Genomic DNA, 72089 nt, shown 5'->3' with positions numbered 1-72089 from the left:
CCAAGCCAAGCCAAGCCCATTTCACCTACTACAAGGGCTAGTACACGTGCAACAATTCAAAAGGCTAAGTAAAGGACCAAACCAATAGAGCAAGGAGGTCAAGAGTAGAAGAGACCAAAAAGACAATATGTTGCACAAGTAGAATCAAATGAGGAGAAAATAGATTCAGATGACAACAACCAATTTAAGGTGGTGAGTCACAATCCTCTTTCAAACTTAGAAAATTTATGTGAAAATGTTAAGAATAGTGTAGATCTATTAGGATTTTCTCATATAGACTTTGAAAATCTTGGTAAAATAGAGAAGAATCAAGTGGAGGAAGCCATATATGCCATGATGGAAAATTTAAGACTACCCCACTAGAGATTCCAAAATCAATGCCAAAGATTTTATATGAAAGAGTTGAGCAAAAATGGTGCTATTGTCTAAATATGGAAAGACAAATAAGAGAAACTTGACTGGTATAACTTGAACTAAGGGTCAAATTGCTAAGGCTATGAAGAAATATGTAGTTAGGTTTGTAATTAAATACAGAGCCTTTAGCATTTTTCAAAATAACATTGAGGATGTAGTTAAGAAGTACACACAAATGTGGAAAGTAAAATATGGGTTAACTACAATAAAGGAAGGTGAGGAAGAACCCATTGAAGTGAAGGATAATGAAGAAGATGATAAGAATGAAGGTACCATTGAGGGAGGAACATAAATACAAGTAGACGACAAGGAAACCATTGAGCTAGAGCAACAAGAAGAACAAAGTGTGCAAGACACACAATTTCCTAGTGTCAATCCTCAACATGTAACAAGTATGGATACTAAAATAGTAACTTTTAAGGATGTTTTTGATGTCATGGCTTAGAACATCAATCCCCTTACTGAGGAAGATCTCAAGAAGATACTAGACCAATCCACACTATAGGAAAAAATCTATGATAATCCTATATTAGTAAGTGTGGATGAACTATAGAAGATAATTACTAATACTAAAAGGGAAAAGGTGAATCCACAAGAACCACATTCTATCATCCCTCAAGTCACTAATGTACAACCTTTGGTCAAAGAATTAGTTAGAGAAGAATAGAGGAAAGAGAAAAGTATCCAACAAAGAGACATCTAATCAAGAAGGATCAAGAAGACATTAATTAGAGGTGATTTGTTATCAAGCAATCAAGTGCTAACTATAGGATCAATGTTGAGACATTTTAACAAGTGATTTTAGTCAAAATATCTCAACAAAGTAGTCTTAACAAGCTGTATTGAAATCCTCTAACAAGGTGCTTACATAGTTTGAGTTAAAGCCCTTTATAAAGGTACACTTCTAACAGCGTGAGACCTAATGGTTTTTGTAAGCCTTTTGGCTTTTGTAAGCATTTAACATGGTAGACCTTTTACAGGGTAGATCATATTTCATGGTCAAAATATTGTAAGCTTCATTGGATACACTTTATTACTATAGTAGTGAAGATTTGTGTGTATCATCCCCACCCCAATTTTACCTTCTCACTTGGAGGGTTTTTGGGTAATAATATCTGGTGTTATATGTGTGTGAATGTTTACTTGCTTACATGTTATTTTAGTTTACACATTGAATATATGAGATGGATTTGTGGTCAAAGTTTTATGGGGCCAAGTTTAAACTACTGATTCACCCCCCCTCTCTTAGAAGTTTACCTTTCCTATTGTAATTCCAATAGTTAGTGTTGATTCACTCCAGTGACAAGCAAGTTAACACATGTCAAGTGCTTCAAATTCTGAGTCATTCAGAGGCCATATTACAACATTGAAGATATAGTGGATGTCAAGCATTAGAGGCTTTAAGTGTCAAGTAAATATTTTTGGACATAATTGTTTATAATGGCACAAACTCGTATATAAAATTTTTTTGGGATGGCTTAAGGATTCTTTTGTGATTCTAGATGATAAGAGTGAATATGTATTGAGAATCCCTATGTAGTACATGCAACCAATCAAATAAAGGGATTAATTAAGTGGAAAAATGGGTGAATCACAATCATTTACTCCTACCTAAACTTAGGTCACCTAAGTCTTCTTAAGGAAGGAAAACCCTAAAGTGTTTATGAGTGGAGAGAGAAGCTTTCATGTGCAAACAGAGTATTCATGGTCACTAAGGAGTTGTGAGAATTGTACAATCAGTTATATAGAATAGAGGAAAGAGGAGAGAAGATAGAAGTGATACATCTAATTAGAGAGGATAAAATATACATCAAGAAAGAGGTGATTTAATATCTAGCAGAGAGGTGCTAATCAAAGGGTTAAGGTTGAAACATTCTTACAGGTGAATCAGTAAAATCTCTTAATCAAGTAGTCCTAGCAAGCTTTTGTAAATCCTTTAGCAGGGTGCTTACTTCATTTTAATTTGAAGTCCTTTAACTAGGCACACTCCTAATAGGGTTTTGAAATTCTTTAACAAGTTAAGATCTTACAATATTTGTAAGCCTTTAACAAAGTAGACCTTTCATAGGGTAGATCATAGTTTATGATCAAACAATTGTAACCTTCATTGGACACACTTTACAACTGTACTAGTAAATATTTTTTGGTGTCATCCCTACCACACATTTACCTTCTCATTGGAGGGTTTTTGGGTAACCAAATATCTTGTGTCTTATGTGTTTAATGTTACGTGTTTTTGTGCTATTGATGAATATGTTTAGTCTGGTATTTCAATTTACATGCAAATTGTGAGATGGATGTGTGGTAAATGTTCTAATGGTTAAAGTTTTGAAGTATTGATTCACCCCTTGCTTCCCCCCCCCCACCCCCCCCCACTCCTCTAAGTTTACTTTCCCTATTATATTTCAAACAATTAGTATCAGAGCCAAGATCTCTGAAAAGGAAATCTTTTCAGCAAAGATATTGAAGATGGAAGTGTACAAGTTGGGAAAAGTCATTGAGAACCAGAAGATTGAATTTCAGCTTTCCCTACATTAGTTGAATGAAGCAAGAGATGAGTTGAAGAACACATTAAAGAGAAGGAAAGAGATAGCTATTGAGGAGAATGCCACACATTACCAAGAGGAAAACACTACTGAATTGTTCGCAGATGGAAACTTAAGTGAATTTGATGCAACAATTGCAAATCTGATGGAAAAGAATGGTGCCCCAATTGAAGAGGTAAAAAATATTAAGATAGAACAAGAAATCCAATTAGTATTGCAATGTGAGGTGACCAAGAAAAAAAATAAAGCTGAGGAAGACAAAGACATGATTGAAGATGGTAAAAGGATACTGAAAAATAGACTAGAAGAGAAGTATAAAAGATTGTTAACATGCAACTGAAACAATGAATCAAGTGATGATTGCCAATCATGATTTGAATCATAAGGAAAATTGATATCAAAACCCTATAATTACTAAATGAACAACCAAGAAATGATCTAAGAAGAGAAAAATAATTTGCTAAAATTATCAACAAACCAAGTAAAGTAATCAAATATTTTGAGAAATTAATGAGATCTCCTAGATCTAACAATGATACTAGTGAACTGGGATATACCAGTACTAAAGAAGGAGAATCATCTAAAATTGGTGAAAAAAGGAGCAACAAAGGTAAGAACAACAAACCCACTTGTCATAATTGTGGAAAGTTAGGTCACACAACAAATGTTTGAAGGAGAAGCAAAAATTCATGGGTTACTTTCATAAGTGAAACAAGAAAGGACATCAAGCATATGAATGCAAGAACAATACCCCAAGAAAACAAAGATTTGAAGGATATTGCCACAATTTTTAGAAGCATAGACATAAAGAATATGAATTCAAATCTAATGCCAAGTGGACATCAAACAAGAAGACAAAGGGACAATACGATGAAAAATCCTACAATTGGAATTAAAATACAAGGTATAGTTGTCACTATTGTCAAAAGTATGGACATGTTTTTGGAAATTGCATTAGAACACATTTCAAAAGTGATTACAATAGATTGTTAAGTGAAACTACTTGCTTTAGCTATTTAAAGACTGGCCACATTAGTAGAAACTATCCAACAAGGTCAAAAGCACCTAGCAATGAATTCAACAAAGGCAAAGAGAAGATTTATGTCAAGAAAGTCAAAGTGTGGATGAATAAGACATAGAAGAAAAGGAAGATTGTAGAAAATCAAGCTTAGATGAGGTCACTTCATCTAATGGATCAAGGGATCACATCACCCCAAACTAGGTAATCAAAAGGTATTTGGGATTGATATTTCAATGACATATTTTACATTAGTGCCAAGAATCTAATTTTTGAAAATATTATATATGCATGAATTAAGTTGCAATGTATTAGTTAGAACCTGGAAGAAATCTATAACTTTTGTTAGTCTTCATTTTGTTGCCAAGCATGAAAAGTTTCATAGTTTTTGCCAAGTGAAAATAAATTTTAATTTGATTGCAAGTTATTAAAGGTAATAGTATTGGTCAAGCTTACTATGGTTTCCAAGTGTAGAATAAATCATGTGCAAGCCACATGATTTGAGATTGCTATGATAGTTGAGCTTATAGTTGTGTAAACACTGAGAATTTATTATCAAGTTTTAAGGGTTATATGGTCAATTTTCAACTCATTTGCATTCATTTGAGATCAAAGAGAGCACAAAGAGAATAAGGAGAACTAATGTGAAGGATTCAAGTATTGATGAACTGGATTTAGCTGCTACTCATCACCAATCACTAGATTCATGAGGTATTTAACATGTGTTAAGCTACATTATCTTTGCACCAAAAGATTGACTTGTTAATGCCTAATACAACCACAAGACCTATAGAACATAAGAGGTGGTTAAGCCATGTCACAAATTCTAAAGGGAAACATTTGTAGTTAGTCCAAAAATGCCCCCCTTAGGGTTATCCAAGGAGATTCAAACCCATGGCCAAGCTCTGATACCACTTGTTACAAGCTAGAGTTGTCATTACACCAAAAGATTGACTTGTTAATGGTTGATACAAACACTAGATTTATGGAACATATGAGGCGGTTAATCCATGTCATGAATCTTGAAGGGGAATGTTGGTAGCTAGTCTAACATAAACAAGCACCCTTGCAAATTATTCCTAATATTTCATAGAAGGGAGATCCTACTAGTGTGTTATTGATGATTCTACCATAGGTTTTGATGATACAAGATGTAAGATGTTGCTACACTTGTGTAAGGTTGGTAGTATTGGAGACATGGAAATTAGAGAGTTGTATGGAAAAATGTGTGTAGATGGAGTGTTGAAGGAGGAAAACAAAATTGTAGATAGAAAGGGGTTAGCTGGTGCCCTAAATTCTCCAAATTTATTAAAAATGGAATGGATTAAGAGAGCATTGGGAAGATTACATGATCACTCTATATGGTGGGAAAATGCCCCTGCCAATATCACAAAAAGGATCATTCAATGAGTAATAGGGTATCCTGCCTTATATAGACCTAAGACCATGTGAAGTGATGCTATGGAGGTAATTGAGAAGAATATAGGGGTTATATGGAATAAAAGAGGGATGACTATAAACACAATTTTAAATCCCCTAATTGCATTTGTAGTGAGGATAATTGCTTGTAAGTCCTTTTAGTCTAGCAAATTGAATAGTGTATTGTGTACGGTTGTGGATTTAGGCTACAAGATAGTAGAGAATGATCACTCTTATGACCTTTATGAGTTACAACTCTTGTAATTATTAGAAAACTTGGGACCCATATGACAAAAAATGAGTGCACAATAAAAATTTGGTTCACTACTAGTTTGCATATTCTTTTATGTGCAAAATACATTTTCTTCATTTGGAAAAGTTGCTTGGAAGACCAACAGGTCTATTGTAGTTCATATTAGAGAGTTCATAGAGAAAATTGGGGACAACTTTGAGTCAGTATGATAATATATTTTTGAGGATTTTAAGAAGTCTATGAAGTAGAGAGTGAGGATACCAGTGTCACTAGTGGAGAAATATTATGATGATATTTGTTTTCTAGTTGATGTTGATCATAAATATGTACAAGTAGTTGTTCTAAGGGTCAAATGGCTTAGAGCATTTCCCTATGAAATCAATGTAGATGGTGCATTAGTAGCCATCAAAACACTATTAGCAAAAGAAGTAGACAAGGGTGAAACCTCATTTGGAAATTATGAGTAACCCAAATCAAGAATTACAATAGATTTGAAGACAACTTTTGTGGTGAGCAAGAAAAGAAAATTTGTTAAGAAGGTAAAGGAAATATTTGGTGAAGGGGGGCAAGGAGAAGAAGATGATGATGAGGATGATGAGGATGAAGAAGATGATCAACTAGCTCAAGCCCCTCTTCAACTTACACAAGGTCAAGGAGAGGACCAAGAAGAAGAAGTAGAACATGATGAAGGTGTCAAGAAAGAAGAAGCCAACGAAGCACCTAAGCCAGTGGAAAAGAAGAAAATAAAAGCCAAGGAGAAAGAAGTGAAGAAACCAAGGAAAGTTGTGAAGTCAACAAAAAAAATCCAGCAGTACTTATTACGAGGGCTAGCAAAAGGGAAACTACAAAGAAGAGTCAAGAAGTCAAGAATCCTAAAGGCAAAAGAGCTATTGAAACTACCAAAGAGGATGAGTCTGATAAGAAAAAAAAAGGAAAAAATATGTAGCTCCATTTGAATTAGATGAGGAGAGGACTAAATCAAATGATAACAGTCAATTCCAAGTGGTGATCCATAATCCCTCTTCTGATTTAGACAACTTAAGTGATAATATCAAGAATAATGTAGATTTTTCAAGGTTCAGACATGTTGCGTTTAATAAACTTGGAAAGGTAGAAATGAATAAGGTGGAGGAATCTATATATAAGATGATTGCCACATTTAAGAACACACCTATTGAGTTTTCCAACTCATTACCTAAAAGTCTATATGACAGAGTTGAGAAAAGGTAGCAATATAGTTTAACAACTAAAAGGAATATAAGGGAGACTACTCTAGCCTGAATAATGCTAGATTTGGATAAATCATCAATGATTAAGGCCATAAACTAATACAAGGGGAAATTTTCTCTGAAATATAGAACCTTTATGTAGTGCCTTGCCTAAAGATCCTTGGAACAAGGATTCAATTCAAGCCAAGATATTTTTTACAAGTATGAATGAACATGTCAACATCATACAGGGATCACAAAGATTGCAATGAAAGACTTCACCAAAAATCCTGACAACCAAAAAATCTCCAAACACCACTACCAAACTAACACACACAAGCTCAAGAACAAAAAACCAAAGGTGATATTAGAAAAAAAAATCTCTAATCTGACAAAACATGGAACCACAAGCAATCCTAAAGGGTACTCAAAAATCCAATTTGCATTCATCAAAGAACAGTAGAGAGGCCCCTTGTTTTTTATGTGAGAGAATAACAATTGATTGTCTCATGCAAGGAAGCACCTCTTCACATGAGAAAGTTCACTAAGTCATGCAAGGAAACACCATCTTGTGTAAGGAAATACTTGGCCCAGTAGCCAAAACACCCAAACTAGTGTGGGGTTTTGTGTGAGGATTCACCTATGTTGCACAAGGAAACCCGGCACACCATGTGAACATTTACATTCTTGTGGGAGAAAGTAAAATTTTGCATGGGGATACAAATCAACAAGATAGAAAACATAAAGGTAAAAAGATAGGAAATAAATTTCCTCCACACTAGGGAGTGCTAGATCCACATAAATCAAGGAACAAACACTCAAGTGCCTAAAAAAAAAGCAACCATGAAATAAGAAAGAGGAACATCTATCCATCTAAACCATAGCATTGAAAAAACACACTAAAAGAAACATCGCAATGTACAAAAATAACATCACAATAACTAAACAACCAAACTAAGTATGTGGTTCCTCCCAACCATCAATAGCATCATAAGACCATTGTGGATCCTAGCCATCCCTTGCATGTAACATCCTAAACTACCAACCATATGACGATGTCACTACTAAAATGTGCTACAACATAAGAATAAGGAAATCTAACATAATAGAAGTAAAGCATAAGATAATCTAATAAATCAACTACATTAGCTATCATATGCTAAACATCATACAAATAGGAAATCAAACATGCTAAACCAATAAGCAATAGATATGCCAACAAAGTAATTCACATCATCTAGTCATATGCTAAATGTCATAATATAGGAATGCATCAAATAAACTAGCATCATCTAAACATGATATCCAAGCATTCCAATGAAAGCATAAATTACAAGAAAGCATACTCCAAAACCCAAAGTATCAAGTGAAAGCATCCAGAAATAGTTGCACTAGGACAAACAAATTGTCTATGTACACCGGTCTCCAGTCATGGTATAGATAGCTCTATGCCTCCCAACCACATGGAACCTATAGATCTACTATCGCTATGCTGATGGAGATAATGATCCAACCAAAAACACACAAAAAGCACAACATCTAGGCTAACACTCATGCTAGATAGTATGATGACTAAATCCAAGACATAGACAACTACAATTCCTAGTCAAACACTCAATGGGCTACTAAGTAGGGGTAGACATCATGGAGAGTCACTTGGAATCAACAAGCCTAAGCTCAAATCATGTAGATTCAACTCCCTCGATGGTAAGGCTCTAGCACATATTATTATGTTAAGTTTTATTACAACTCATACGTTATATTTAGTTATCACTTGATTAAAACTTCTTTTTCCAACCCTCTGGCCACAATGAACACTAGGCTATGAGATAAAAGACCCCTCCATATGTTACCCTACCCTACCCATGCTCATGCAATGATGAGTACCCGTAGGCATGCAACTTCCCAACCCAACCCTAATGATCATAACTTCTAGAAGTACCATAGAAGATTGGGCCTCGCAAGTCACCTGACAGATGTATGCAAATGTACTCATGTGTGGTGCACCACCATCATGAAGATCATAACATAAGGATTGGATGAAAAAATAAGAAAAATATCTCTCAACCGAAAATAATCTCGGGAGGATGGATTCTACACAAATCCTAAAGAACAATTAACCATTCATCATAAAATCACTCAACTAGCCTCAATCTAGGAGTATGGATTTTAAATGAATCCCAATGATATGACAAGACCAAACATAATGAACTCACTCAACTGACCTAAATTTGGGAGTATGGATTCTACACAAATCCTAGTGTCCATGAAACAAGAATAAAGTTCTGAAAGAAACCATAACAATAGGTATAAGATCACTCAACCAAACATGACGTCAGAAGTATGGATGTGGCATGCATCCCAATGCAAACATAAAAGTGAAACAATGGTCTAATTGACATCCTAGAAATAATCCAAGTCCATGACCAAAATCTTACCAAGAAAACTCGACAAAACTAGGTGACACGCAAACTAAGCCAAAAAACCTCAAAACTCAAAAACTTCAAAAGTAAAACCCATTTGGTCTTAGGGCACAAAAGTCACAAATATCAAATAAAATCTAGGTTTGAAGTTCATATGCAAAAATGGCTAGCATAACAGTGCAAAACCTCAAACCCTCACCCTAAAAAATAGGGAAATGCTCATACCTGTCCAATTGGGTAAAGCTAGCATACAAAGATGAAGGGGAACAATAGTTCTCAGCCTCTTAAAAAATGACTAAAAAAAATAGAATTAGAAATGGAGTTGAAAAAATAAAACAAGAGATCCCTACCTCATAGCCAAAATGGAAAAATGAGAATCTGAAACATAAAATAAAAACCCCACATAAGTAGCTAAAAATCGTGGCAATCCAAAGTCTCCCCGAGCTAGATCCAATGAGCCCAATCTCGCAAAAATCCCATGCCCATAGCTCCCAAAAGAAACAAAATACTAAATCCTCATGAAGGGAATTTTGGGTTTTAATCTCGAACTTTCTAATTTAGAAGTGAGAAGTAAGAAATTAAATTCCTTTTTGGATAGTTAGTCACTTTTTGAGTGAATAATCGATTAGGGCAAATAACCAGTAACCTAATTAAACCCCAAATTGACCCAAACAAAAATAGGCTATTCCTAGTGATAGGAATTCATCTATGGAAAAGCTACTAGAAATTAAAATAAATTAATTAAAAGCTCAAAAACCCAAAAACACAAAAATTTCCTTAACAACTCTCACGACAATGCAAACCTCTAAATGCACAGACACACTTACTGGTTTAATCACATAATTAAAATGAGTTTGTATTTAATAATCACCAAAAGGATTAAATAAACAACTAAAATAAGGATATGTCAACCATACAAGGATGACATGGTAAAATATGAATGGTTGAATCACTAACTCCATGTGTCACTATCAGGGATATAAATCCTACACACTAAACAACATGATCAAGTGCAATTGTATATAATAACATAGTTGAAGCAATACATGCATTAAATTACCTAATTTAACCATTTATTTAATTATATTGAAATAATCTATTTACATCACTCATGTTCACATAATGCATAACAATGCAAGACTAAAGTAAATAACCGTAGCATTAAGTCCATCACATAACATAATTAGAGATATGTCTAAACACTAGATAACTAGATATCATCATAAAACACATTGTCATCTCAAAATGGCATCATCATGCAATATGATCAACTGACTAGCATAGTAGTCTAACATCTATGATATTGAAATCAAGGTATAACATCTAACCTCGGCTCATCTCAAATGTAAAAAATAACTTGAGTAACAAGTATCTCTCAGATCAATATCTAACAAGGTAAATATCCACAACACATAACCAATGAATCCAACATGGATAGTCCATTTCTAATTATTTAATTATTTAATAATGGTTGTTTAAAAAACAACAAAAAGAAACTTAAAATACATCAGCAAACATAGTCATAAAAATGACTAATCATTGCTACAGGAACCTAGTCCAATGTAGCAAGATAATAGTGCACAGTGCAATCCTTGCACACATCTTAGGGTAATTATGGAACAACATCATGATACCACATCGATCTTGGTAACCACTAGAACAAACCTCAATGAACCATAAATCACATCATAATCTCATAAATCATCCATAAGCATAAATAAAGAAATTGATACATAACATAAATACAATCACCTCAACGGTGTAGACCACTCATGGTCCCAATCATAATCCCTTCTCAAGGAGAGATCAATAAGGTTGCATCCATTGGGATGAATTACAAAAGTCAAATGGGAGAGGCACTACACTCAAAAATTTTGAAGAATTAATTGAAGAGGTTGTCAAAAAGGCAACCTAGATATGGAAATTTGTCTATGGTTTGACAATAGAAAAGGCAATTGGACAAGCACTTGAGGAGGTAGGTGAAGAAAACTATGAACAAGAGGTACTAGATATTACCAAGGATGGATCTGTCAAATATGGACTTGAGGGAGACACAAAGAAGGAAGCAGATGTAGAGGCTACAACTGAAGAAGAGAAACATCAATATCAAAATGTACCTGAGGTACATATGTTGAGTTTCATTCCCCCTCATGTGGACCTAGCAAGCCAATAGAACACAATTATGATAAAGGATGTTTCTGATAACATAGTACATAACATCAACCTTTGAGAGTAGATGATTTCAAAAGGATACTATAGGGTTCTACTTTAGCTATAAAATTATACAGTAATCTTGTATTTGTAAGAACATATGAGTTTGACAAAGCATCGATAGGGGAGAAATAGAAAACTAACACATCTAGTGTACCCCCTACATCTATAGAGATAAGAGGTCTAGAAGCACTATAGGGTGTCACCACTAATACACATGTTTCAATTCCCATTATGGTATATCAAGTGAAGGACATAGTGACATTAGATGTCAACACATTAGTGCCAAATGATTTAATGCAAGTAGTACTTATAGTTAAGCAGAATCGAACACAAGTCATTATAGGTCAAGAAGGAAATCTTGCACTTAATTCACACACACAAGGTGAAGAAGACAAAATAGAGAAGGAAGATAATAGGACTAAAGAGTTAGTTTTGACTACAAAATCAAATGAACAGATAGAAATTCAGACATTGCTTACCCAACCAATCTCTGCATCTCATATTCCTAGTCAAACTCTTCATAGGTCGAGTGTAGATGCTACACCATTGCAATCATCTAGGCCTAGTCTTGACACATCTAATGTTGGAGAAGTCACATCTTATGGAGATGCCAACTTAGATGAGAAGATTGAACTTCCAAATTTTGATCTAGCAACAATCACCATAGAAGAAATGAGCATATTGCAAGATGCTCTAGCAAGGAAGAAGAACCAAGAGTTACTCAAAAGGGAGCACAAGAAAACAAAAGTTCTATATGACATCAAAGAAATATTTCTTGATGCATTTATCATCCCAACACCTAATGAGGATAAACATATTATTGAGAAACTAATGAATATGGTTGATAAGATCAATGATGTAGACTAGGATACAAATACTAAACTTCTAGAGTGGTCTAAGAAGAGGTTTCAAACAAAGGTTGATAAAAATATTTCTAGTGCCATTGTGATAAGATAGGTTAACTTAGCAGCTAAGATGAAAGATAAAGAAGGTGTTAGAGAATATGTTTTTTCTATACACAAAGCTTTCTGATGTGAATTTATTCACACAAGAAGCACAGAGGGCTATTGATTGGCTCAAGGGAGATTTAAAAGAAATGGGTAATATTCATAAGTTGTCTCCTAGTCAAAGCCACATTTTCAAATATCATTATCTACTTAAGGTTAGCTAGCACAAGATGCAAATATTTGAGCTACCTTGATAAATATTCAAGCCATGTTGACTCCACACATGGAGGTGTTGCACAAGGAACTAGCCTTTGTTGAAAGACTAATGAAGAAATATTCTCATCATTCTACTCATGAGGGCCTAGTAGACCTTGTTGCCAAGATAGATGTTCAAATTCAATCTCTAGAGGCAGTGTGCAACAATTAGAATGCAATAATCAAGATTATAATGGAGGTCCATAAAACATTTTTGGACAAGCACACTAATCCTGTACCACCCATGACATAAGTGTCAAAAAAGGGGGATATTGGAGAAAAGGGGAATTGAGACAAAAAAGTAGAGATTACACAAAGGGGGAGTAATGTATAAATAGAGTAAGCCAGTAGTTACAACCAAATTTACTCAGTAGGAGTGTTATATTCATATTTAGCATAGAAAAATCAACTCAGGGGGAGTTATGAAGTTTTCAAGGTATGACTTAATTTATTAGTTTTTTGAAAATATTTTAAATTTTTTTATATGAATCGAGTAAAGAATATAGATTATATGAGTTATGATCAAGTTAAGGTTATATATTCATGAAAAAGTGTTTTTTCCACTCATGTCAAAGGGAGAGATTGATGATCTCATTTTGGTTTTGACATATGAGTGACAATACACTTAAAGTTATTACTTAATAGTACTTAGTGTATGCCAAGTAAGTAGTATACATTGAGCATAAGTTGTCAGATAATAAATGTTGAACAAGATAAATAGTATGTGTCGAGCACCAATATGTGTTGAGTAGATAGTTAGTGCCGAGTCACTCTAGTGATGAAAAAGTTAATACATGCTAAGTGATTTAGATGTTGAGTGAACAATGGATGCTGAGTAATTCAGAGGTTGTGTTACAACATTGAAGATATAGTGGATGCTGAGCATTAGAGGCTTCAAGTGCCAAAAAAATAGTTTTGGACATAGTGGTTTGTAATGGCACAAATTCCTATGTAAGCTATTTTTGGGCTGACTCACTAATACATTTGGCATCAATTTTCAATGGCTATGTGTCCCAATTATGATAGCAATGTGTCGCTACTGCGACAGTAATAGATGTTGTTTTTTAGTCACAAATTATGATGTCTATCCTTTGCTATCACAATTATGATGCATATCCGTCACTATGCAACCACTTAATTGTGACATCAACCTCATCACAATTCTTGGGGTTGTTATCACAATAGTGGCAGACATCCAGGTAATTGCAACAGCAGTTGCCACATTGCTATGATAGCAACCTTGTCGCAATGCTTGTGGCGAGCATCACAATTATGACAGAAACCCTTGCAATTGCAATAGTAGTTGGCATCTCTGCTATAGAAACCTCGTCGCAATGCTTGTGGTAGGCATATCAATTGTTATAGAAACCCTTGTAATTGCAATGGTAGTTGGCATCATTGCTACAGCAACACCATCGTAATGCTAGTGGCAAGCGTCACAATTGCGACAAATATAAAGTAAAAAAAAAAAAAAATTGCTAGCTTCCAGCTACGTCAAACCAAATCAAACCTCATAAACCCTACGTAACTTCATTTGGTCACATCTTATAGTTGAGCAGGATGGTGTCTTATTGGTTCTCCTTCCATTATTTCATGATATATTATTATTAGGCCATCCAATCGGCTATAGGACAAAGATGATTCTTGAATAATCAAATTAGCAATATGGTCGATCTGCATTTTATTTGGACACTTGGTTTGAGGTTCATCTCATTGATTCCCATTCATCACAAGATCTTTTCTGATTATACCTCAATAGAAAACATTGAGATTTCTCGAGCCCCAAGCCCAAATCATGTAGGCTTCAATCTCCGCATATCATAAAGCCTATATATAGAGCTGAGCATTCTCACACCATTTGAGAGCTAATGCAAGTGAAGCTTCTAGCTATGGGATGCTCAACTCTATATACAGGCTTTATGATATGTGGAGATTGAAGCCTACACAATTTGGGCTTGGGGCTTAGGAAATCTCAATGTTTTCTATCGAGGTCTAATCAAATAAAGATCCTGTGATGAATGGGAATCGATGAGATGAACCTCAAACCAAGTGTCCAAATGCAATTCAGATTGACCATATTGCTAATTCGATTGTTCAAGAATTATCATTTTCCTATAGCCGATTGGATGGCTTGATAATAATATATCATGAAATAATGGAAGGAGCACCAATAAGACACCATCCTACTCAAATATAAGATGTGACCAAATGAAGTTACGTAGGGTTTAAGAGTCTTGATTTGGTTTGATGTTGGAGGTAGTTGAGAATGACGTAACTGGAAGCTTCACCTCCCTTCTCTCCTCCCTTTTCCTCACTCCTTCTTAGGCATTAATATGTCATACTTATGTTGCTTAAATCATTGAGTACTAACAATTTTGCTAAAATTGATTCCTTACATTTCTCTTTTCAGAAGCTTTCTTATAAAGATAAACTATGATAGAAACAATCTCTTGAACATGCACACACTTTTTCGGCTATGGTGGACTAGGAATGTGCACAAGAAGAATATAATAAGATGGACTTATGATGCTTGGCATATTTTTGAGACATGTCAGAGGCTTAAATTGCTCTATGGTGATTAGAAAACACTGTAGCACTAACTTCTCTCTATTTATAAATTTGCTTTGTGTTTAGAAAGAAAGTTTTTGTTTTATGTATTTCCATTTACTAATAATACCTTTTTTTAGCTTGTACTATAATTGTTTGTATGAAATTGTATGTATTAGTTTCCATGGGATAATCAAAATTTCCATTCTGAAAGCATTCCATTATTGGGCAAATCTACTTAGAAATCTAGCCCTACCTGCCAGAAGGACATCATGCCAAATGAAGGTGTTGGTTGGTTGAATTTACAGAAATAACGGATCCAAGACCATGTTTCTTAAGCATGGACATAAAAACTGAATAGATTCTTGATTGTTTCAATGTATCCACAAAATGTGGAGGTCAAGACACCTAATGGATCAACCGGTTGCCAATGAGGCCTTCGGCCTTTGTAAACTCCAAGTGAATGGGCAATCTTTGATTCAACATTAGCTTGCCAAATAGTTGGGAAACAAATTTTTGTTCCATGTGAGGGATTGTTTGATCAGAGCGTCTCACATTTAATTTTTTAATAGTAAGTAAATGCAAATAATTAGTTATACCCTTTGCTGGCAGTAGACCTGTTGAAAAGGTTATCAGCGTGACTTCTAGTCTTTTGACCGAGGCTTTATTGATCTCACATTGATCTTGTGTAGGTGTATTCATTCTTGTTCAGATAATATGCAGATCTATTTGGTAATAAAAACTATTGATTTCATTATAAGTACTGTGAAGGGTGCAAATTGTTTTGCCATGTTATATATTGATTTTTTCGCGAGCAAAATTAAAACTTTTGGCAAAGTTCATTCAAAGTTTCCTCCCTCCAGGTGTTTTTGTATTGCCATCCCTATTTTGGCTTGCTCGTCATTTGAATTTGACAAGAATGTAAATCAGGCCATATTCAATAAATCATTCCTTTCTAGACACAAATGGTTCCATTTCAATTTGCATGTTATTTACTCCAGTTCATTTTGGCATATTATTGTTTTCTATGATAAAAGTAGACGAGTTTCATTATCAAGGACACCTTCCCTTTGAAATCTAATGCATCTGTTATCCAAAAAGTGTTTTAACAGCCAGTGCATTTAGGTTCAGTCATAAATGTCATAAACTATCCCATTTTAATATTAAAAAGGGTTTTCTTGTTCAAATTTTGGCATGATTTTGTAAACTTATTATGCTCAATTTTTAAAATTATTTTTTCCATGTTTGGAACTTCAATTTTTTTTGGTGATATTCTAATATCTTTGTTTTTCATTGCTCATCTACCCGCTCTTCATTGTTGTATTTTCTATTTTGTGCAAGAAATTAAGCTCTGAGAGACCATTCCAATAGTAGCACAGATATATATTGACAATTTGACACTAGTATGCTACTTGTTTCTGGATGTTCCAAGTTTTTTGTTTTTATTTTTCTAAATTCTAATGACTTTATATATCTCTTATCACCTTGGAAAACTGCGTAGGTGCTTGATAAGGATAGAAGCTTGCTTGGGAAAGGTCACATGGAAGGAGTTACCAGCTAGGCATTGGAAGTGGGTGGTCAAAGCATGACATGCCCTATCATAGTGGAGAATATGAGACAGCCTCGGCAGATGCTTATAGAGGTAAATCCAGTTATCATATGTGCAGGTGTTTATTTGCACATAAAACTCTAGGTTTATATTTTCACTAATAAATCTAGTTTTGTTCATTTGGAACATGGTGTGATGGTGCTATTCTACGCCAATTGCAGATGGTTGGTGAGAAGTGAGGACTCTTTTTTGAAGTAGTAGACATCATACGGAGGTTAGGGCTTACTATTTTAAAAGGAGTCATGGAAGCTTGTAATGATATGATCTGGGTACGCTTCACTGTTGAGGTAATTACCGCATGAGATTACCTTACTATTCTTGTAGCAAGTGCTTGAAATATATAATGGATGTGAAAAGGACAAAATAAATTCTTATTACGAATCAACAAAGTAAATAATCTATTGTAATATTAGTATTTACTTTAAATTCACAGTAACAAGCAGAATCGTAAAAGTATTCTATATACTTTCACAAGTGGATGGTAATTACTCCATGAAATTTTGGTCAAGAAAATGTTCTAACCAATTGTAGTTGTTTCTCTTTGGAAATTGTTGGAGAAAAATCTATTTTGGTTTTTGTTTTTTTTCTATGGTATGTGTTGCTTAAGCAGGATTCTCAATTTTACATTCAGGCAAATAGAGAAGTGCACAGGATGGACATTTTGTGGTCCCTGACAAATTTCTTGTATCAAAACACAAAAAATTGCATGACTACGAGTAGCCAACCTAGTACAATCACTCATCAAGGTATTGATAGTGGTCCTCAAGTATTGAATGTGTTCTAACAATCTTCTTTATTCCCATCCATAGCATAACTAGAAGTTTGCAGTAATTACTTATTCTAAAGAGATCTAATACCAAATTATGGATGTGTATTTTTGGTCCAACATGTGCTGCAAGTGGGTGCATATGTGACTTGTATTGCACCATCAATCCTTCAACTGACTATAGGACAATGTAATGTAAGTCACCAAAATAGGGATTTTTTTTAGTTCAACCATTCTTGGGCATAATTGTGTCATTTACAATTTACATTGAATCCTAAAATGAGCAGAATGTGGAAGAATTGATACATGGCTTCTTGTTTTTGTAGGTTATTTAACCTTGACTAGCTTCTCTAGATAGAGAAACATGTCTTCTGGGTGGCATTTAAATCCCCTCTACCAAGTGGTAGATATTTCAAAGGATTTGCACTTGCATATCTTTTGAACAATTTCCCACTTGGTTGTAAAAAAAGGCAAGCTTCAGCTATAAAACTTTTCTTATTCTAATAATTTCCTTTTTCTTTTGTAGAGGACCATCTTTTCCTTCATTAATTTATAATGTTCATTGGCATATTTCAAAAAATCAACCAGTGGGATATGGGATATATTGTGAAATTGATTCATGTTACACAACATTCCTTGAGAGTTTCTCGTATCTCCTTGTAAATGCTCAATAGCATTTTCATAATAGAATATATGCGGGATCAGTGTCACCTTTTCCCAATTTCAATGAGATTAAGGTTCACAGGATGCTAAATTTATTTTTTAGATATATTTCTACTTTGAATGTGTTACAAATGGATGGAATTGTTCCTGAGATCCTAAAACTCTAACTATATACAATTTTAGTATGGATTACAAGGCTAAACGTGTGCTTGTTTATATTAATTCCGTAGGAAGAAGTCTTTAAATAAACTAATGATGAATTTTCTTTTCCTCAAGGTTGTATTAGTGCAAAGAACATGAATTATGATCAGCCCTATTAGGGGCCACTATTAAGGCTCTCTATATTGAACTTTATAGTGAACTTGAAAGCCATTTATATCAACCTTTTATGTTTTTCTCGTATTTTATTTAAAGGACCGCAACTTGTTCTATTTAAAAGACTGCAACTCAGTTAATATTGCTCTATTGCTAGGCCTCAGTGCACATATTTGAAGTGTACATTTAGGAAATTATGGGGCTGGTTATATGCCCATGAGAGAGATTCATTATTTGCTACTTCTAGTGTATTTGTGTTTAAGTTGTTTGTTATGGCATGATGACCAAAAATTGCATGTATTTGTTATGGTCTATTTTGTACAAAAGCTCACAGTATATGCATTAATTCAGGATAATATTATGTTTTGTGATGTTTTGGGTAACTAGAATTGGTGGATAGCTTTAGTCTTCAGTTGAGCAAGAATTTTTTAAGTTTTAGCTGATTTTTGTTGTCATTTCAAAAATTCCAAGGGTTGTTGATAGTAAAATGATCCGAAGTGTATGTGGCTAAGGATTAGCTAAGAGAAATATTCATATATTTTTCTACAAAGAGTAAGAATGGGTGAAGTATTTGGGAAAGTGGCTGACTGATCCAAATCCAAAACATTGAAGTCATAGAAGTGCTATTTTGAAGAAACTGTGGAGGATATAAACCCTTCTGGACAACTTCACCTCCCTTGTCTCCTCCCTTTGCCTCACTCCTTCTCGGGCCTTAATATGTCATACTTATGTTGCTTAAATCATTAAGTACTGGCAATTTTGCTAAAATTGATTCCTTACATTTCTCTTTCTAGAAGCTTTCTTATAAAGGTAAACTATGATAGAAACAATCTCTTGAACAGGCACACACTTTTCCCGCTATGATGGACTAGGAATGTGCAATATATATTTTGTGCACTATAATATCATGTAGTGAAATCGATTATACAAATATAGAAGTAGTGAAACCATGGAAGAAAAAGCCAATAAAATTGGGAAGGTTCAATGAAAACAAATATTATGAAGAAAGATTGCAATGATGTGGCATTAGATTGAATACATCGATATATGTTATTGGATCAAAAATATCTCTAGATATTAATGCCAGTAAAGAAGCTTCATAATTTTTTGAGATGTGCATATTGATCTCAGATGTGTGTATTGATCTCATCATTCTTTATTTAATTAATGTTACTTGAATGATTTGAACAAAAAATTACACAAAATAATAAAGCTACTTTGATTTTTAATCCATGTCACTTAGGTAGAAGAAAAATAGAACAACTTTCTTTTTTAATATGTATAGCATACCTGAAATGCACCTGCAAAGCCCCATCTCAGTTGATTTTTTGTCAATCTTGGGATGACAACAAAAATTACTGGCATAGTAGGCATGTACTTTGCAATCAACCTGGGGCAAATAAAACATAAATATCTTGCTGAGAATTAGAATGCGTAGATGTCTTATCTGTATATCAGAAAAACAAATTCAAATATAGAACAAACCTTAATTGCATCATGAAATTTATTTGAAAGTTCCAACCATTTCTACTACCCTTCTGTTGAGACCTTTCTACATTCTTCCTGTAAAAAACAAAGCCCAACCATCACACTATCATGTTCATACTTTAAAAATTTACTATTTAGCTTTTGACTTCACATTTCAAAAGTTAAATCACAAAACAAAAAAACAAAGATATGTTTTGTGAATTTCATGAACACCCCTGAATCCAGAGGGGCATGCTTGGGAAGTAATTTGTTCCCTATCACCTTAGAACTAAAATAAGAAACTAGTATGTGTTCAAAAGAAACATTGAGACCATAAATAGACAGAATGACAAAATAACACAAAATTCAAATATTATAATTTATTATCACAATTTGAAATAGCAAAATTTCATAACAACAAATGATTAGGGAGCTCCATGAAAGTTGGCTTACATGTGTTTTTTATAAATGTAATTTCATATTAGCCCTTTGCAACTTTCACTAAAATAAATACACAAAACATATCGAGATACAACCCAAGATAACTTCAGTAAATAAACAAGAAACAATTTTTAGGAAAGCCATGAATATTAATAGCTCTTTTAAGTAAAAGTTGAAAGAAACAGCTTATATAAAACACCCTACTAGGAAGCTTATATAAAACACCCTACAGAACAGTCTGATATTAATTTGGATGCTCAATCAAATAATCAAATGAGAGACCTAAAAATTCTCAACAGTGAAAAACAAATGTGTAATGAGGTACAAAGGGAAACAAATGCAAACCAAGAGTTTAACGACCCACAGATTCTACAAGATGAGGAGAGGGAAACAGGGTTCGTCAGCCAAAAGGTCTATTGGTCTTATTTAATAGCAGTATATAGTGGTGCCTTGGTTCCAATAATATTGATAGCATAGATTCTTTTTCAGGGGTTTCAACTTGGAAGTAACTACTAGATGGCATGGGCATCTCCTCCCACTCTAGACATGGCACCAATAATTAATACTAGAATACTCATTCTAGTATATGTTGCAATTGCAATAGGGAGTTCTATATTTTTGTTGATACGGGCATTTCTTCTAGTATCTATTGGCCTTCTGACATCTCAAAAACTCTTTTTGGGCATGCTTCAAAGTATTTTCCATGCTCCCATGTCCTTCTTTGATAGAACACCAGCTGGCCGGATCTTAAACAAGGTTTGTGATACTTTCCCTATCTCCAAAGTAGAGTGTAAATATTAATTCTACTACTTTCTAAATTGCATAGGATATACACTTATAGGGTGCTTTCTACTGGCACATAAATCAGATGTACAGATTGGTGTATAATATGTATCTTTCCTTTGCATATCATTTAAAGTGGAAGTGTTTTACAGTTATATATATATATATATATACACAGTCAATTGCTAATGACTAATACTAATCCAAATCATGTTTGCAGGCATCAACTGATCAATCAGTATTAGATTTATAAATTTGCAATATATTGAGTTGGTTATCCTTCTCAATAATTCAGCTCTTAGGGACTGTAGCTGTTATGTCAAGGCTATCATGGGAGGTATTTGCGATATTTATACTTGTGACTGCACTCTGCATATGGTATCAGGTAATTGTTCCCCTTCTTTGTGTCTCTCATTATTGTTATAACTGTAGAAGGTGTAGTCCTTTTAATTGTTTTTTGGTATCATTTTTTGTCATTCCTTGTTTAGTGCTATAATTTCCTTAAATGGTATATGCAAGTTGTTTTAACCCTTTTTTTCTCTTACTGTGTTGATTCTTTGTCAAAACATCATATTTTCAAGTGTTTTCATACTATGAACATATTGAAAATGATGCTTCCATTATTGGACTTTAAGATTTTTGGTTATTTTCTTGGAATGAAGTATGCTATTATAGATGGGATTCACAGAAATTGGAGGGTTATTGTAATTTCCAACAGAGGGAGCCAATGTTTGGTACATAAAGATATATGAAACATATCATAAAATAAAACAAAGAGTTGCATGAAATTTAATACATATCATAAAATGTAAAACAAAGAGTCACATGCTACTAAATATTTGTAATAGTCTATATTTTTGTATTTGACATTATTCTATTTCCACTATTAAATTTGACGACACATGCCTGCAGCAATACTGCATATCGACTTCTCGAGAATTATCAAGATTGTTGGGCATTAGGAGAGCTCTAATACTTCATCATTTTGCTGAATCACTTTTTGGAGCTACAACTGTGAGAGCTTTTGATCAAGAATTGCAATTCAGTATTTCTAATTTTAACATCTTATTGAGCTTCAGTTTGTTTCGAGAATAGTTTAATATTATCTACTAAATAGGGCCAACCATGTGAAGGTGGAAGCTCATTTGGCCCCACCCCCCTCCCCCTAACTTCACTCTACATTGCCCATTAACATCTAACATTCATTCATTCTTTCAACCTGTTGGTGTAAATAAGTACTTTACTATTTACACTTACTGAAGTTTACTTAGGTTAATGCATTATTTAATTATTTTGCATTATTTTATTATTTTTATTTGTGAGACACTTAGGAGTTTGCACACCTTTTGAGTTGTCATGTTGACAACACAGGAGTACACAATGCTATTTGAGCACATGGTGTCTACAACACTTTTTTGCGTGTCCAACCCTTGTAGGCTTATCTTCTCATCACTGCACTTACTTTCGTGCTTAATAGAGGATAATCCATATCTAGTGGACATGTGCTAGGTTGTATGACACATCATGATGCTAACTTCTATGCATTCTAGAATCTCTTTTGAGGCCTTTATATTCAGGCACTCCTAGTGTACTCTTAGGACAAGTTATTGAATACATTGTTATTCTGATCATACTCTATCTACTTTGGTCTACTGTGTGCTTGTGTTTGAGTTCTTAGTTCTTGGGTGAATTCTGCCCTTAGGCAAATTCTTACATGGTATTAGAGCTTCTTGGAGACTTTCTCATCACAAGCCGTTCGAGACCTCTTGCTTGCTTCATCACCTCAGCTTGAATCCAAAATGTTGCGAAAATTGGGAGCGTCTAGCATCAAATCTGACCTTGCCATTACATTTGGAACACTGAACTAGTGAAAATTGACTATAAGCATGCCTACCTTGGCTCAAAGTCGACCGTGAGGCAAAATTGTTTTGCAAATCAGAACCCAGAGGCCCCAATTTGCGTTATGGGTATGATCTTATTTTTAGATCTTTGATTTAATTTATTTTCAGATCTGTATTTTCTCTATAATTTTCCATCAGTGTATTTCTAGAAATTTTTATTGGCCTATCAGAGAAAATATTTTGGCCAAACCAGGTAGTGACACCCCGACTTGGCTTAGTATTTTGGTTGGAAGGTATATTTATTGTATCGTAAGCTTTATTATTTATTTATCGACATCTATAATTCAGCCATACATAGCACAAGGCCATATCTACAGACAAATTGCAATAGTGACAGCTGACCCTTCTAGTGAATCACCTTTCTAGCCAGTCCAAGTAACCCGCCGACCCATTCCAATAGACCCTGGCCATTGCTCTGCCTTCCGTCTGTAGCAAGTTTGTTTTATAAAGCATAGTTTGCACTCCCATAACAAATGTGGGATAAACCCAATTAACCCTATAGCCCATGAGTAAATTAGATGTTAGCATTGAGACTGTTGGTGTTTTAAATGGTACAGCTTAATACCAGAATGACAGTATATACACAATCTAAAGACTAGCCTACTCTTATCAACAATTGCATATGTAAGGTATTTGGACTCAACTTCAACAAAACCACAAATGTTTTTCTACTATTTTGGCTCTGCACAACCAGGGTGGGTATACCCAGCGATGGTTCAAATCTAAAATGACTGTATGAGGATTATTCTTAGCTTCATTCTGATTCTCATTTCAAAATCCTCAAATATATACATAATTCTTACTAACTTTCCAAACACATCCCATAAATAGATATGGCCAAGAAGTCTTCTATAGATCTGCAGACGTTTTCAACAACAATGGCTAACTAAAGCTAAAAATATTTCATGCAGACAAGTGCTAGCCAACTTTGAAGATCTACAGGAAATAAAAGTAAAATTTGATTTGATGATGCATTTGAAAAACCATTTGTAAGATATTTCTCCTTCAGCTGAAATAACTTGATCAGTGCCTAATCCATTGGAGTTTAGAGTCTATAGAAAAATCTAAGATCTAATTTGTTTCCTTACAACAAATTGTATCAGCAATTCTTACCAGAATTTATCATTCAAAATCCTTTTCAATACTTGAGGAATCTTATCACATTCATCAAAGCTTTTACTTAATCCATTGAATTAACAACAATGATAGATGGATATACAACCTAACTAGATTGCATTCAATTGTACAGGATTTTACTCATACAACATCAAGGTAGCTAAGTATTGAGCAGGAGACAAAATTTAGAAAGAACTGATATGGGGACAGTTCATAGTTTGTATTCATTTCCTTTGAAAATGGTACATCTTTTACAATAAACTCAGAATATCCTTCAGAAATAAACACAGTTCATTCTATCTTCATGTATTTTCAAAAAATTTGACAGAGAAATACATTACAAACTTGCCTTCAAAATTTGGACAAAAAACTAGACTAAGCACAATACTTAGAAGAAAAAGAATTCGGACCCTTCTTTAGCCTTGGGATCTCACTTAAATAGTGTGAGATGCAACAAGCTTAGGGCTAAAGAGAGTGACACATGTCCTTTAAAAGATACTGACAAATGTCTGTAGTAAAAGACAAAAAACAAATAACAGAGAAGCTAACACATCAAAACATCCTGGGTGGGTCCCTTTCTGTTATACTTCTCATTTGTTTTAACAAGAAGATAGGATCTGATTCTCCAATTATTCTTCATCCTCAGAGTAAGTAGCCATGAGGTTTGAAAGTGATGTATTGTCTTCAGTTACTTGTAAATTTACTTCAACCTGGGGAGTTTCTGTGTCCTTAGTATTAACTTCGGGGGTGATTGTTACTTTTTCACTTTCTCCCTCATCATCTTCTGATATTTGTTCTAGAAACTGATTTTTCCATTTACTAAAAGCATCATCATCTGGCCAATCAAAGCTCATAGGTTCTCTTTGTATCATTATTAAAGAATTTGCATTTTCTTCTAAACCATCAAATTCTTTCCCCATAGCAGTATAAAATAACTGTACTTTTACTAGTTCCTCATTAGTCTTAGCCCAGAACCAGTGGCCAGTCTCACTCATGATGTTTATTATTCTTTCATTTAATAATTCATCCATCTCCCTTTTCCACTTTTCTTTTTCTTTAAGCATATCAACAGATTCTAAAGCACAAGGAAATAGTGTGAAATTTTCAGCGGTGTATTGGGAAAAGAAGAGTGTTAATCTTCTCTGTAAAGAATCCCTTTCATCATCAAAATTCTCTAGCTTATTTAATAAATCAAAAATCTTCTCAACTTGATGATAAGACATTTGAACTGTAGATATACATATGATTGTAATATCATTATTTCTCTCCCTCCATTTCTGTGCAAGAAGAGTCAACTTATCCTTATCCCTGTTCAATTCATCCATGAGGGCTGCAATTCTGGTCAACTGATCAAAGAATTTTGACCATTTTATTTTATCCCTCAAATATATTATACCCTATTTCAACTTTTCTTCATATTGATTTCTCAATTCTATCTGCAACTCATGCAATTTTGTTTTGTCTGCTTCAAAGTCCTCTGTAGTATAGAATTGGGGCCTTTCAGGGGTGTTAGGTATTTCAATGATAGGGTTTGATCCAACAAATGACTGTGAAGGGTACGCAATTCTAAGTGTACTGGATTCTCCCACCTTTCTTTTCCCAAGTATCTTCTCCAATTGAGATAACCTATTTTCTAGCTCAATTCTCTTTTTTACTTCTTAATTGTAGGCATCCACCACTATTTCATACTTACTCTGCAAATTAGTCATTTCCTTTTCTTCTCTTTTTGCAGTGGCCAAGGAAAATTTAGAATAGTCCACATTCATGTAGGCTGCCTGTACATTTGAAGTATCAGCGACCCTCCTCACAATGATATTCCCTGTTAGTCCTGAATCATCAGGTTGTAATGGAGTAGTCCTGGATCCTCTTCTTAGTGACCACATAACAAGGGCAGCTTGATCATTACTGAATGTTGTTCCCAAGAATTCCTTTTTATCTGGATCCTGTAATCCTCAATTATTTGACACAGAACTAAAAATTAAGGCATTAGCAATATCCCAATTGGGCAATAATAAAATATTTGCATTTTTAACCATCTATCTACCCTCATTAGGGGTTATATTTTGGAATTCTTGTATCATTTTTTCTTTTATTTGATTCTGAATGGAGGCTTCATCCATTTCTAGATGCTCTGCTTTCATATTCCTACACCTTTGTTCAAAAATGTGCATGTTTTCCCTCCATGCAAACTGATGGAAAGCCCTAGATTTTACAAAAATGTTATTAGACAAAAATTGCTGACTGGCTTGCTCCAAAACAGGGTCTAATTCCCTTCCTCTGAAATCTGCTACAGTTAATTCAAAACTTGGCAAAGGAGGCTCCTGGGGGTTCCCTTCATCAATTTTTGCTTGAGTAACAAAAACTCCTCCTTGCGACCCCATTTGTTCAATTTGCTCATTGGTGAGCTGCTCTTCCTCAATTCTCATTGGAGTTTGGGAAGGTGAGTAACCTTCATCACGGGATTCCTCTTCCCTTATTATTTTTCTTCTTTTGGGAGAAGGTTCAAGGGGTCTTTCTTCAAGGACAGTACTAGTAGATTCAATTACCTATTTTTCTTTGTTTACAATGGGCATTTGCTCTCGAATAACATTATATCCTGTCCTCTTTTGGACAACCAGTGGACCTACTCCTGTGTTAGGGGTGAAACCCAATTTCCTCATAACTTCTCTGGCTTTATCTAGAAAAGAATCAATAAAATGTTGTTTCTTTTCATTCATTACCTCCATTATTTTTGAGAATGTACTCATGAGCTTATTTATCCTATCTGCATTAGTTGCAACATTACTAAGAGGACTGTAATCTTTGTCAAAACAATTAATAAACTCCTAAAAATTTTAATAGACTCTCCATTTTTCTTTCTTTGTTTCTTGCTCCTGGAGAGAGTATTCATTCCTTATTATATCTTCAGGGAAGTAGAATTCATGCTGACTTGGACGAAGCTTGATCCTATATCTAAGAGCAGAATTAATGAAGTCTTTTGTGTCACAAAAATGAGCATGAGATACTGCCATCTTATAATGATCCAAAAATTTGTAGAGGAAGATCCACCCTTCTTTAGTTATTACAAATTGGTGAGCTATAGTGCAAGTAGGAAAAATTGATCCTGTTCCCCTTTTGTGCAAAAAAGTCTCCTCCACCTCCCAACTGCCATAAAAATTCAGCTACCCCTACCTTTAAAGGTACTTGATAGGGTAGTACATGGGGTGTCCCTTTGAACCCATAGATCCTAATGACAGTTGAGACTGGATATGGCATAATATCTCCCCAATTATGTGAAACTTTTAAACTATGGGGTCTGTCCATAGGCCTAACAAGATGCATTAGTGCCTTAGGAATTCTGGGATTGTCACTCAATATGAGGCATCTTAGTTTAGAAGCAAAGTGCCTATCAAATCTAACAAAACTAGCATTTTCTGCTTCCCATCATGTCTGCACTCCATAATTGAACTGGTAGTGCCTCCCCTTCTTGTTCCCTATTTAAAACCATTTCTTTACTGAAATATGTAACCCCTTTAAAAAGAAACATATGCATCAATAGGGAGTACTGACCCCAAACCTTTTCCACCTTGCCCTTTGCATTCCCCACCAATCCATTGTGAATCTCATTAGCCAGGTAAGATGCAAAATCAAAAAATATTTCTACACCGAAAGAAGAGATTTGGGTGATCATATACATGAAGCTCACTAGAATAAAGTCTTCTTCACCCTCTCTGAAGACTCTGCACAGGGTCCTGTATATTTCTACTGCCCTGGCATTAAAGCATGATTTCTTGAAAGGTTCTTTAGAAGATGATGTTATTGTTGGTAGGTTTCCAATTCTGCCTATGTGGGCTTTCAATGCACCTTGTCTAACTATATCCCTTTTGGACATATATTCTTTTTCTAACTCCATCAAATTAATGGGCACATGATACATGGTGAGAGGTCCCAGGCTTAAAACCTTCCTAATTTCTTTTGGACTGATGGTAATTAAAACCTCACCATCCATTCTTCTCACTACCTTAGTGGCTGGATCATAGCTTTTCGCTACAGTTTCAAGTAGGTCATAATCCATAAACACACTGGGAACAACAAGCTTTCCAAGATCAAAATTCCATATATTGGCATGAGGGGCATATAATTTCCTTTCTGCGAACCATTTTTTGAACAGACTCAAACTAGTTTGAGAAGTCTGAGCATCCTGAACCCAATTACCCTTATTATGTAGTCCATCAGCTATCCTTAGCCTAGGGTTCAATGAGGTTAACCTCTTAACTTGTGATGTCTCTACAGTAGACTCAGGAAGCAACTCAAGCAAATCATCATGCACATTCCTATCCAAAGAATTTACTGCACCTGAAAATCCCTTCTTCGAAGGCCTCTTGGACTTATTTTTTACAGAACTAAAAAGCCTACGAGGATTATGGTAGTATTACTTACTTGAATTTTATCTTTGTTTTACTCTGTATTTCCGCAAACTTTTCTTGAATAGACAACTTTACAATTTCTACCAGGCTTTGGCACACTTTCCTTCAGTAATTGCTCTTGCACAAGAATGGCTTCAAATCTTTGCTCGCGTAAGATGAAACTGATGAAATCTCTCTGTATTATACTCTATTTTTTCTCGCAGACAATGCTTTCATGTCTAATTAATACAAGGAGTGGCACTACATTCTATGTTTAAAACTATGCCATCGATCTTCAAAGATCCTATGATCATGTGATACGGAGAGAACAACTAGGAGTTGCATTTGACATGTCAATCAATTTACCCAATGAGAACTTACCACATATATCATTCTTTCCTTGATGGCATTGGTATCTGGACCCATTGACATCTGAGGACATGTGTCAGCATGTCGCTACTTTGTTATGCATAAAAAATGAGCATCTTGCCATAGTGAAGCAGCGATAATCGTCGATCTAATTTGGAATCAAACAAATGATATGCTACTGGGTTTGCTCAGAAAGAAGGCGATGGGCCCTATTTGCTATGTCACTATAATTATCTCCCTCGCAACTCTTCATAGTGAGAAGATGACAACCATTGATCACATACTCAATCAAGGGTGAGGACACTACACGGGGTCTTCTGATTCATATTCGCTATGTCACATGGCTTAAAAAGCATACAATTTTGTATAGCGAGGTAGTGAGCTCCGTTGATTCCATTCCAAGCTGATGTTCAGGATCTCTTTGTACATTTGGTCAGAAAGGCATTAATGAAAAATGGATCTATGCATAGTTGGCACTTGTCAAAAATTTACTGTAGTCCTAATTATCATTCCACGTCACCAAAGGTCTTACCGATCTTCAAATTTCACGAGGCCTCACTACTTCGCTAACGGTGAAGTATCTGATTTTTTTGATAGCAAGGTAGCAAGCTCCGGCATTTTAATGAATTCTGTACTAGAAAATGCAAGGGGCAGAAAATAATTATTTTTGTTATTTAAACTACTTCTAACAATGACATTTATGACTTGTCACGCCACCTGGTGTAGTCACGGTACCAGAAAAATGCAACGTCACCGCCCCTTTAGATTTCATGGGCCTCGCTACTTCGCTAACAGAAAAGTGTCTAATTTTTTTGATAACGAGGTGGCAAAGCATCGGAAAAAATCATCATTTCGGCTCTTATTTCAGATATCCTACTGGGTCCCCTTTCCTGTTTGGACGATAGTTGCAACGTGTACCTGCACAATAAATCATTCAGAAAACAAAGCTCCGACCACCGTATCTTCACTTTGCGGTCCTGCCTCATAAAATACTTAGCATTTGCTACCTCGCATGGCTTAAAAAGCATGCAATTCTTCATAGCGAGGTAATGACAGTGGTAGATCTACTTGGATCTAACGGCTGGAAAAATTGAGAAAAAAGGAAATCTCGGGGGAACAAAAAACAAAAAGGGATAGAATATTTGTCTCACTTGACAATTCAAAAGTTTCGCGCCTGACATTTTATGAACAGAGAGAACATAGGGTTTTCATGAGTTTTTTCTTTATGGATGGATTATCCAGAAACCCTATATTTCACTTAGAAATAAAAATTCTGACTTTTCTACAATTTAACAAAAACTTCTGTTGCACAAAAAGTTAGACCAACAGTGGCTCTATCTGGGGATGATAGACTACTTGAGTCTATGCAAGAATTCAGAATCTATGGGAGAGCAGACCACACATTTGGCAAGATGACAACTTCTTCAGAGAGCACAAAGAAACACACAAAAAACAAGGAACCAGACTGCACAAGGATATTTACAAGGATTTACAGAAAAAGAAAAATGATAGGAAAACCTTAAAAACTACTGTTCATGGAAGAAAATAAGTATTTTTCAAGAAAAATACCTCTTCAAGAACTATCCATGAACTGGAAATTCAAGAATATTGTCAGATATATCTTTGATTATATAAGAATCTTCACCCCAAGTATTCTCAATGAGATATGGGCCTAACCAGATAGGATCAAATTTTCCATGTTTTCCTTTATCTTCAATTTTGGCATTCCACATCAAGACTAGATCTCCATTTTCAAATTTTCTACTTACAGTTCTTTTATCATAGAGTGTCTTGACTTGCAATTGCAACTTTTAGTTCCTCAAAGATGCTTCTCTTCTGGTTTCGGTCAATCCTACCAATTCATCCATTCTTTCTTGCATTTCATCTATAGTATCTTCATCATATAACTAGATGTAATTGTATAGTCCCATCAAGTTGTTCTGAGGCATTCTGGCTTGAATTTTGTACACTAAATCAAATGGAGCTACACCAATTGCTTTCTTTACAGTTACTCTGTCAGCCCATATTGCCAACTGTAACTTGGAATCTCATGCCTTTTTATTATCATCCAAGGTTCTTTTAATGACCTTCAACAGGCTCTTATTTGTGGACTCAGCTTGTCCATTCCCTTGTGGATGATATGGAGCAGATGATGATCTTGTCATTCCATATTTATCACAAAATTTGATGAACTCCTCAGATCTGAAACACATAGCATTATCTGTGACAATTCTCTGTGGACATCCAAATCTAGAAATAATATTATTCAACAGGAAATTATTTACCACCTTACTTGTCGCATTTCTTGTGGGGATAGCCTCTACCCTCTTTGTAAAGTAGTCAGTAGCAACCAGAATCCAAGAATAGCCAGTGCTAGACTTGGGGAAAATCTCTCCTATGAAGTCCAGACCCCATTGTTGAAAAGGTGCTTGAGTCTCAACTGGTTTCAATGGAGTATTTCCTGAGAATTTAAGCTTTCCAGCAAACCTCTGACAAGGATCACATTTTCTAACCATAACTTGAGCATCCTTGAATAGAGAAGGCCACCAGAATCCAGCCCTCATTATCTTATGTGCAGTAGTTTTGGGCATGTAGTGTCCTCCAGCATGCATTTCTTTCAAAATCTCTTTTGCCTTTTCTTTATCCACACACTTCAATAGAATTCCATCAAAATTTCTCCACCATAAGTTATTTTGGAAAATTATGTACCTGATGGCTTGCAATTTAGTATTCCTTTTTTCATTGTCAAGCAGATGGGGAGGAGCTTCCATATGTTGCAAATAATATATGACATTGGTGTACCAATCACATTGGTCCATGTCACATAAGTCAGTTCTGAGATCATCATTTACCAGATTTATCTGATTTGCCTCTAGATTAGTTTCAGCCATGAGTTTGGCCAAACCTTGACCTCTTACTAATTTTGTTATTTATATATCAATGTTAAATTCCTAGATTCTATTGATCCACCTACACTTCCTGCCTGAAACTTCCTGCTGAGAGAATATATCCTTGACTGCAGCACTAGGTACAAAAGCAATAACAGTAGCACCTACCAAGTAACTTTTGAAAGCTTTTACAGCCTTTACCAAAGCATATTCTTGCTTTTCATTTATTTCATACTTCAACTCAGTAGGCTGTAGTGACTTGCTGAAAAATGCAATAGGTTGCTCATATCCTTCTTGATTTTTCTGTAATAAGACTGCAACTACAGTATGGAATGATGCAAAAGAGAAAATATGCATGGGCTTTGCATAATCTGTGGTCCTTAATATTGGAGCATTCTTTATTGCAGTTTTTATATCTTGGAATGCTTCTAAGGGTTCACCATTCCAATCTATAACGACTCCTTTCTTGAGCATCTTTGAGATGGGTCTACTGATTTCAGCAAAATTGGTAACAAATCTCCTCAGAAAATTGACCTGGCCAAAAAAGGACTGAATTCCTTTCACATTTTTTGGTTTGGGGATTTTTTTAATAGCTACTACCCTCTCAAGATCTATTTTTACCCCATCCTTAGACACTATGTGTCCTAATAACTTTCCTTCTGTGACCCTGAATGTGCATTTCTTTGGGTTTAAGGATACTCCATATTCCAAGGCTTTTATAAAGATTTTTTCCAAATGTTTGCAGTGATCTTCAGCCTTATTAGAATATGTTGTGAGATCATCCTGATACACAACCATAAATTTGTCAATATACTCATGAAATGCTACATCCATGGCTCTTTGGAAGGTAGCTCCTACATTAATCAAACCAAAAGGCATCCTCACATACACATATGTTTCCCAAGGGGTTGTGAAGGTTGTCTTGAACTATTCACTTTCTTTTACTAGAACTTGATTATATCCAGAAAAACCATCCATCATTGACATCAATTCAGAGCTAGTCACTTGTTGTAACATGGCTTCCATATTAGGTAAGCCATAATTGTCTTTCAAAGATGCAATGTTTAAATTTCTAAAATCAATACAAAGCCTAATATCTCCATTCTTCTTCCTAACAGGAACTAGGTTTGAAACCTAGGTGGAATGCCTGATTGGTTTGATTATTCCACCATCTCTTAGTTTTGTCAGTTCTTCTTGCATTTTTGGGGCAAGGGTAGGATTGATTGGTCTCTGTTTTTTCCTAAAAGTTCTTACATTTTCCTTCAATGGTATGACGTGCTGAAAAAGATCCTCCCTGTAAGCCTTAAGGTCATCATATGACCAAGCAAAAATACGTTTGTATTTTCTAAGTAGGTCAATCAATGTTTTTCTGATTTCAATAGGCAGATGTTGGACAATATAAACCCTTTTAGGAACTTCATCAGTACCCAAGTTTATTTCTTCTAACTCTTAGGGTTTGGGGTCATTTACTCTGGATTTTACTCTGTCTTGATTATCAAAAATATTTTCCAAGACTACTAACCCCTTTGGCATCTTATTTTTTTTCAATTGCATTATTTCTTGACCAAAAATGGTTTCCTTCCCATTTATTGTTTCAATTAGTCCACTACAATCCATCTCCTAACCGTGATACTTGTCTTCATTTAACAAAAAATTTGTAATATCTTTGTCATCTTCAAAAACCTTCCAATTTTCAATGTTGTCAAGTATGGAAGGCCTATTTTGCACCTCCATCTGGGAGATTCCTACAAATGATATTTCTTTTGGCTTGATTGCTACGTTTTCCAAAAGATCGATCATCTTATTTTGGGTCCTATCTCTCCATGAGATCCCAAATGCATCAAAGAGTTCTATCTGATCCCAAACTGCATTTCTATATTGTTTCCATCTCCTATTCTTGGATGAGTAGGTTCCTTTGATCTAGGAGATAATTAGTTTAGAATCCCCTATGACACATAATTTCTTAATTTTATGATGTATGGCAACTTTGAGTCCTAGCAGTAGTGCTTCATATTTTGCAATATTATTAGTGTAGGCAAACTTCAAGGTGAATGAATACCTAAAAGTGTTATTTTTAGGGGACACAAAGACTACACCTGCCCCTACACCCTCTTTAGAACTAGCCCCATCAAAGAACATTTTCCATAATTTTGGTGAATTCATACAACATTCAACCTCATTTTCGATGATAGTAGGTAAATTTTCAACTTCCTGAATAATTAATTCAGCCCTGAAAGCATTAATCCTAGTATCTAGGAAACAAGTGGTATCTTTGTCAATTTCTTCACCTAAGATGTGGTTAACCCTTGGTTCCCTATTTACCCTGATAGCTTTGTCCCCTATATGAAAAGTGGCATAAGTAAGATCACATTGTAGGCTTCCCCCCATGGCAGCACTCCATTTTTTGGAGAGTAACATTCCGTAATGTGGAGGTATATCTACCACAAGGACAGACATGGTTAATTCTACTTCAGGATATGCAGCCAATTTGAATGGTAGGGAATTTATAGTACCTATGACTGGGACTTCTCTAGCATCCATCCCTCTGCATCTGCCTTGCTTGGTATCTACCTTCAATCCTAAGGCTTCCATTACCTTGAAAGGCATTATAGTGTTGGAAGCTCCTGAGTCTATCATGCAATTTTTTAGGGTCTTCCCTTTTATGATTAGACTGAGGAAAAAAGGATCAATATCTTCTATGAATGCCACTGAGGAATCATCTAGAAACATTTAAGGAATCTGGGATATGATACCACTGTCCTCTATTACTAATGGGGTCTGTTGGGGCATAGTTTGGTTAACAATAATATTATTGTTTTCTATTCCACCCAACCATGAAAAAGCCTTATTCTTATGTTCTTCAATTCTAAAAAGTTCAGACAGGGGCACTTTTACGATAATTTGAGATAACATGGATATCATATCAACAGGTTCAACCATAGTAGGTTTTACAATAGTACCTGGAGTCGGAGTCTTTTGAGCAGTAGGCATCACATTTTTCTTTACAACATCCAGTTCTGATTTCTTTGGTTGCACAACTGGTTTTGTTGCTTCACTTATATGAAATTGAACCTTCTTCTTTGGTTCCCATTTCTTACCCTTGTTCTCCTTGATTTTAGGCACATCTACATGGACTTTCTTGTCTTGATCATTTATCTTATGAGTGATGTCCTTGATGAAGACACTAGATGGCTTTCCTGCATCATTTTTTATTGCTCTATTTCTCAAATTATAATTGCTATGAACTTGTGAAATCATTTCGGCTATAATTCTGTCAATTTCCTCCTTGGAGGGCATTCTTAGACTTGTGAGACCCACATCAGAAAATGTACTACATACCTTATCTGCATCATACCCTTCATCATCTGAGAGTACTTGCTAATGATGTAGCTAGTAAGCAATTCTTTGGCTAGTAACATCATTTTCAGGCTCTTTTGAATCAGAATCTATCAAATCATCATACATGCTCACCATATTGCAGCTTATATCGGCATGGCTTTTCTCTTCAATTTCTTCTTCAGCTTGCACTCCTTGGGCTTGGAAAAATGACTGAGCAAAAACACAATAATCAGCAGAATGAGGTGATTGGCATATAATGCACCATGGTACATCATCATTCATTTTTACAATGTTCCTTTGCAGGGGGTTTGGAGTACCCTTATCCTTCACATTTTGGGTCTGGTTGGGAACTGGTTTACCATCTTTCCATTGAGTGGTATAAGGGTAGTTCTACATCCTAGGCTGTCTATTGAAGTTGTTGTTATTCACAGGGGGTCTTTTAGCAACATTTGGCTTATTGAAACTAGTGGGATTCATCTTCTTGAGCATTTCTAAAACCTGGCCTATAGTAGGTTCTTTGGGCTTTTTTTCTATAGGAGTTTTGTCACCCTCCCTTTTATTATTGTTTTTAGCATTAAAAATCTTAGGATCATCCCTCCTACCTAGTTTTCTAGATGCCTTTCTATTATTCTCTATATTTACTGCAACTCTATAGGCATCTCTCAAAGTTTTAGAATCTTTATCCCTCAATTGATAAGCCATTTTGCTATCAAAAGCATTGAAATAGGTTGTGAGACAAATGTCTTCATTTAACCTCATGAATTGAAAAAGCTTCTACATACCCTTTTGGAATCTCACATTGAAATCAAATGTGGACTCATTTTAATTCTTCTTGATATTGTTGAACTTGTTCAACATGAATCTTGCATTGGTATTTTCCCCATACTGCTCTTTAAACAACTTTTCCATATCACTCCATGAGGTAATACTATCATCAGGAAACCTCCTGAACCAATCCCTTGCATCCTCTGTTAATGAATGCACAAACAATTTCATTACCATGTCTTCGTGTTCAACTTCATAATCATTCAACATGTCAATGAAAGTCCTCAAATGTTCTTCACCAGTAACAGCGTTATTTCTAGAAAACTTAACCACTTTATCCCTTAAATCAAAAGATATGGGATGGGGGGCACTAGGAATACCAGCAAATGATATCTATCTATATTTTTCCAGGTATATAGGTTTCTTCTGGAAACCAAGAATATTTGAGGTACTAGCTATATTAGCTTGACTCAATGGAGCGGCTTGGGACTATTGTGGTGGGACAAATGGGACTTGGGTGCCAATATTTGAGGATGAAGTAGGGGCAGATTGGGGTATTCCCTGAGTTGAAATTGTGGGAGCACTAACTAGTGCAAGATTTGCGAGTGGGATAGACAAATTGGGCCATGAAGCCAATGCCGAATTAGACTTTATGAATTGGATTTTCCTTCTAGTTTCTACAACTTGAGCTTCATTTTCAACCTTCTCAAGTTCTTTTGAAAGATCTTCCCTCTCTTTTCGAGCCTTCTCAAGATCTAGATCTAACTTCGACATGGAGGGTTGTATAGGTTTGCTTGGTATAGCTTGAGGCTCATTTATTTGGATTCCTATAGCCTTTCCTTTCCCTTTATCTGGAACTTTTGCAGTGGGCTCTACAGGATCAATTTGAATAGATTTATAGGCTTGAACTTGAGCAATAACTGGTTCTTGCCTTCGATTTAGGTGTTTCTCCTGTTCTTGCACTTTATCTCTCAGATTATCAACATCTCCAAAAATATCCTTATGGAGAGTTGTGGTATTCTCTTCTAATTTTTTATTTTTCTCTTTCAAAGTAGCCATCCTTCTTAACAGAGCATCTCTTTCTATTATGGCATCTAAGGTGGCTTTCTCCTTCTCTTTTTCAAGACGAATGTGTTTAGCTTCTTCCTCAGCAATCCATTTCTTCAAAAATTCTATCTCAGAGTGCACTTCTTTAGGATCTACAAAAGTTGCCTCAAAATTAGCAGGGTCATCCAGATCTATAAGGTTTGGTTCTACGTATGGGGCTACTCTAGGATTAAAAAGATGATCAGATAAACTCCTAAATCCTAGCCTATAATTTATATCGGCTACAGGATCTAGTCTTAATGAAGCAACTCCCATAGTAGACACATCCTTATCTTGAAAAACTCTCTCATCTGGTAATGGAGTATTGAAAATGCCTCCTAAGAGTCTTGTAGTTTTGAATTCAGAGCTAAGCGAAGAAGACTCTCTTCCTATTACTGGTTGATATCGAGAATTGACAGATGCATTACCTCTGGGTTTCCAAGTAGGATTTGTATCTGTCTTTTTCTTATTTTGGTTCTTCCTACCACCTTGGGGTAAATTAGTATACATTGATACATCAAGATTGGCTCTCATGTAAGCTCTTGTATTTTTCCTCTTGTCAGCCATATTTACCTTTTTGTTACAATAAGCACTAGCTTCAAAACCTTGACTGAGTTGCCACCCTATTGCGGGACAATATATAATGACACTTTTAGCTGATCAAAAGAAATTGATACACAGGTAGGAACAAAAATATATGGCACAAACAGACCAATCACTGATGTCATAAGACTGCAACTCTTGCTTGTTTAGATAAGACACTTGGATAGGCTGGATACGTCAGTGTGTAGCAATGGTACTTGGGCTCTATCTTTTTTAAATTCTCAAAGTTTAACACTAAAAGATTCCCTTATAACCATGAGAAAGATATAGATCACATGGCACACATGTACACAAAAGGACCAAAGAAACTGTAGTACTTTTCATAGAGGTGTTGGACAAATCCCCAGCAGAGTCACCATTTTGTTGGTGTTCTAAATGGTACTAAAACTACTAAGCGACAAAAATCTTAATACCAGAATGATAATATATACACAATCTAAAGACTAGCCTATTCTTATCAACAATTGCATATGTAAGGTATTTGGACCCAACTTCAACAAAACCACAAATGGTTTTCTACTCTTTTGGCTCTACACAACCAGGGTGGATATACCCAAGGATGGTTCAAATCTAAAATGACTGTATGAGGATTATTCTTAGTTTCATTCTGATTCTCATTTCAAAATCCTCAAATATATACATAATTCTTACTAACTTGCCAAACACATCCCATAAACAGATATGGCCAAGAAGTCTTCTATAGATCTGCAGACGTTTTCAACAACAATGGCTAACTGAAGCTAAAAAGATTTCATGCAGACAAGTGTTGGCCAACTTTGAAGATCTACAGGAAATAAAAGTAAAATTTGATTTGATGATGCATTTGAAAAACCATTTGTAAGATACTTCTCCTTCAGCTAAAATAACTTGATCAGTGCCTAATCCATTGGGGTTTAGAGTCTATAGAAAAATCTAAGATCTAATTTGTTTCCTTACAACAAATTGTATCAGCAATTCTTATCAGAATTTATCATTCAAAATCCTTTTCAATACTTGAGGAATCTTATCACATTCATCAAAGCTTTTACTTAATCCATTGAATTAATAGCAATGATAGATGGATATACAACCTAACTAGATTACATTCAATTGTATAGGCTTTTACTCATACAACATCAAGGTAGCTAAGTATTGAGCAGGAGACAAAATTTAGAAAGAACTGATACGGGGACAGTTCATAGTTTGTATTCATTTCCTTTGAAAATGGTACATCTTTTACAATAAACTCAGAATAGCCTTCAAAAATAAACACAGTTCATTCTATCTTCATGTATTTTCATAAAATTTGACAGAGAAACACATTACAAACTTGCCTTCAAAATTTGGACCAAAAACTAGACTAAGCACAATACTTAGAAGAAAAAGAATTTGGACCCTTCTTTAGCCTTGGGATCTCACTTAAATAGTGTGAGATGCAACAAGCTTAGGGCTAAAGAGAGTGACACGTGTCCTTTAAAAGATACTGATGAATGTCTATAGTAAAAGACAAAAAACAAATAATAGAGAAGCTAACACATCAAAACATCCTGGGTGGGTCCCTTTCTGTTATACTTCTCATTTGTTTTAACAAGAAGATAGGATCTGATTCTCCAATTATTCTTAATCCTCAGAGTAAGTAGCCATTAGGTTTGAAAGTGATGTATTGTCTTCAGTTACTTGTAAATTTACTTCAACCTGGGGAGTTTTTGTGTCCTTAGTATTAACTTCGGGGGTGATTGTTACTTTTTCACTTTCTTCCTCATCATCTTCTGATATTTGTTCTAGAAACTAATTTTTCCATTTACTAAAAGCATCATCATCTGGCCAATCAAAGCTCAGAGGTTCTCTTTGTATCATTATTAAATAATTTGCATTTTCTTCTAAAACATCAAATTCTTTCCCCATAGCAGTATAAAATAATTGTACTTTTACTAGTTCCTCATTAGTCTTAGCCTAGAACTAGTGGCTAGTCTCACTCATGATGTTTATTATTCTTTCATTTAATAATTCATCCATCTCCCTTTTCCAATTTTCTTTTTCTTTTAGCATATCAATAGATTCTAAAGCACAAGGAAATAGTGTGAAATTTTCAGCGGTGTATTGGGAAAAGCAAAGTGTTAATCTTCTCTGTAAAGAATCCCTTTCATCATCAAAATTCTCTAGCTTATTTAATAAATCAAAAATCTTCTCAACTTGATGATAAGGCATTTGAACTGCAGATATACATATTATTGTAATATCATTATTTCTCTCCCTCCATTTCTGTGCAAGAAGAGTCAACTTATCCTTATCCTTGTTCAACTCATCCATGAGGGCTGCAATTCTGGTCAACTGATCAAAGAATTTTGACCATTTTATTTTATCCCTCAAATATATTATACCCTATTTCAACTTTTCTTCATATTGATTTCTCAATTATATCTGCAACTCATGCAATTTTGTTTTTTTTGCTTCAAAGTCCTCTGCAGTATAGAATTGGGGCCTTTCAGGGGTGTCAGGTATTTCAATGATAGGGGTTGATCCAACAAATGACTGTGAAGGGTACACAATTTTAAGTGTACTGGATTCTCCCACCTTTCTTTTCCCAAGTATCTTCTCCAATTGAGATACCCTATTTTCCAGCTCAATTCTCTTTTTTACTTCTTGATTGTAGGCATCCACCACTATTTCATACTTACTCTGCAAATTAGTCATTTCCTTTTCTTCTCTTTCTGCAGTGGCCAAGGCAAATTTAGAATAGTCCACATTCATGTAGGCTGCCTGTATATTTGAAGTATCAACGACCCTCCTCACAATGATATTCCCTGTTAGTCCTGAATCATCAGGTTGTAATGGAGTAGTCCTGGATCCTCTTCTTAGTGACCACATAACAAGGGCAGCTTGATCATTACTGAATGCTATTCCGAAGGATTCCTTTTTATCTGGATCCTTTAATCCTAAATTATTTGACACAGAATTAAAAATTAAGGCATCAGCAATATCCCAATTGGGAAATAATAAAATATTTGCATTTTTCACCATCTATCTACCCTCATCATGGGTTATATTTTGGAATTCTTGTATCATTTGTTCTTTTATTTGATTCTAAATGGAGGCTTCATCCATTTCTAGATGCTCTACTTTCATATTCCTACACCTTTGTTCAAAAATGTGCATGTTTGCCCTCCATGCAAACTAATGGAAAGCCCTAGATTTTACAAAACTGTTATCAAACAAAAATTACTAACTAGCCTACTCCAAAATAGGGTCTAATTCTCTTCCTTTGAAATCTACTACAGTTAATTCAAAACTTGGCAAAGGAGGCTCCTGGGGGTTCCCTTCATCAATTTTTACTTGAGTAACAAAAACTCCTCCTTGAGACCCCATTTGTTCAATTTTCTCATTGGTGAGCTGCTCTTCCTGAATTCTCATTGGAGTTTGGGAAGGTGAGTAACCTTCATCATGGGATTCCTCTTCCCTTATTATTTTTCTTCTTTTGGGAGAAGGTTCAGGGGGTCTTTCTTCAAGGACAGTACTAGTAGATTCAATTACCTATTTTTTTTTGTTTACAATGGGCATCTGCTCCCGAATAACAGTATATCCTGTCCTCTTTCAGACAACCAGTGGACCTACTCCTGTGTTAGGGGTGAAACCCAATTTCCTCATAACTTCTCTGGCTTTATCTAGAAAAGAATCAATAAAATGTTGTTTCTTTTCATTCATTACCTCCATTATTTTTGAGAATGTACTCATGAGCTTATTTATCCTATCTGCATTAGCTGCAGGATTACTAAGAGGACTGTAATCTTTGTCAAAACAATTAATAAACTCGAAAACTTTTGAATAGTCTCTCCACTTTTCTTTCTTTGTTTCTTGCTCCTGGAGAGAGTATTCATTCCTTATTATATCTTCAAGGAAGTAGAATTCATGCTGACTTGGACGAAGCTTGATCCTATTTCTAAGAGCAGAATTAAAGAAGTCTTCTATGTCACAAAAATGAGCGTTAGATACTGCCATCTTATACCAATCCAAAAAAATTTAGAGGAAGATCCACCCTTCTTTAGTTATTACAAACTGGTGAGCTATAGTACAAGTAGAAAAAATTGATCCTATTCCCCTTTTGTGCAAAAAAACTCCTCCACTCCTCCCAACTGCCATAAAATTTAGCTACCCCTACCTTTAAAGGTACCTGATAGGGTAGTAGATGGGATGTCCCTTTGAACCCATAGATCCTAATGACAGTTGAGACTGGATATGGGATAATATCTCCAAAATTATGTGAAACTTTTAAACTATGGAGTCTTTCCATAGGCCTAACAAGATGCATTATTGCCTTAGGAATTCTAGGATTGTCACTCAATATGAGGCATCTTAGTTTAGAAGAAAAGTGCCTATCAAATCTAACAAAACTAGCATTTTCTGCTTCCCAAGTCATGTCTGCACTCCATAATTGAACTGGTAGTGCCTCCCCTTCTTGTTTCCTATTTAAAGCCATTTCTTTACTGAAATATGTAACCCCTTTAAAAAGAAACATATGCATCAATAGGGAGTACTGACCCCAAACCTTTTCCACCTTGCCCTTTGCAATCCCCACCAATCCATTGTGAATCTCATTAGCCAAGTAAGATGCAAAATCAAAAAATATTTCTACACCGAAAGAAGAGATTTGGGTGATCATATACATGAAGCTCACTAGAATAAAGTCTTCTTCACCCTCTCCAAAGACTCTGCACAGGGTCTTGTATATTTCTACTGCCCTGACATTAAAGCATGATTTCTTGAAAAGTTCTTTAGAAGATGATGTTATTGTTGGTAGGTTTCCAATTCTACCTATGTGGGATTTCAATGCACCTTGTCTAACTATATCCCTTTTGGACATATATTCTTTTTCTAACTCTATCAAATTAATGGGCACATGATACATGGTGAGAGGTCCCAGGCTGAAAACCTTCCTAATTTCTTCTAGACTGATGGGAATTAAAACCTCACCATCCATTCTTCTCACTACCTTAGTGGCTGGATCATAGCTTTTCGCTACCTTTTCAAGCAGGTCATAATCCATAAACACAATGGGAACAACAAGCTTTCCAAGATCAAAATTTCATATATTGGCATGAGGGGCATATAATTTCCTTTCTGCGAACCATTTTTTGAACAGACTCAAACCAGTTTGAAAAATTTGAGCATCCTAAACCCAATTACCCTTATCATACAGTCCATCAGCTATCCATAGCCTAAGGTTCAATGAGGTTAACCTCTTAACTTGTGTTGTCTCTACAGTAGACTCAGGAAGCAACTCAAGCAAATCATCATGCACATTCCTATCCAAATAATTTATTGCACCTAAAAATCCCTTCTTCGGAGGCATCTTGGACTTATTTTTTATAGAACTGAAAATCCTACGAGGATTATGGTAGTATTACTTACTTGAATTTTGTCTTTGTTTTCCTCTATATTTTCGCAAACTTTTCGCGAATAGACAACTTCATAATTTCTACCAGGCTTTGGCACACTTTCCTTCAGTAATTGCTCTTGCACAAGAATGGCTTCAAATATTTGCTCGCATAAGATGAAACTGATGAAATCTCTCTGTATTATACTCTTTTTTTTCTCACAAACGATGCTTTCATGTCTAATTAATACAAGGAGTGGCACTATAGTCTTTGTTTAAAACTACGCCGTCGATCTTCAAAGATCCTACGATCATGTGATACGGAGAGTACAACTAGGAGTTGCATTTGACATGTCAGTCAATTTACCCAATGACAACTTACCACGTATATCATTCTTTCCTTGATGGTGCTTCTATCTGGACCCATTGACATCTGAGGACATGTGTTACCATGTCGCTACTACGTTATGCATAAAAAATGAGTATCTTGCCATGGCAAAGCAGTGACAATCATCGATCTGATTCGAAATCAATCAAATGATATGCTACTGGGTTTGCTCCAAAAGAAGGTGATGGTCCCTATTCACTATGTCGCTATAATTATCTCCCTTTCAACTGTTCATAGCAAGAAGATGACAGTCGTTGATCACATACTCAATCAAGGGTGAGGACACTACACAGGGTCTTTTGATTCATATTCGCTATGTCGCACGGCTTTAAAAGCATGCAATTTTGTATAGCGAGGTAGCGAGCTCCGTTGATTCCATTCCAAGCTGATGTTCAAGATCTCTTTGTACATTTGGTCAGAAAGGCATTAATGAAAAATGGATCTATGCATAGTTGGCACCTATCAAAAATTTACTGTAGTCCTAATTATCATTCCACGTCACCAAAGGTCCTACCGATCTTCAAATTTCACGAGGCCTCGCTACTTCGCTAACGATGAAGTATTTGATTTTTTCGATAGTGAGGTAGTGAGCTCTGGCATTTTAATGAATTCCATACCAAAAAATGCAAGGGGCAGAAGATAATTATTTTTGTTATTTAAACTACTTCTGACAACAGCATTTATGACTTGTCACGCCACCTGGTTTAGTCACGGTACTAGAAAAATGCAACGTTACCGCCCCTTCATATTTCACAGGCCTCGCTACTTCGCTAACGGTGAATTGTCTAATTTTTTTGATAATGAGGTGGCGAAGCGTCGAAAAAAATCATCATTATGGCTCTTATTTCAGATATCCTACTGGGTCCCCTTTCCTGTTTGGACTGTAGTTGCAACGTGTACCTGCACAATAAATCATTCAAAAAACAAAGCTCTAACCACCGTATCTTCACTTTGTGGTCTCACCTCATAAAATACTCAGCATTCGCTACCTCGCATGGCTTAAAAAGCATGCAATTCTTCATAGCGACGTAACGACAACGGTAGATCTACTTGGATCTGACGGCTAGAAAAATTGAGAGAAAAGGGAATCTCTGGAGAATAAAAAACAAAAAGGGATAGAATATTTGTCTCACTTGAAAATTCAAAAGTTTTGCGCTCAACAGTTTATAAACAGAGAGAACATATGGTTTTCATGAGTTTTTTCTTTATGGATGGATTATCTAGAAACCCTATGTTTCACTTAGAAATAAAAATTTTGACTTTTCTACAATTTAACAAAAACTTCTATTGCACAAAAAGTCAGACCAACAGTGGCTCTGTCTAGGGATGATAGACTACTTGAGTCTATGCAAGAATTCAGAATCTATGGGAGAGTAGACCACACATTTGGGAAGATGACAACTTCTTCAAAGAGCACAAAGCAACACACAAAAAACAAGGAACCAGACTGCACAAGGATATTTACAAGGATTTACAGAAAAAGAAAAATGATAGTAAAACCTTAAAAACTACTGTTCATGGAAGAAAATAAGTATTTTTCAAAAGAAATACCTCTTCAAGAACTGTCCATGAACTGGAAATTCAAGAATATTGTCAGATATTTCTTTGATTATATAAGAATCTTCACCCCAAGTATTCTCAATGAGATATGGTCCTAACCAGATAGGATCAAATTTGCCATGTTTTCCTTTATCTTCAATTTTGGCATTCCACATCAAGACTAGATCTCCATTTTGAAATTTTTTGCTTACAGTTCTTTTATCATAGAGTGTCTTGACTTGCAATTGCAACTTTTGGTTCCTCAAAGATGCTTCTCTTTTGGTTTCGATCAATCCTACCAATTCATCCATTCTTTCTTGCATTTCATCTGTAGTATCTTCATCATATATCTGGATGTAATTGTATAGTCCCATCAAGTTGTTCTGAGGCATTTTGGCTTGAATTCCATACACTAAATCAAATGGAGCTACACCAATTGCTTTCTTTACAGTTACTCTGTCAGCCCATATTGCCAACTGTAACTTGGAATCCCATGCCTTTTTATTATCATCCAAGGTTCTCTTAATGAACTTCAACAGGCTCTTATTTTTGGACTCAACTTGTCCATTCCCTTGTGGATGATATGGAGTAGATGATGATCTTGTCATTCCATATTTATCACAAAATTTGATGAACTCCTCAAATCTGAAACACATAGCATTATCTGTGACAATTCTCTGTGGACATCCAAATCTAGAAATAATATTATTCAACAGGAAATTATTTACCACCTTACTTGTTGCATTTCTTGTGGGGATATCCTCTACCCACTTTGTAAAGTAGTCAGTAGCAACCAGAACCCAAGAATAGCCAGTGCTAGACTTGGGGAAAATCTCTCCTATGAAGTCCAAACCCCATTGTTGAAAAGGTGCTTGAGTCTCAACTGGTTTCAATGGAGTATTTCCTAAGAATTTAAGCTTTCCAGCAAACCTCTAACAAGGATCACATTTTCTAACCATAACTTGAGCATCCTTGAACAGAGAAGGCCACCAGAATCCAGCCCTCATTATCTTATGTGCAGTAGTTTTGGGCATGTAGTTTCCTCCACATACTCCAGCATGCATTTCTTTCAAAATATCTTTTGCCTTTTCTTTATCCACACACTTCAATAGAATTCCCTCAAAATTTCTCCACCATAAGTTATTTTGGACAATTATGTACCTGATGGCTTGCAATTTAGTATTCCTTTTTTCATTGTCAAGCAGATGTGGAGGAGCTTCCATATGTTGCAAATAATATATGACTTGTTAGATTTGTAGACATGTTGATTGTTGAACAATCTCACTTGGTGGATTTTGGCCTTCTCAAGTCATCTAAGACCAAAGCCTTAGTGGCTAGTGATGATCACAAATCTAGTCAAGGGGGAAAAAGCAACAAGAAGAAGAAGCAGTGGCAGCAGAAAACACAATCTGAGACACAACATGACTCCTCTCAACAAGGTGGTTCTTATTCGATCAAGAAAGGAAATAATGAAAAGAAGGACAAACTCTTTTGTGCATATTGCAAAAAGCTAAATCATGACGAGCATCATTGCAAAACAAAAAGAATCGATGAGTTAGAAAAACTACTCAAGAAGAATAAGATTCAAGTGCCAGGTACTTCCAAGGATTCTACTCCTAACTCTTCAAAGGGTAAAGGTCAAACACTTATGGCCAACACAAATTATTCTTTGGAATGTACACTTGACTCAGGTGCCTCCTACCATAGGGGTTCTTCAAAGCAAGACTTTTCTTCATTGAAGCGGTCAAAGGTACCACACATCTTCATGGGAGATGATGCAAAAATGGAAGTTGAAGGGAAAGGACATGTAGTAATGGAAGATGGGGAATTCAAAGATGTTCTCTATGTTCCAAATATAATCTCCAATCTACTATCAGTTTACCAAATCACTCGCCTAGGAGATGGTCATAAGGTTGAGTTCCTTCCCGATTCAGTGATCGTGCAAAGTCTCACAGATGATTCATTGGTAGCAGTGGGGAAAGTCAATGATAACAAGAGGTTATACTCCTTCTCCTAGTTTGTGCCTAAGAGTCCTTCCCAAGCCTTGTTAACTCACTCTTCTACTCAAATCAACTTATGGCATGAGCGGTATGGTCACCTTGACTTCTGCTCTCTTCAGCAACTTTGTTCAAAAAACATGGTTAAAGGTCTACCTAATATCAACTTTTCTAAGGGAGAGTGTTCATCTTGTTCAGTGGATATGAATCTAAAGGATAAGTATGATAAAGGGAAGTCTTCTCGAGCTACAGTTGTTCTTCAGCTAGTTCACATGGTATTAGCAGGACTGTTTGTAGTGACTTCAGTCAGCCAAGGCCACTACATACTCGCATTTTTTGATGACTTTTTGAGATTCACTTGGGTCTTCTTCCTTCATCACAAGAATGAAGTGGTTCATAAGCTTCAAGACTTCAAGACTCATGCTGAAAACAAGTCAAGGAAAGCCATCAAAGTATTAAGGGTGGACAATGAGAGAAAATATGTTGACAAAAGACTTAAGAACTTTTCCAAAATTGAGGGAATAGATCTTTAGAACTCACCAGCATTCAGTTCGTACAAGACATGTGTTGCAGCTATGAGGATTAGGACTCTCAAGACCATGGCAAGTTGCATGATTAAGGCCAAGTCTCTTGATCCTACACTAGAAGTTGAAGCCATTAGCAGTGCTACTCACATACCTAATAGGTCTCCTCATCCAACCTTAGATGGCAAGACTCCTTTTGAGGCATGGTGTAGCAGAAAACCAATCGTGAGTCACCTTAGAGTCTTCGATTGTCTAGCATGGGTAAACCTTTCTTCCAGGAGTTGCAAGGCACCAACACCTAGGCCTTGTACCTTCATCGATTATGAAGACAATGTGAAGGCTTACAGACTTATGGATCTAGAGACTCATGAGATTTTTGTGGAGAAGGATGTTCACTTTGAGGAAAGTTCTCCTAGCTTGTCATCTACTCCACTCCAGACTTCATACACAGTGGAAACTAATAGTGACACCAGTGATAGTGCTTCAACAGGTTCAGACACATGGGGTTCTATTGATAGTTACAGTGAGAGGTCAGATTAGTCCAGTCCATGAGCTTACATTGCCACAATGAAAGGTCCATCATAGCATGGTAGATCTTGTCTTCCAGCTCCAGCTTCACATGACTTGGGAGATAGACTTGAGGACAAACATCTTCTCATTGGTGATGATTCTTCTACAGTTGTTGTGAGGGCTCACTCTGATCCTCATGTCCATTCTCTACATGATCAATCTTCCTAGGTTGGCGTAATTGTGGATCCTTATAAATAGCAATTCATGGAGGTCTCTTTGTCAGTAGAGGAGACAGATGGTTCAGTGGAATAGGTTCAACAAACATCCTTGCCAGAATTGCATTCATTCTTTTTAGCATAGTTGGAAGAGGTGAACTTCAGCATTAGTACAGGGATACTTGAGCAAGTTTCAGGGCCACCATACATCTTCAGGACTATACCTTGGGCATTTTTTCTTCCTAAGGGGAGGAACACCTTTCGACGTTCTTGGACTAGCTTCTTCATCGGAACAGTTTTCACTTGTTGGCATTCTTCTTTTGGGGGGTAGCCTATTTTGTCTCTCTTCTTTCTCTCATTCTCTTTTGTATATACTAGATGTATGTCGTAATGGGGGTTCTTGATTAATCCATCCATCAATGCATCCTTCTCTATCTCTCTTTTTGGGGGAGGGTTTTTCCCATGAGGTTTTCCCTCTTTCCTCAATTTATGGGAGATTTGTATTTTCATTATGTACTTGGGTTCCTAACATGGCCTAGTAGCTGGGACCCATTATGCAGACATTCCCCTAGTTGCACTTAAGGGGGGGTTTTGGTGTAAATAAGTACTTTACTATTTACACTTACTTAAGTTTACTTAGGTTAATGCATTATTTTAGTATTTTTATTTGTGAGATAATTAGGAGTTTGCACACCTTTTGAGTTGTCATGTTGACAACATAGGAGTATGCAACTCTATTTGAGCACATGGTGTCTACAACACTATTTTGTGTGTCCCACCCTTGTAGGCTTATCCTCTCATCACCGCACTTACTTTTGTGCTTAATGGAGATAATCCATATCGAGTGGACATGTACTTAGTTGTATGACACATCATGATGCTAACTTCTATGCATTCTAGAAGCTCTCTTGAGTCCTTTATATTCAAGCACTCCTAGTGTACTCTTATGACAAGTTATTGAATACATTATTATTCTAATCATACTCTATCTACTTTGGTCTACTGTGTGCTTGTGTTTGAGTTCTTAGTTCCTGGGTGAGTTCTGCCCTTAGGAAAAATTTTACACAACCATTAATAAAATGTAACATTAAATCAATATCATATGATAACATTCAATCAATATCACATGATAACATTCATCAACACATTAGATTCGTTAACATGTAACATTCATCAATATTCTGCATTAACGCATAATTCATGAACATTCATTAGCACATAATTAAATTCATTGAGACATAAAATTTAGTCATTATCAATTAAGGTATGTAGATGACAATCATTGCTTTTGTTTCTTTCTATTTCTTTTTTCTATGTAAGCTCTAAAGGAGCATTAGTGTCATCATCAACTCCACCCTCATTAGTTGTTCTGTTCTCTGTACTTGATGATCTCAAATTCCTATGCTATTGCAAAGGGGGGTCCTCTGCAATAAAAAATAAAAGAGTTAAATTAAAAATAATTTATTATAATTGTTACAAGTATTTAATTATTTTAAATAACATAACTGTGGTGCTCTTTACCTGATCTAACCACATCATTTTGTCTGGAATCAACATCAACATGCTCATGAACATTGACCCCTCAATCCTCTATAGCTGCTATACAAAATGTTACATTAATCCAAACACCAATTGAAATTACATATAAAAAATTTAATAGAAAATGTATACCTCCACCACTGGGATGCACATCATGCGAACCTTCAGCATCCATAGATTGTGCAGAAGGATTGTCAGGCTCCATTCCAACATCCTATGCATTGTTATCATTTCTTGCTTAAAATAGATATACTCACTTTATATTGGAACTTAACATCAAATAGACTAATTGTTAAAGTATTCAATTTGAAATAAATTTCATTTAGCTATTTATGTGTGGCTCAAATGCATCATTATTAGAACCTTCCACACTGATTTCAGCTCATAGCCATTTAGCCATGGCTTTATAGCCTTGTTGGAAGCCAATTCTCTTATCCTCTTCTGTGAGGCATCTCTTGAACTCTGAGCCCTACATTTTTGCGTGGTATGGTGAATTTTACTTGCATTTTTTCATCAACCAATGGAGGGTAGTTAAAATATCAAAAGGAAATGGTAAATAGTTAGTAGGGTTTCCAACCCTTGTTACACCTTATTTTGGTCATGTTGGAGTTGTTCTAAACTATCTTTGGTGTTTGGGAGTCCTAGAGGATCCAATTGCACTCTTGTTTGGGTGTGTAGAATAAAGGTCAAATTTTGCAATCTACCCTGTGACTAGTAACAACAAGTTTGCCTTAGACCTGATTTGTTTTGGGTTGTGTTGATGTTTGTTTTGGTTTCCATTTATGTTAGAGGGTTGGAGTTGTCCAAAACACTTGGTGTCAAGGTTGGGTGTATGAGGCCTTGAATGGTACAAGGGAGAAGTAACTAGTATGCAACCTTATGTGATGAGTTGGGTCCATGAATTAAAGGAGCAATTATAACAATAGATTAGTTCCTTGTTTGACAAGCTAGTCTATCCTAGCATTTCCCATCACAATATATAAAAATTTGATACAATTTTTCATTTACTAATACTTACAACTCATGCTTGAAGTTTCAAAAAACCACCAAAGTCGAGCTTGTGTGTCCCGTGCTTTTCTAGTCTTGCCTTTGTTGCCTTTGATGTGTCAGGCAATCTATGAAAAGTTTGAAATATGTTAGATAGTTTAAATATAGAGGTTAATCAGTACATAATTACATTCTCAATAGTATCACATACCTTGATGTACTCTCTAATGGAGTAATATTATTTTTCTTGTCAGCTTTATACTTTCCATCCAAAATTAGAGCCTGCCACTCAGCCTTAGGAACATAGGGTGGATGCTCATACCTGGGGTTATCCTGTAAATTTTTTCTGTATTGGTCCCTAATATATTTCAAACACAAACCATCTTTTTCAAGGAGCTTGTTTCTCTCAAATGCATGAGGTCCAAAGAGTTGGGTCATGCTCTCTATAAGATCATCCTTCAACTTTTTGTCTTGGACATTCCACCTTTTAAGTAAAAAAAAACATGTTAGACTCATAAATGAAGTGAAGCTACCTTTAATATAGTTCAAGGAATGGATGAAAAGGAAAACTATTCTAGCAATGATATGAAATCAAAATAGTGGTTTGGGGTTTTAGTTAGGATATGATGTTCAACCAGGTACACAGGGTGGGCCTGAATATTCACAAACGCTCATCAACAATTTTTTTCTAAAAAACATCATTCCCTACAAAATAATCATGGGATCATTAGTCAATTAAGAGTGATCAAAAACTAAATTACTATTATATCACTATAGAATAATAATAACTTTAAAGTACCTGGAACTTTGGCTACTTTTAATGGAATGCCTTCATCGTCATTGATGATCAATATGACATCCTTCACCATTCTCATACTAGGAACATAGGAACATCTAGGAAATGATGCTGCAGCTCCTATTGCAAAAAATTTCATAAGTCTTTGTCATGAAGTATAAAAGAACAAATGATAATTGATGTTAAAAAGTTGTAAAAAAAACTATTTTTTGTTGTCATAAGAGAGAAAAAGAGGGATTTTTGTGCCAGTAGATGGTGCAATAGTCGATGCCTATAAGCTGTGTGTTGTTGACTCAGCAGTCGAAAAGAGATTTTTTGTTGTCCTGGATGGAGGCGGCATTGTCATAGGATACAATTGATTTGAAGCCGAAGAATAAAATTGTTAGAGCATGCATAAATATAGAACACGTGGACTAGCATGGACAAGATTGTTAGAGCATTAAAAAAAGGATTGTTCGAGCATGTATTGGCAATGATTATGATCAATTCCTATATATATTTAGTGGAAAAAACAATTGGGGAATGAAACTTGTGATCTACCTGAACCACCTGTAGCACCCTCATCATGGGAATGGAGCTTGAAATCATGCAAAAAACTCTATAAAGACAATGCATCCATATTTTAATTAATGCCATAAAAGAGCATAACATAAAAACCATTATTGAACTCTTGTTATAATTAAAATTTTCATTAATACTTTTTTTTAAGGTTTCAGATGTGTGTAACAATTCAGATCCCCTATCTTTTATTTCCTAAGTAGTAGGCTTTATGGTTGCCAAACATATAATTTCTCTGCCTATTTTCTTTAGCACCTTTTTAATCAAACTGATTGGGTCATCGGTCTCTGCTAAATCAATATAGAAAAAGTCCTCCTCAGGGGGGGGGCTGTTGAGAGGCTACAGGTTCCCTTCCCTCCCTCCGATCACTGGCCCTCTGTGACAACAATAGTATTAGTATTATCAAAATTACTCCAAAACAATGAAGAAAACAACATTAAAAAAAAAACATTTTGCTTCTATCTAGTTTTCACAATTACAATGAGTTTTACCTACTCATGTGTAGATGATCCGAGAAAATCACCAGGATCCCCTCTGAGCGGTTGCTCCATATTGTGCCCCTGTGTCAAAGATCAAGTATAAAAATGTTAGCCTAAAATTTATTGACTAAATGGTATGTGGGAGTCATTGATTAGAATTTGGTTTAATAGTATGTACCACCCCCATGATAGTAGCCTCATTTGTATCTATGCAGTTCAAATTGTAATCAATAAGAAACTCTTCCCCTACACGTATTGGTTTTATTGCACAAATGAATACACAATTTCCCTCGCATGCCTCAAATATGCAATTGGGTTTCTTTATAGTTGACCCAGGTCATGTACTATTTATAAAATCCACAATATTCCCTATTGCTTTTGGCCTTCCATCAATGTATATAGCCACACTTTTACTTTGATTATTGTCTTTCTGTTGTATATAATTTTCCTAGAGGGCATACCTATGCATGCTTTTTTTATATTGAACAATATGCATCCAACTTTTGTAATCATAACATGGTCCAACATACTCCATCAATTTAGAAATTTTTTTGTAAGATACCTTTATGACGTCCATAGAAAATAGGCCCAAACTATGTAATGGTGATGGTGCTATGCGATATATCCTCTCGTTAACACAAAAATCAGTGTTTATTGAAGGAAGTTCCTTGAGTACCCAATGTTTCTGTAGATGTTGGTACCTCAAGGGCACCTCAATGTCACCTTCTGTCTCATCATCATAAGAACATGACCCCACTTGAGCAAAGAAAAATTTCATGCATTTATTGAATTTCCTTCTAGTCCTTTGACCTCTAGTTAATCTCCCTATTCTAGATAAACCACGTGTCTCACTTTCCTCTTCTATTCCTATATTTTCCTCACTCGAGGAAGAAACTTCTGAAAAATACCTATTCGTTGGTACCTAAAAATGGCAAAAATCTTAGAAGACATCAATCTTACTATTGATAAGTGTATTAAATAGATTGTCTATAAGGAGTATTGACTTATACCTATCAATCCATGAGACTGTGCGGGATGCTCCTGAAAGGGGTTCAATTTCCTGCGAATGTAATTCAATTATCGTGAGCATAATCACATCATAATCATAATCACATCCATCATAAGCATCACATAAAAATTAAAAACATTAAAAGGTACACAATATAATACTTAAATCAGGCTCACATTATAAGCCTACTAGGGAAGTAGGCCTAGTGAAGGGCTAAAACTAGGTTTTTGTATCAATTGATGAGTTGAGGGCTTAGTCACCTTGGGGACATGCTATTTAAAGTTTTTTGATGTGTGTGGAGGTGGAGGAAACACCTAGTTAAGGTGAAGTTAAGTTTGGCACCTATTGAGGCATTGCGAGCATTTGATAGTTTGTTGATTAGATTGCTTGGATGAATCCACTGGATGGATTGAGGGACATTCATGGGATTATTCCAAAGATGTAGAACCGAAGGTGGCATAAGGATTTGGTGTACACTCTGATAGGTTATGGAGCTGTCTTGGATCAAGGAGAGGGATCTTATGAAGATGCTTGGTTGGTGTTGTGAGAACACTATGGAAGTCCCTCTTGTTATGAATGATTGCAAGTCCACCTAGGGTCTCTACATCACCTATAGAGGTAGAATTATTAACCAAAAATTTGGGTAAGCACTTATATTATAGTTTTATTTAATTAATTTAGATTAATATTTAATTTAGATTAGCAGTATTCTATTTGTATTTGAAACGTGTAGCTTTTAAATAGATAATGAATAAACTATGTAACCATATAAGACAAATATATTTCTATGAAGAAATAAATATTAAATAGATTAAGGATTGATGACATACCTCTAAATTTCATCATCATCATCCTCGTCATCATCATCATCACCATCATCATCATCCTCCTCCTCCTCGTCATCATCATCATCATCATCATCATCATCCTCGCCATCATCATCATCATTGTCATCATCATCATCAACATCATCATCATCAACATCAACATCATCTTCATCATCATCATTAGTAGTAGCATCATTGTCATCATCTTCTTCTTCTTCTTCATGAAAATTTGTGTCAAGAACATCATCCAATAATTGTCAATCATGATCACTATCTACATCATCTTCTACTTCTTCGGTATCTTCTTCTTCCATCACATTATACTTTATTGGCTTCCCTCTCGATTCATGTCTAACAACAAATGACCAACCCAGTTTATGTGGAACCTCTGAGTAAACTACCTACTCACATTGGCTTAGAAGAACATAAGCCTCATCTCCAACTAGCTCAAATGACCTTGTATTAGCCATTGTAAATCCATTATCATGTTCAATAAAAATTCTATCAGGATCATTTGGATTAAGTCGTAGCCTATACCATTTGACAACAAAGAGTACTAATTTGAAGGAACTAAAGTCACACTCTAGTATATCATCCAAAATGCCATAGTATCAATTTTCAGACTCTTGAGGATGTAAGTCATTTCTAGATGAAATATTAGTCACTTGAAAGACTGCAGTTATTCCTGAATCACAAGTTTTCTTCGTGTCATCCAACACTTTGACACAAAATTTTTGACCATTACAGAACACAGCCTTGTGGTGTTTAAACGAAAATAATATGTGAAACATGTCAAAATTATTGTATCATGAGTTGATAAACATATGGGCGATTAATAAATTTGTACATACCTAGAAATCTCTTAAACCACATGCTAAATCTATTTCACTTTGTGTAACATTGGAATCTCCATTAAAATGAGCTTCTTTAACCAATGAAGATAGATCTTCCCATGTTAATGTGTGACCAAAATGTTGACATCATTCAATCCATATCGTCATCCAATCAAGATTGTTTGCAATATACAAATGTAGTGCATCCAACTCTTGAGAAGATGTACAAAAAAAATAGAAAACTTACAACCAATTTATTTTGAATATTAAGAAATAATTTATTACAATAACATCTTATAATTTATTACCTATCACTTTCCTCAATGTACCTTTTCCCATCAAGTACTCCCCTTCTAATTTTTTAAAAGGCTTGAGATCTCAAATGTGATCTACATGGATATTTGATGCAAACTTAGGAAGATATTCAATAATGTACACCATAGTCTGGTATACCATATATCCCTCCACCATAGAACCCTCAGGATGTGCTCTTTGTCAAACCAAAGCCTTCAAAGATTTCAAGTGCCTCTTAACCATCCACATTGACCTAGTGTGTATAGGTCCACACAATTCAATCTCCTCAACTAGGTGTATGAGGTAGTGTTCCTATGCATTGAAAAAAGTTGGAGGTAGACACTTTTTCATTTCACACAGTAAATGAGGAATTCTTCTCTTCTAATAGTTTATATCTTCTTTATGGATTTCTTTAGATGACAACCACCTACATTAAGAGATTCAAGTCACAAAAAATATATAGATATGAGACTTTACAAAATAATATACAATAGATTACATAGAAAGAAAAACAAATCATGAATATAATAAATATATACAACAAATTGAACAGATATTACTGCTTACCTCATGTATTTTCCAAGATCGTATATCACTTGTTTGATGTTATTGTTGAAGTACTCTGGGAGAGATAGAGGAAACATGTACTGCAATAATTATAAACCAATCATTTCATTATTTTCTAGCATAACATAACGAACAGTACACGTAGTTTATGAATATATTGTAAATATAGAAGAACATAACTTACCTTGATGAAAGTGTGCCAATCATGCATTTTGAGCCCTGGGCCAAATTCACTTTTTTTTTATATGAGATTGTTTATGTTCGCAGAAAATCTTATGGGAAATCAATTTTTTTGTATGACTTCTTTTATGGCATTACTTTGCTGCTCCGTTAGTAACCAAGGAAGGGCACTTATATTAATCTGATCTCTGTTGCTATTTGAGTGAATGAAATTCTTCAATGCATGATTGGATTCATGAATATAATTACAAATTTTGACAATTTTTTCTTTGTCACGCCTTCCATCCAATATTTTCCACAATGTCTTTGTTATATTCTTTCCAATATGCATAGTATCAAACAAATGCACAATTTGTAAGTGCTCATAGTAGGGAAACCTACTAAATTTTTTGGGATAGCTTTTTAGTCCCTTTGGAAGGTTGTCAGTACTACCTTGACGACCTTCATGATCATCAATTACACAATTAGTAAACAAAAATCACAATAGAAATATACAAATAAAAAACATAAACCATTAGGTGGAAGGACATTACCTTGAGAATTAATTCTATTATATTCCAACTTCCATAGGCGAGGTGTCATTCTTTGTAGCTTTGATGTAGTCTCTTCTTTCCCATTGGAAAGATGTTTTTCCATACTTTGATACTTATGATTCCTATGGAGGAAGTGTCTACACTCATCAAACACCTGCTTTCCTAAACTTTTTGAATGATGAGATTTCATCTTTGGACCACAAACTAGACATGCAAATTTTCCCTTTGTTTAAAGACCTACAAGATAATGATATAATTGGATTATTAAATATGTTGATTTTTATAACTAGAATTATTGTGCACAACTTGAATTCACTATAACATACCACAAAAATGTGTTAGCCCTGGGGCATCATGTATTGTCCATGCAAGTATTACATGGAATTGAAATTGTCTTTGTCCTATTGGTCTAGACACATCATACATAGTGACACCATTCTATAACTCCACCAACTCATCGATAAGAGGCTCAATATATACATTCATATCTTTTACTTGATATTTACCTACTTGAATGAATAGTAACGTTACATAATTATTGTGACTCTTTTACTGCAAGATTTGTAAGTACATGTAAATTAATAACTATCAAATGATAAGATACCTGGAACAATCATTGCCAACATAATGTGCTCCCTCTTTATTGACATCCACGGAGGAATGTTATTGTTGATAACAAAAATAGACCACACCGAGTAAATAGATCTCATCTCTCCAAATGGATTGACATTGTCTGCTACTAATGAAAGCCTAAGATTACGAGGTTCTTCTTTGAAGTGTTGCCACTTTTCCTCTATGTGCATAAATGCTGAACCATCCACAGGGATTTGAATAATGTCATCTTGACTTCTATTGCATGCATGATAATCCATAAATTGTGCCAAGCTACTACACCCGAATAATTGTCACATCCATGGAATAATGGGGATGTAACGAAGAACCTTTTGAGGCACCTTTTTTGTTAGTCAATCTGTTCAATATCTACTCGTATGACATACAGGGCATTGTGTTGCAAATTCATGTTCTTTATAATATATAATATGATCATTGGGACAAGCATGTATTTCTTCATACTCCATTCCAATATCTTTCATAATAGTAGATAATTCTCGATATGAGCGAGGTAGAATATTTGATGTTGGTAACAGAAACTCTCCTATCAATCTACAAAAAATAATATAAGTTGTTAATATAAACAATATTAGTGGTACATTATTCACCCTTTGTTAACTATAAAGACATATATGACATACCTTAACATATGTGACATTGTTATGTTGGATAAACCATTCATAACCTTCAAGTTCAACAAAAAAAATACAACAGAGAGAAGAGTTGTTTGGGAGTCTTTGTATAGGGGCTCGTATGCCTTCTAAAGTAGAGGTATATTAAGGTTATCATTGTCATCATGATCAGATACGCTTGGACTAAATGTGTCATGGATCAATGTATTTATACCATCATCTTCAATTGTGTTTTCTGGTGCATGATCATCATCTTCCATGGGATCATTATCTTCACCTTGGATATTCGCACCTCCATGTTCCTCCACTTCAAAAACCATATTCTTCAGATTGTTGTGGTTCATATCATATACTTCCCTAGGGAGATCAACCTATATAAAATTGATTAACATAAATAAACCATGATCATCAACTAATCATCAAGTGATTTCATATGTATATAAATTGTTAAAATGATATAATGAACAACTTGCCAGTGGATGATAGTCATGCCCCCCTTCAATGTGACCATTCTCCCTACAATGTCTCTTAATTGTTTTGATTAGCAGTCTTCTATGGTTTAAGCCCTTAAAAATTTTGCAAGGACAATAACATTTTCCATTACCTTTTCTTTTCAAGTTAGGCCACAATATATCGATTGTCTCCCTATTTTTTTCTTCACTTATATTATCTGACATGATCATTCTTCGCAGGAAGCAAAAGTCGGGCTATGAAAACTTTGGTCTACAACTTTCACAAACTAAGAAAAACTATCAAAAGTACACAAATCTTCTTAGACCTAGCTAAATACTTTAATATTTTAAAAGTGCTTTCTTTGACTTTATTCCAAAGACATTTAACCCAATCACCTTTTATAACATTCAGTCAATTGCTCTAGGCAAATTTGTGAATAAGATTATTTGTAAAACTTTGACCAACTATCTGAAGGTCTTATTTCAAGAGACCTTACAATATTAAGCCACTAAAAGAAATTTCAAAACATATAAGTTAAAAGTTTAGTTAAAATATACATTAGATTAAAAATATACAATTTTCATACCTAAGTGCATGGCTATAACTCGTGCAATGGCCTTCTTGCTTACCTGTAGAAGCTCTCCAGCAATCAAATTATACAAGCTACAATGCCTAACATAAATTTCAAAACATATAAGCTACAAGGCAAGACATATTACATGACATGGCAAAAGGAACAAAATTTACAAGCTTTAGCATATCTGTAGAGCAAAAATAAAATTTAAAGAGATTTTAACATGTAGCTTTGAAGAGTATAATAAAATTTAATAATCATCAACCTTCATAACCTAATATAGGGTATTCCAATTTAACAGATAACTATTTAAATATTATTGTTGGCTTTGAGATTGTTACCCTCTTCTATCATCTTCAAAAAATACTATATTTCACTATCTTTGTATGATCAGCACAAGGAAAGCACAATGACTATTTGGTGAGAGTGTCTTGTGACAACTTAAAGGCATACAATCAATCGTGTGGAGAGTAAAGCAGATGTCCCAAGAAAAATCCAAAAACTACTGACTGTATGGAGTCACATTTATCATGGAGCTAAATCATATCATAAGATTCAAGCTTCATGTTAAACCTCCTCCCCATCCCCTAACTGAAACTTGCAAAATCCAGCCCATTCTCCATCTACACCATGTCAAAAACCCTGATGAGGAGATTGTTACTTTAACAAAGTTCTCATCAGAAAGCAAACTCTAGACAAATCATATGGACGAAACCTAAAATGAAAATAAGAAACGAATTTTGGAGCATGTGTACAATACAACAGTAAGGCAAAAGGAAAAAATTGAGGAGCAACAAGCTATGTCCAGGCTTCATGCTAAATCTCCTCCCCATCCCCTAATCGAAACTTGCAAAATCCAACCCATTCTCCATCTATATCATGTTAGAAACCCTGATGAGGAGATTATTACTTTAACAAATTTCTCATTAGAAAGCAAACTCTGGATAGATCATATGGCCAAAACCTAAAATGCAAATAAGAAGCTGATTTCGGAGCATGTGTACAGTACAACAATAAGGCAAAAGGAAAAAATTGAGGAACACCTGGCTATGTCCTGGGTTCATCTATATAAAATCACAATTATATAGAAATTTATAGGTTATATCAAACATGAAGTTGAGATTTACCATACAGCACACCAAAACTACCATAAATACTCCTTCAATGTCAATTTGTCATTCTTGAATGAAATGATAGATATTTGTTTATATGTAAAACAAATAGTTTAATATTTTAATTTCAAATTCTTAATGAAATTATTATGAATTTTGAGTCATAGCATTTATTTTAATTTGTGATCTATGCCAATAAGCTAGACCAACGATAGATAATGTGTAATATCCTTGCCTTATAGTTTTGGAAAGTGATTGAGTAGTCAAATCGAGCACTCAAAAATGCATAATTTATTAAAATGAAATAAATAAATAAAGAACTATATGTGGAATCTTATTCAAGTAGCAAGGCAAATCTGTAGCCCAGATATAATGGGGTTTGCCCCTCACAGCGAAAGTGCTTTTGGTCCCTTTCTCGGATAGGAAAGTGGGTCAAAAAATATCTATTATAAAAATATGAAAAGAAAAGTATAAATGGATGCCTTTTTATCTTTGTGAAAGATTCTAGTCCTTTTCGACAAGCTAGGGACCCTTTTAACCCTAATTTCATAGATTAAAAAAGTAGAATTTGGATTATCTTCCTAGATTGCTAATAAAAACTCAATTGGACTTAGCCACATGTAAAGGCTCATCCACCCATAGATTTTTAGAAATTGAACTAAAAAAAAAAAAAGAAATTGGTAAGTTAATCTTAACTTAAATCCTAGCGTAGAAGCAGATGAAGCCATCATTATAAACTACAAACATAAAACTTTATAAATTTAATGATATGCATATCCAATTGAGTGCATAGCCCATGACAATATTCTAAAATAGAAGCTTGGTATGATGATACATTGATGCAAGTGATGACGGGAGAATATTTCAATTAACCATTCACAAATTGAGAACTTTCAAACAGAGAAAATCCTTAAAACCTGAACTTTTAAATGTAAGCACTCTAATAACACCTTGAACAAGTAGTCATAGCGATTAATTATAAATGCAGAGTCCATCCTTACAACATAGATCTAAAATTCATACCTAGGTATACTTTGAATTTGAACACCAACCTGGGCAATCCCATTCACCTTTACCAAAATCTTGATGTCATCCGCCTCTTATACCATAGACCTAGTTGTTGTAGGAAGCAAAAGAAAATAATATTCAGCAAAGGCATGGAGCAATATTAGATAGCCATAACTGGATATTTTAGATTTTTCCATCATTCGACTGCTTAAGTTAGAAAAGCTCAGATCATTTTACACAAGAGATGAGGAACAAAAACTCAACAGGAAAACTGATCACTTATTCAAAGAAAAGTCGAGTGTAGGTAGTCCTTTATAGGATTGAGTAGTTTCTATAGGTAAAATAATGGCTTGATCTTCTGCAATTTAGGTATTCCTTTATAGGATTGAGTAGTTTCTATAGGTAAAATAGTGGCTTGCTCTGCAATTTGGGTATGTAGGGTTTCATATTGTTTCAAGAGCAGTTCTAAATATGGGAGTTAGCAAGGTGGTGTTTCCAGTTTACAAGAACATCATTGCCTTAATGCTGCTTGGACCTTTTGCTTTCTTTCTTGAGAAGTAAGCTGATACACTCTACTGTTAGAGTCTAGAGACATTAAGTTTCGAAAGTCTATCATAATATTTTTGAAGGTTTCTATAGTTTAGTTGTTCTTTTCTTTGAATCAATGTTTTAGATCATACTATATGACCCATCATTAGAATACAAAGTTAGGAAAGAGAAATTGATCTAAAATATTGATCCAAAAAATAAATGAGTTAAAATCAAGAAATCTTCAAGAATATCACTATACAATTTCTAGGCGAAGGCCCTCACATACCCTACCTACTACCAACCATTTCATTTAGAAGAATAAATAAAAAAATTTCACATGTATTTTCACTAGTTAGAAAAGGCTTATAACCAATTTATGATATGTATTTAGACCAGTCATAAGTAACAAATCAGTGCATGTTTCAACTACTGCTACTATGTAGGTCAGCCTTAATGATTCATGAGTTTTTATTGTATGGCTGAACTGTTCCACATGTGTAGGCACCAACGTCCACCTCTAACATACTCTCTCTTGATTCAATTTTTCTTCCTTGCATTATGTGGGTGAGTAAGATAAGCTATCAATACCATGTAATAATAAATGTATTTAGCTTAGATATGGGCACACTTTAGAAGAAGAATACTTTTGTATAATTGCAATTGTATGACAGAATCACTGCCAATCAAGGATTTTACCTATTGGGGCTTTACTACACATCTCCAATGTTTGCATCAACCATACAAAATTCTGTACCTGTAATCACATTCATCATGGCAACATCTTTGAGGTGAAACTCATCAATTATTAAAAGTGGCTTTTATATTGTTTAAAGCATTTCGACAAAGTCTGATCCATTCTATGTGTTTTGAATAGGCTGGAAGAAGTGCACATTAAGAGAAGAGATGGCTTAGCAAAAATAATAGGGATTGTATTATGTGTGGGTAGTGCAACCATTATCACACTTTACAAAGGTCCTCCAATATCTGCTCTATTTCAGCTAGGTTTTACCCTTGCTAATCATTTCCATGCATTCCAAGGTCCTAATCTCTCTTCAAGATCTGAGAATTGGACACTTGGATGCATTTACCTCCTTGGAAATTGTTTGGCCTGGTCAGGCAAGATTGTCATACAGGTAATGGGCCAATGATCAGGCTAGATTGTCATACAGGTAATGGGCCAATGCCAAGATTTGTTGAGATTCATTATTATTATGTGTTAAGCTCAAGTTGTATTATTGTTAAAATATGTTTTATTGGGCATAAAATCTATAATGTGATCATTTATGCAGGGGCCAGTCCTCAATAAATACCCAGCATGTCTGTCAGTCACATCTTTCACTTGCTTTTTTGGTGTCATCCAATTTTTTACTATTACAACATTTTCAGAGAGAGATCTGGAGCACTGGAAGATACATTCTGGAGGAGAATTATCCACCATTCTATATGTTGTGAGCATATATGGCATTATATATATATATATATATATATATATATATATATATATATATATATATATATATATATATATATATATATATATATATATATATATATATATATATATATATATATATATATATATATATATAGTACATTATTGCACATATTTTGGGTACCCACAAGAGATATTCTAACCTTCATTCAAGATCATCTTGTTTCATGATTATCTTTTAGATGAAAAAATTGATTCATTATCACCAATGATCTACCTTAAAAGTAAGCAGTGAACATAAGCTTTTTGTTAGGCCTTCATTCAAGAGAAACTTTCGAGTTATGAAGTCAGCCACTGACAAACATTGCTTACTAAAACAAATGTTTTTAGATTATAACAAATCAATCATTTTCAATGATCACTATTATTTTCATAAATTAAAATGTTCAATATTACTAGCAGATACCATTCTTTTGAGCAAGAAGAAATGAAGAGATGACTAGAAGATTGACCCAAAATGTTTCAAAGTATGGTGATTTATCTTTATATGAAAAGATTAATTCTAGTGCACAGAGAATTTTGCATCTTGGAAAAACTTAATAGTTTTTTGCAAAAATACATCAATTAGCTTGCATGGAATCATCTGTTGACTCTGTTGATCATCATGTAGATTCAATATATTTTTGAGCACATTTCCTCACTCTCCTATAATCACAAATTTAGGATGTAATATATAAAAACTAAAAACTCATCATCAATCTAAAAACAAGCATTGACAGTTGGGCTAAATGAGTGATATTTAGTAAATTTTTGGATGAGATTAAATTAAATTTTTAAGGCTAGCGAAAACCCTACGAGATTTTAGGCAATTGAAAACTCTTTCAACTATATTTACCATAAAAATCGCTCCATCTTAATCAAATTAATAGATCCACAACACTTTTTGCAAAGATTTAAGTTTCCAAAGAAATATTATGTTGACTGTATAAATCCAAAACAACAAGAATACTTACCATTGGGATGAAACACATCCAATGTAAATCTCACACGAGGAGGCTTCTTTGGATAGTTTTCCCCAAAACTCAATCTCAGGCCAAAAATTCCACCTGAGCCGAATGCAAAAAATCAAATCCAAGCGAAAAAAGAAAAATCATTGATGAATAGAATCATTAAAAAATAAAATAATTTTCGAACAAAAACTAGCTTCACCTTCCCAGGGAGTCTCGTCAGGACCAAAGATGGTAGCGCTCCAACGAACACATTTTCATTAGCATGATGAGTTGCACCACAAACCTATATGACAAAACAATGATTACCTCACACAAACTTAGACTACTGGCATGCATCAGACAAGAAACAATATGTTTTTGAAAGGGTACTCAAAATGTTTACACAAACAAAAACCCCAAAGCGAAAAAATGAAAACAATTGATCATAAAAAAGGGGCATAATATGATAAATCCAAAGCACAAACCCTCATTTCCCCTTACCGCAACAACAACATTCACTAAATTTACAGTAGGCCTAGTCTCAATCGACTATTTGGGCAAATTTGATCCCAAATTAGCAACTTTTTTTTCTTTTCTTTTTCTTATATCCCATTAGCATCACAATTGAGACATTGTTGGGTTATAATTGGGAAAAATGAGCCAAAAACACATAACATTTTCCCACTATTGCAAATTGTTGTCACAATTTCACTCCAAATGTATTAGTGACTTAAGGATTATTTTGCGATTCTAGATGATAAGAGTGAATCTATATTGAGAATCCCTATGTAGTACATGCAACCAATAAGATAAAGGGATGAATTAAGTGGAAAAAAGGGTGAATCACAATCATTTATTCCTACCTAACCTTAGATCACCTAATTCTTCTAAAGGAAGGAAAACCCTAAAGATTTTATGAGCAAAGAGATAAGTTTGCATGTGTCGATAGAGCATTTAGGGTGACTAAGGAGTTTTTGCAAAGGATTGAATTCCATAATCAGCTAGAGAGAAAAAAGGAAAGAAGAGAGAGGATAGAAGTGATACATATTATCAGAGAGGATCAAGTATACATCAGGAAAGAGGTGATCTAATACCTAGCAGATAGGTGCTAATCAAAGGATCAAGGCTAAAACATTCTAATAGGTGAGGTAGTAAAATATCTTAACTAAGTAGTCCTAGCAGGCTTTTGTAAATCCTTTAACAAGGTACTTAATTCATTATACGTTAAAGTCCTTTAACTAGGCACACTTCTAATAGGGTGTTGAAATCTTTTAATAGGGTAAGATCTAACAATATTTGTAAGCCTTTAACAGGGCAGACCTTTCATAGGGTAGATCATAGTTTATGATCAAATAATTGTAACCTTCATTGGATACACTTTATAACTATAGTAGTAAAGATTTGTGGGTGTCATCCCCACCCCAGTTTTACCTTCTAATTGGAGGTTTATTTGGTAACTAAATATCTTGTGTCATATGTGTGGAATGTTACTTGTTTTCATACTATGGATGAATACATTTATTCTGGTATTTTAATTTTAATTCAAATTGGGAGATGGATGTGTGGTGAATGTTTTAATGGTTAAAGTTTTGAAGTATTGATTCACCCCTTGCCCCTAGAGTTTACTTTCCCTATTGTATTTCCAACACATCAACATAACTAAGATGGGGAGATGAGTCTATTATCTAGCTAATATCACAATTATGAACCTTGTTAAACTTTAACCATATGGGAAATATAATCTAAAACCAAAACAAGATACTCATGCACAATAACATTAGATATGTTAACTAGGTAAACCCTTGATAAGAGGGAAAACCTAGGTGAAGATGGTACCCACAAGATGATGTACTAATATAAATATTCCTTGTTACAGGATGGACCCTGTTAGGAGTCAATAACAATATTCAGTACATATTAGTCCCTTATAGGAAACTTTAAATCTCTATTAGGAGATTTCAATCCTATTAGACATTGTGCTAACCCTATTAGGAGTTGTGGAAGACAGCCAAACTCACTACCCAAATAGCTTCAAGGGAAAGATTAGTGAACACACTGTCCAAATGATATATGTATTATTCCTTGCAAAATAATAGAAATGAAAAATACTACTCCTTACTCTTTCTATTTTGTCAACCAAAATTTTGCTCCTTCTAATCTTGTAACAAAATCACAAATCTTGCATCCAATAATCTCTTGGATTTCTTACTTACATTCATTAAACACTCTACTCTTTTTTGTACTTTGCACTCAATACTACAATCACAAAATATCTTTACAAACAAGGAAAACATCTTTCCTTTATACCATATCTTCAAAATAATTCCTTGAGTCAGTCTTGAGGATTTCATGATTAATTATAATAAGATAATTAATTAATTTACAATTACAATAGAATTATCAACTTAGTCTATTCAACTTATCACACATGTGACACTAGGTCTTGCGCATCTACTGATGTCATCATCAGACTGTTACTAGTCACTGTTTGACCATGCATCAATAGATTATATCATTGCCAAAAGATATAATGCAAACATCATAAACTACTTCTTAGGTACTCTATCATTGTATTGGTCTCTGGAAATCAGGTGCAACTTCCATATGTCTATAACTTACATGTTGCACATTTAACCTTCACATTAGGACATTGTACTGAACATGTCCATGAATGCACATCACCAAACAATTAAAACATTGTTCATACAAATAAGATCTATGTCTGCTACTCTTTCAATCTTCACAGACTTGTTTCTATGTTGACATCAATGACAAACACATTCATGAATGCAGTTGTCAATACTCTCTAATGCTTAGGATACTCCCCCAAAGTAGTATCATTATAATTCATGCTAACAAGAACCCCCTAGGATCTTAACACAACCACTACATAAAGACATGAAAGAGGAATAAAAAAGGAATTTACCATATTTTCTAATATATCACTAACTATTCTAAAAGTTTTAAAGCACTACTCCAATACTCACATCAAGATTTCTTATATAGGCCTAAAACAAATCTAGACGAATTAAGTCTCTAATCTCGGTTTTTTCCTATTGACTTTCAATTGTTCCAAAATAAATCAAAAAATATTAGGTATTTGGATACCCATTCAAACCAACTATAATATTAGGAGGTTTCAAAATCCCATTTGATTTCTAAGGCACAAAGCCCCAAGTTGCTCAATAAATAAGGGTTTCACACCTATAAAACTAGGGCTTCCAAAATTTCATTGATCAAAGAGAAATCCAGTAAAACTACCACTTATAGAATTTCATGAACAACCCAAATACTTTTCTTCCAAATTTCAATCTTATCCTACACTCCAATAACCCAATGTTGCACTATAACTTGTTGTGTTCACCTGACTAGTCACATGTATATGCCTAGCCTCAATTTGACTTTATTTTTCAAGGACATAATAAATGGAATGAAAATCTATTACATAATCATTTAATCTAAATTTCTACCCATCTATATGAAAAGAATTATAAAATTTCAATGGTGAAAACATGAGGAATATATCAATTTCCTTCAAACCCTTGATTCAGGCCAAAATAGGGCAAATGAGTATAAATAACTTTACAAAGAGGTTAACCTTATATATAAAAATATTAAATGTATATAAAATGAATAAAATAACATATACTTCAACCTTAATACAATTTCAACAATGAGTGTATTAAAAAAAATAGGAACTGCTAAGAAGTTATCACTTACTGCTTATCATTGTCACCAAAATTCACACCCAAAATCTTGCCAAACATCATTAACCTTTGCAAAATAACTTAAACCATATTAAATAATCATGGGAGATGAATTCCCATATTATCACATGTATAAAACTTACAAAAATCCATTTTGTTTGTTCATATTCTACAAGTTTACAAAAGTTGCAACTTTGCAACTTTTTTTTGCAATTTCACATTTTTTATGACAACATATATGCCAACCAACACAAGACCCTAAAAAATGCATCCGATTGAATTTAAATAATTCCAATAGAAAAATTATTAACTCACATGCCTAAAATAAAACTTTGACTTCCCTTTGACCAATGTTGACTCCTCACCATGGAATGACCAAAAATGAAAAACATAACTAAATGCAATCATCGAGTGACCAAAATGGAAAAATTGTTGGAATATATGGTAGGATCAAACATCCATACCACCTCACCTTCATGAGGACCCTTCCATTTGAACAAATACTCCTTATAGGTTCAATTCCTTGTCTTTCCAATCACCTTAGTATCAAGAATGTATCTCAATTGCATGGCCTTGTTTGGTGGCAAGTCCTTAATCCATTTCACATCTTCTGAGGTGTCCTTAATAATTTTATAGTCAATAACTTGATCATCCCCTCTGTACAATTTTTGATCTTCTATGTTAAAAATGGGTGATATTCCAACATATTTTGGAAACTCTATTTAATATGCATTAAATAACCAAACTTATGAAGGATCATACATGGCCCTATATTCTTCATGAGGAGCTTACTGTATTTCCCTCTAGGGAGCCTCTCCCCCCTAAAATATGCCAATTCCAAGTCACTAAATCTAAAATTTTCCTCCTTCCTCATTTGATCTACCTTCTCTTTTTGCCTTGATGCTAATTTCTCCTACTAAGCCTTTACTTCTTCATGAGCATAAGTGATAGCCTCTACAAAATTCTCTCCCATTTCACTCCTTCACTGCATATTATAAATGTGTCTCAACTCCATAGGACATCTAAGATGGAAACCATATACAAGTTCAAATAGAGTCTTACCTATTTTCCTCTTGACTAAATCATTAAAGGCATATTGTGCCCAACCTAAATTAGATCCCAAACTACTCCATCTTTGTTTTTCAAACATCTTAAGAGGTTTCCAAGTGTCCTATTCACGAATTCTATTTGGAAATCTCTTTTTCCATATAAATCTTAATAAAATATAAATTGAGTCCCCAATTTATTCCATGGGGTCCTCCAAAATTGATCCACAAACTTAATATCCATATCAATTACAATGAATATTAGAAAACTATATATCCTAATCACTTCCTTTAAGAATAGATTATAAATTTGAGATGCATAATGGTTACTCCTACATACAACAAAGTGATCCATTTTATTTAATCTATCTACTACCACAAACACCATATCCATACCTCTAGTAGCCTTAGATAATCCCAAAACAAAATCCATCCCAATGCTTTCTAGGAATTGGTAGGGGTTGATAAATACATATTTTTAAGATGATCCTTTGGCTATTTGAAAAATCCCACAACATTCAACATATCTCCTTACTTCTTTTTGCAAACTAGGCTCATAATAAATCTAGCAACCTACTCAAAAATGTCCTCCTAGAGCCTCATAATGCTTCTTCTTTATGTTTTCTGTCATGGATTATTTTGGAATTCACAACCTACTCCCTTTGAAAATAATCCCATACTCCAACACAAAATCAAATAAATCACCATCAGAAGTGTTAGAAAAATCTGAATACACTTTATAGGCCTCCTTGAAATTACCATCCTCTTTCTTTAAACTCTTGCTCTATTAAAATCCAACACTCTACAACTAAAATACTTAGATATCCAACACCCTCCTACTCAATGCATTAGCTACCTAATTAGTTTCTCCTTTCTTATGTTTGATAATTGTAAAGGTGAAGGATTGAAATTTATCCACCCATTTGACATGCCTATGATTTAGGTTTTTGTGCCTATTAAGCAAACTCAAAGCATGATTATCTATAAACGCTAAAACCCCCTTGTGCATGAGGTAATGCCTCCAATTTCTCAATGCTTGCACCATTGCATAAAGTTAAAGGTCATATATTTGGTACCTCTATTTCACATCAATCATCGTCTTTGATAAAAAAGAAGTTATAGGATGCCCTTCTTGAGTGAAAATTTCACCAATTTATTTATTGCTACTATCACATTTAACTTCAAACCCCTTATCCAAATTTGGTAACATGTGATTAGGTAATTTTGGTACCCTCTTCTTAGTGTAGTAATAATTGTCATCTTCTTCTTTGGTCTATTTAAACTTACATTTTACCTCACCTTTTATTGTACTAAGAATAGGATCACATATCCCACTTAATCCCCTTATAAGCTTCTTATAAAATGTGGAGAGGCCATGGAAAATCCTAACTTCTCCTAATGAATTTGAAATAGGAAAACCTAGAACAACGTCCACCTTTGATTGATTCATTTTTAAACTACCCTGAGAAATCACAAACCCAAGTAAACTAATTCAATCTTAAGGACCTCACATTTCTCCAAATTTATCTTTAGCTTATCCTCCTCAAAAAATTTCATCACAAACCTCAAATGCTCAAGGTGCTCCTTCTTTGACCTTCTCAACACCAAGATATCATCAAGATACAAAATGACAAATTTACAAATGACTTGAATCACAACCTCATTCATCAACCTCATAAAGGTGAGAAGGTAGGGGAATTTCTTAACCCAAATGGCATGGAAATCCATTTATACAAACCCTCATTAGTTTTAAATGTTGTCTTCCATTCATCACTATGTCTAATCCTTGTTTGATGGTAACCAAACTTGAGTTCAATCTTTGATTAGTAACATAGTCCACCAAAGTAATCCAATAGATCCTCTATTCTTGGAATCAAGAACCTATATCTTGTTTTGATTTTTTTAATTTCTCTAGAGTCCACACATAACCTCTACTTTCAATCTTTTTAGGGGCAAAAACTAATGGCATTGCACAAGGACTTCCTATTCAACCCTTTATCAAGAAACCCTTTCACTTGCTTACATATTTCTATATTTTTTTGGGGTATCAACTTATAGGAATCACTATTAGGTAATGTAGAACTAGATATGAAGTCAATTTGATTACTTGTGCATCTAATAGGTAACAAATTTTAAGGTTGTTCTCTTGCAAAAAATTAGGAAACTATTTAAGTGAACTATCTACCTCTTTGGATAATGGATCTTGATTCCTCACATCTTTCTTGAGTTTAATTACCATTTTATACCCTTTGAAATTATCCTCCTTATCATAAATTAAAAAATTATTTACCCCAAACCAACATCAAAGAAGACTCACCCTTCTCCTTGTAGTATTATTCAAGAAGAGGGTCCATTTTAAATTTCTTACCATTCTTGGTAATAATGTAACTGTTGTTTTCCATTATGTTGGGCATTTGCATCCAATTTCCAAGGCCTACCTAGTATCAAATGGAATGCATGCACTAGAATTATCTCACAAATAACTCCATCCTTAAAATCACCTATTTAAAACTCCACCCAAGTCTTTTCTTCATAAATATAACTCTTATTTCTATTGAGATGAGAGATCTTATGTAGTGATGTTTGAGGTAGTATCCTAATCTTTCTTTCTCTGTCATTTCAATTGATACAACATTTTCAGTTGACACCGAATCCATAAGGATTTTACAAAACTTTTCATATGCCTTATGTTCTAAATAGAGACTCTCTTTGGTGGCTCCTACTTCAAAGGGACCCTCAAAAGTTTCATTGTCATCATTGTGTTCTCCCCATATAGAATAGGGGTTACACTTCCCATTGGGTGTTCAAAATGCTACTACTTCCTTCATATTCCATTAGTAATTGGTTTCTTCCATCTGTTCCTCTATCAAAGGGACTTCTTTGTAGTTTGAAAATTTTTCCCCCTTTTCTACTATGCTCACCTCTAGATTCATCACTTTGATTCTCATAAAAGTTTTCTTGCTCTATCCCGTCCCAAAGTTACCTCTGCCCCTATTGGTATTCCTAATTCCTTTGCCTTTATAACTGTGATCACAATTCCTTGATGGCTAGTTGGAAACATTCATGCATAATCTTAGGAAGTAACAAACTTATTTCATCTTGAATAATGTATCTTAAACCATTAACAT

The 72089-nt window shown here is 34.7% G+C and overlaps 1 protein-coding gene across 1 annotated transcript; it reads left to right on the top strand.

Moving 5' to 3' along the window:
* Window positions 1-17095: 17095 nt before the first annotated feature.
* On the top strand, window positions 17096-71444 carry LOC149555061 (auxin-induced protein 5NG4-like). The gene is made up of 7 exons (XM_089829163.1): window positions 17096-17140; window positions 61668-61813; window positions 62289-62351; window positions 62459-62575; window positions 62662-62920; window positions 63077-63232; window positions 71394-71444. The coding sequence occupies exons 1-7, from the start codon at window positions 17096-17098 to the stop codon at window positions 71442-71444; spliced, it is 837 nt and encodes a 278-aa protein (XP_089685289.1).
* Window positions 71445-72089: the final 645 nt, after the last annotated feature.

This window comes from Cupressus sempervirens, chromosome 5 (genome assembly GCF_028749045.1).
Source record: "Cupressus sempervirens isolate cs-2001-9-10 chromosome 5, ASM2874904v1, whole genome shotgun sequence".
NCBI classification, from domain to species: Eukaryota; Viridiplantae; Streptophyta; class Pinopsida; order Cupressales; family Cupressaceae; genus Cupressus; species Cupressus sempervirens.
The sequence above is the reverse complement of the archived record's forward strand: the minus strand, read 5'-3'. Positions and strand labels throughout refer to the sequence as shown.

What these genes read in the sequence shown, in the direction of transcription:
- LOC149555061 (XM_089829163.1), top strand. Translation starts at nt 17,096, where the DNA reads ATGGAAGCTTGTAATGATATGATCTGGGTACGCTTCACTGTTGAG. An exon ending in CAGGCAAGATTGTCATACAG is followed by an intron (nt 62,921 to 63,076) that starts GTAATGGGCCAA and finishes TCATTTATGCAG; the next exon opens with GGGCCAGTCCTCAATAAATA. An exon ending in AATTATCCACCATTCTATAT is followed by an intron (nt 63,233 to 71,393) that starts GTTGTGAGCATA and finishes CCAATTTCCAAG; the next exon opens with GCCTACCTAGTATCAAATGG.